This window comes from Herpailurus yagouaroundi, unplaced genomic scaffold, assembly GCF_014898765.1.
Source record: "Herpailurus yagouaroundi ecotype Mexico unplaced genomic scaffold, PumYag 29, whole genome shotgun sequence".
NCBI lineage: Eukaryota > Metazoa > Chordata > Mammalia > Carnivora > Felidae > Herpailurus > Herpailurus yagouaroundi.
The window spans coordinates 20,785,415-20,842,311 of record NW_024412377.1 but is presented as its reverse complement, the minus strand read 5'-3'; the positions used below and the strand labels follow the sequence as shown (position 1 = coordinate 20,842,311).

General features: G+C 35.6%; 1 pseudogene; it reads right to left on the bottom strand.

The window, feature by feature from the left end:
- Positions 1 to 1,161: 1,161 nt before the first annotated feature.
- Positions 1,162 to 50,843, bottom strand: LOC121041606 (transmembrane protein 179B-like; annotated as a pseudogene).
- Between the last annotated feature and the right edge of the window lie 6,054 nt (positions 50,844 to 56,897).

Below are 56,897 nucleotides of genomic sequence, written 5' to 3'. Positions count from 1 at the left end.
GGACTCTGTCCTGACAGCTCGGAGCCTGGAGCCTGTTTCAGATTCTGTGTCTCCCTCTCTCTCTGCTCCTTCCCTACTCTCTCTCGCTCGCTCGCTCTCTCTCTCTCAAAGATAAATAAAAATTTTTTAAAAATTTAAAGAAAAAGAATGGTAAGATAAACATCAAAATTTCAGCTGATGAACCAAAATACAGGCTTCATAATAGCTGCTGCTGTATCTATTTTATATGCTTTCTTTTCTAGCAACAGTGCCTTGTTAAGCCTTAGATAAATACTTGTTGCTGGTTAATGAGTCATGGGCTAATATATACACAGTACTTAACTTTCTGTAAAGGAATGTGTTCGGAAATGTGAAGGAAAGCATGGTGGCATGCTTTACTTCTTTTATGTTTCGATATTATTTGAATTCCTGAAAATGAGACTATATTATTACTTATATAATTTTATGCTATATTAACAGATTTTGAAAACTATTCTCTAATGACAAGCAAGTTAGAGTTTCTTAAATATTTTAAGTTCATGCCTTTTAGTGGGTAAGATTTTCAGACTATCTTTAGTATTAAAAGAAATACAAAACTTAACATGCTCTGTTTTGTAATAAGGACGTGATTTATTTAATTTAATAAGCAGTTAAACCTGAATGACTTAATATATTAGCTTAGATGTTTGACATATGTCTCTATTTCCTTTGAAAATTTAGAATACCCTGGGCACCTTTTAAGTTCACTGAGGCTTGGGGGGGGGGGGCTGGTAAAAAGTAACTTTAATGCATTTGGGAACCACAGTGTTATAACAATATTTAAATTCCTTAAATAAATATTTTAAATGTACATTTCTATCGTCATGTTCACGGGCACAAGCTTGCATGCAAATTTATTTCCTTAGAACATCATGCCTGCTTATGTTTTGCATTTATTTCTCTTATAATTATTTATTTGTAATTTTAATCTCAAATATGTTTTGGGGGATGTTTGTTTGTTGAAGAAAGTAATGTAGTATTTTTTACAAAAACAGCTACAGGAAGAGGTGGAAGGGGCCTACCATCATGTTTCCCTCATGGAGGGGAAAACGGTGCCTAGAATAAACAGGGCCATGAGGGGGCAAGAGGATTTCAGGCACTTGGGCAGAGTCTTTGGCTGCAGGAAGCATTCTTTGGTTACTCTCAAGAACGGGAAAGAAGTAGCCCAAGGAAAGCATCTGCCTCAGAGCTCCATTCAGGGTCCCCCACTCTACAGGCTGGTAAGGGGTGGCTTCAGACTTCCAGTGCACCACCTGCAGCACCAAAACCATGCACCACAATACAAGATTCACCTAAGAAGAGGTATCAACATTGTGTGGATTGGAGCAAAACTGCAGAGCAGTTTCAGGGGACGTCCGTGGATTTCTGGGCTTCAGAGTAGCTAATCGTAATGTTCAGGGACATGACAGATTTGCAGAGAATGAGTGCCAAATGGAAGGATACAGGCACTAAGGCCAGGAAGATGGCTATAGCTAGGATGGCCAGTGCAATGCGGAGTCCTAAGGGGCCTCTGAGGAAGTCTTCGATGCAGTTGCTGTAGACCAAGAAGATCAGAAGCAGGAGACAGTAGGGGGGCCAGGAGGCCAGAGACCCCAGCCGCAAAGTAGCAGAGGGATGGGGCCGAGGATTACGATAAGGCCAGGGAGGAGCCATTCAGGGTGACCGTGCCACACAGGGGACAGCAGCCACTGAAGGAACCTTGGGTCCAGGTCAGCATCGCAGTTGCCATGGCCCCACGCAGGAAGGAGACTTTGAAGAGTAAGAACTTGAAATGCTGCATAATGCAAAGCGTAATGGTGAGCAGAGTATTTTTTCTAGAATATGATGGATATCATAAAAATTTTAGACTCAAAACAAAGTTATATTTATATTTTAAAATTCTTAAATTGTTTAACTTAGATTTGTTAAGTAATTAACTTAAAATTGAATAATTAACAGAATTAGATATTTTTGCTGTTAATAATGTTAATATCAATGCTCAAAATGTATTTTTTTAAGTTTTAATGGTAACGATTTTGTAAGGGGTATGATCCCTTCTCAACCTGAATAGTAACTGGCTATTTTATGATAAGTTTCTTCTGTTTTTAGGAAAATAGGTTCAATGTATAGTTCTTTAGAATGTGGCTTATTGTTTTCATGACATATTTATTTCTATATCAATACTTATAATGTTAACATGTCAAAATGAAGTATGAGCTTGATAGCATCTATAATAGCTTCTTGAATAGTGACTGTTATAAAAATAAAGACACAGATGAAGGCTATTTCACATTTCATTATTTTAAAAATGTATTTTGTTTTCCTTATAATGTGTCATATTTTTGCAATGTGGAAAAGCCATAAGCCTGCCACCACATAAGACTTCCCCAAAAATTAAACAGTGACTATAGTTAATGATGACATTGACACAAAATAGCATTTTGAAAGCCTTGTGAGTTTTTCTATTAGTGAACATTCTATATCAAAGGACAAAGTTCAGTCCATAACTGATGCATAACTTAATAGGAGTATATCCACAAATGAGTTAAATTCTCTGTAACTACTCCCTGAGACATTAAATAAAGACAGTATCATCTTCCTCACAAAGTCAATGTCATGGGGTCAACTGAGGTAAACCGTATCACTAATGTCTGGCACAAGAAAGTCATTAAGCTAATAAGCACATTAAAAAAAAATTAATGTTTATTTTTGAGAGAGAGAGACAGAGAGACAGAGCATGAGTAAGGAAGGGGCAGAGAGAGAGGGAGACACAGAATCTGTAGCAGGCTCCAGGCTCTGAGCTGTCAGCACAAAGCCCATCACCAGGCTTGAACTCACAAGCCCTGAGATCATGACCTGAGCCGAAGCTGGATGCCTAACCAACTGAGCCACCCAGGTGCCTCAATAAGTACATAATTTTTAAAAAGTTTAAGTAATATAATACCATTATTATAAAGTTGCAATTTATTCTTATTTCTGAGAAATTAAGTTGTTCATCTGTTATTCAGCCTAACTGGCTGACATTTCACCAATATTTACTGGGGAAAATATTTACCCATAATTTTCAATTGTGTCAATCAACGTAGTAAGCACTGGAGATATATAACTGAGCAAGACAAAGAAGGCTTTGCCTACCATGGAGCTTCTTTTTCCAGTATGAGTCTGAAAATCAGGGATACAGAAAATGAATTACACACAAAATAAATGTGATACTTCAGAGAGTGATCAATATGGTGATAAATTAGCATGAGAAAACTGGTGACTGGGAAGTTACCTTAAATAGAATGATCAGGGTAATGAGGTAACATCTGAACTTAGGGCTTAATGATGAGAAAGAACCAGTCACATACACATCCTAGGGAAATACATTCCCATTCAGAGGAAACAGCAGAAACAAAGACCGAGAGATGGGAAGAAAGCAGACATAACCAGAAGGAAGAAGAATGCTAATGTAGCTACAACACGGTAAGGAAGGTTACAAAGATGTTACTGCAGGAGGAGGCAGGTATCAGATTTTTAAAACATGACAGGAAGGTTGGATTTGTTCAAATTCCAGTAGAAAGCCTTTGGGTAATTTTAATCAGGTGGTTGACATGATTGAATCTATTTAAAACAGCAATCCAAATCCAACTAATTGTTAGGCTCTTGTATTAATCTAAGTAGGAGAAAATGGATGTATAATAAATAGGATTAGTGGAGACAGAGGGGACTAAGCTCATTTGGGAAATATTTTGGAGATAGAACCAAGAAAATGAATTTTCTGAAGGAAGTACATGAACAGATACATCCAGGGTAATTTTTATGCTGTAACAGAATGCTGATTCTATAATACGAAAATGGATCAACAGATCCATTTCATCAGAAAGGAAGCGGAAGAGAGAAGTTCAAGTATCCTACTTCATGCATGTAAAATACAGGTAACTATTACATTTCCAAAAGAAGATTCTAAGTAACCTGGAAATATGGACATATAAGTATGTAACTCCTAGGAGATATCAAGATTGTTGCTCTCAATCTGCAAATCACCAGAATATAGGATATTTCAAAGCCTTAAGGATGGATGGCATTATAGAAAAAAAAAAAAAAAAAAAAAAAAAAAAAGCCCAGCTGACGCCCTAAAGCAGTCTAGTATTTTGAGGCCTAGAAGGAAAGCCTCAGCTGTAGTTGGGGAATAAAGCCAATAATCAAGATATTCTATTGTCATTGATGCCTGGGATTGGAAGTTTTTCAAGGAATTGAGGATGGAATGCAGTCAAATCCTGCTAAGCGGCAAATTAGGATGAAAACATGGGATTAATATTGTATAAGATTTCAGTGCTGGTGCCCTTAGTAAGAACTCTTTCACTGGCATGTTGAGAAAGACAGCTATAGTAGAGCTAACCAAAGGAAGAAGAAGAATGAAAAATAAGACAAGTCATATACAATATTTTTCATATTAATCATATTGTCTTGGAAAAATGCACTTTATATAAGGTTGTGGTACTTCAACTTATTTTTAAGGTAAAAATTTAGTTGATAATATAAAGTAAGAATTACACCTATTCTGCTCATGAACATACAGAATAGCAAAGTTTTGTTCCTTTTTCCAGGATTAATTAATTTTCATATTCCTTACAGTTCTACTCACTTAAATCCCCATGTTTATATTTACCAAGGGGAAATTTAATTGTGAACAAGCTTATATTTGCATCATTTAAATAGTGCCAAATAAAAATATAATTTAAACCATTTTTTTAAATAAAAGAATTCCAATTCATTATCAAGAAAAGTTAGGTTTATTGACTGATAATGTGTTGTCAATATTCAGTTCTTGATAATTTGGTTATACTACTGTAAGACAATCCTTTTGGTAATTAAAAATTCATGTATTTGAGTGTGTGTACAGGGACAGAGAGGGAGAGTGACACACACAGGAAGAGAGAGAAACAGAAGAGAGAGTGAGCTTTGAGAAACAAATTTTTAAAATGATTATACGTATTGATTATGTAAAAACATTAATATTTAAATACATTTTAAAGAAGAATCATTTTACTTATCTTTCCATACTAATTATAAGCCAATTTTTAAATGTAAGTGATACAATTATTAACAAGTTTTAGATTGCTCAGTAGAGTTCCGAAGATAAATATTAATGAACACGCTATATTGTGTCGTATGCTGATTGATTCTGGAGTGTTGTAGACAATTTTATATATCATATTTTAAAAAGGATAAGCTTAAATTACAAATTAATACTAAATATAAAAGAATATAAAATATTTCTTAGAGAGAAACTAACAATATTCATATTCAATGACTCAGTGAAGGCACATGAAAGTTAAAAACATTGATACCCTTCTTCAAATATTTAGAGGGTCTTACAGAGGAAATTTGGCTTGCATTATTCAAAATGGTCCAATGCATACTCAAAAAGGTATGGTTGCTCCTTCAAATTTTCCACTGCTAATTGTATATGAAGCCAGATGGCAGTAAAGCAGCATCCAATCATGGAAAATCCACAGTAAATTCTTAAATTTTTGCGAGTGAACTACTTAGAAAATAAAATATTCTTTATTTGTGTTATAGACCTCTTAGCACCACATTTTGTATTACTGCACTGAAAAGATCCTCTTACTACCATATGGTAATAACTGGGTAAAATTAATGAAGTATAATCAAAACCCCCAAATGCCACACTATTGTCCTTCCTGGAGATTTCGTGATGACTTGGTCAAATTAGAGCCGTTTCATAGTGATTTAGTATTAGAGAAGAGGAAGGAGGTTATGTGACATTATTAAACCTGAACTATATTTAAATTTTCACCTGCCATAAAACTTTAGGCTTAAGCATCTATGAAGAATTCAAACTTTCTGTGAAAGGAAAGAGGATTTAATATTTCCTATCCCAAAAACATCTGCCCACACAGAAACATTTGGAGAAAACAAAGAATCAAAACTTGATTCAAAACAAAATTTCCTGAAGTTAAAAAATTGAACTATATCATTGAAAAAGGAGACTCTAACACCAGGTAAAAATATAAATGGCCAAATTTGTTTTAAACATTGACAGATGAATAATCAAATACTTTAATATTGTAAGTTCTTATACATAATACTTGTATGGAAAAGGTAAAATTAAGAAATTAAAATCTGGAATTTACTGTATGAATCATATCTATCATTAATTTAACTTTATATAATTCCATTACATCTTTATAATTATAATAATATTTTTAAGCCTGGAGCCTGCATCGAATGCTGTGTGTGTGTCTCTCTCTGCCCCTCCCCTGCTCACACTCTCTCTCTCTCAAAAAAAAAAAAATTAAAAAAAATTTAATAAACTTATTAAAATCCATGTTACATAAGTTATGTAAAATATATATAAAAGAGAATATATATGTAAGACTTACACTGATAGACTAAGACTAATATGTACATTTTAAGTATATATGTATATATATATATGTGCATATATACACACACACACATATAGCCTTAAATATATATTCTTCATATACTAGATCTTCTGGCTTACATAAAATATAATTCAATTTTCAAAATATGTTTACATTAAAGATTACCATAACAATCTATTTGTGCAAAGTATATTTATTTTTAGATTAATAGAAAACAATAGTATATACTGTTTTAAAAATACATGATTAAAGTGTAATATGTGGATTGCATAAATTTTACAATACAACAATATTTAAGCTGCCCATCTGGGCAGGTATTTTCTGCTTTCTAACACAATACCATCATCTCTCATCTGGACCCTTTAAATACACTCCTGGGGCGCCTGGGTGGCGCAGTCGGTTAAGCATCCGACTTCAGCCAGGTCACGATCTCGCGGTCCGTGGGTTCGAGCCCCGCGTCGGGCTCTGGGCTGATGGCTCAGAGCCTGGAGCCTGCTTCCGATTCTGTGTCTCCCTCTCTCTCTGCCCCTCCCCCGTTCATGCTCTGTCTCTCTCTGTCCCAAAAATAAATAAAAAACGTTGAAAAAAAAATTAAAAAAAATAAATAAATAAATACACTCCTAAATGATCTCCTCATTGCCATTAAACTTGTCACCTCTGCTCCCTTCTCCAAATGACAGCAAGAGTGATATTTTTAGATATTTTTTTTCAACATTTATTTATTTTTGGGACAGAGAGAGACAGAGCATGAACGGGGGAGGGGCAGAGAGAGAGGGAGACACAGAATCGGAAGCAGGCTCCAGGCTCTGAGCCATCAGCCCAGAGCCCGACGCGGGACTCGAACTCATGGACCGCGAGATCGTGACCTGGCCAAAGTCGGACGCTTAACCGACTGCGCCACCCAGGCGCCCCAAGAGTGATATTTTTAAAAAGCAAATTTATTCTTGTTGCTCTCTCGCTTAATACCACTCTATTCCTATTAAATGTAGAATGAATTTCAACATGCCTAGCAGAAAGTCTCTTGCTTCATCTCAACTTAATTTCATGGAACTCTGCCTCATTCATTAATCTCTAGCTGCTTTCTTTGATCTCTTTTTCTGATGGTCTTTGTTGCTGCAGGGACTTTGCACATCCTCTCTCTATATTGTGAATGATCATTCAATCCTTTTCCTGCACCTCATAGCCTCAGATTTAGTATCATTTGTTATTTCAAATGAGCCTAGTTCCACTTTTTTGGTGCTTCCATAGGTTATCATTTTATTTACTGTAGTTTTAACTTTATTTTTGGAAAACAGAAATATTGTGTCCCCAGCACTGAACAGAAAATTAAATGACTTAGGGGAAAAAAAATCTTACACACTGCTTTATCACTAAAGACTGGCATATCGTGTGACATAAAGTAGGTACTTAATACATTTTGGTGACTGAAAATAAATTTCAAGTAGTCTCAGTGATCTGTTATATATAGTTGTGTTATAGATTTGGGGTAAAAATTTAAATTGGTAGGCTCAAAAAGTAAAAGCTAATACAACATTTATATAGGCAGATTGTACACAAATAGTTTAATCTTTGATGTAGTATAAGCAGACATTTAGTTTATTTGCTCCCTTAAGAATACGGCATTTTCCAACTACCTAATCATTTGAAAGAACTTGTTTCGGGACACCTGGGTGACTCAGTTAGTTGAGGCTCCAAATCTGGATTTTGGCTCAGGTCATGATCTCACAGTTTGTGTGTGAGTTTGAGCCCCACGTTGGGCTCTGTGCTAAAAGTGCAGAGCCTGCCCGGGATTTTCTCTTCTTCTCTCTCTCCCCCTCCCACCCCAAATAAATACACTTTTTAAAAAAATAAAAGAACTTGTTTAAAAATCAGAGTTCTCTCATGGTATCAAAAGACCCATGCACTCCTGTGTTTAATGTAGTATTATTCACAATTGCCAAGATATAGAAACAACTTCAAGTATCCATCAGTGGGTTAGTGGATAAAGATGTGCTGTACACACACACACACACACACACACACACACACACACACACAATGCAATATTATTCATCCATGAGGGAAAAAAAAACAATCTTGCCATTTGTGACAATGTGGATGGACCGGGGGCATTATGTTAAGTGAGATAAGTGAGACAGAGAAAGACAATTACTGTATGTTCTCACTGATACGTGGAATCTAACTCAAGCAGAGCAGAACTCATAGAAACAGGGTAGAATGGTGGTTATTAGGGGCTGGGGAGTTGGAGGAATTGGGAGGCTGTTGTTTAAGGATACGAACTTGCAAACAATAGATAATGAAGTCCTGAGGATCTAATGCAAAGCATAGTGATTATAGATAATAATACTATATTATAAATTTCAAAGTTGCTAACAGACTAGATCTTAATTGTTCCCACCACAGAAATCAACATGGGGGCACCTGGGTGGCTCAGTCAGTTAAGCCTCTGACTCTTGATTTTGGCTCAGGTCATGATCTCAGGATTCCTGGCATTGAGCCCCACACTGGGATCTGTGTGATGACAACACAGAGTCTGCTTGGAATTCTCTCTTACGCTGTCTCTCTGCCCCATTCCTCCACCCCCTGTGCACATGTGTGCACATGCTCTGTCTCTCAAAAAAGCTTTTTAAAAAAATCAACATGACATATACCTTAAATTTATATAATGGTATGTGTCAATTATATCTCAATTTTTAAATATTTTTTAATGTTGATTTATTTTTGATCGAGACAGAGCCTGAGTGGGAGGGGCAGAGAGAGGAGAGACAGAATCCAAAGCAGGCGCCAGGCTATGAGCTGTCACCACAGAGTCCAACATGGGGCTCAAAACCACGAACTGTGAGATGAGGACCTGAGCCGATGTCAGACACTTAACCAACTGACCAACCCACGTGCCCCAATATATCTCATTTTTTAAAAAATCAGGGTTTCCTTTATTGTTGCTTATTTGTTTAGTCTTTTGCTTTTATTTTTCCTTTTTATAATCTCTTAGCATTTTAACACTCAAAATGATAAACTACAATTCTCAAAGCCTGAAAAGCATTTGGACAAGCATCAGTATGTTTTATTCTAGATTGCTCTTTCTAATATTAGTGCAAAGAATTACAGTGAGTATGTAATGAAAATTGCTTAGAAGGAACAAATTGAATTAAATCTGTATTTGCTTTTTAAATATTATGAGGTTAACTAAATTTTAAATTTTGCCATCTATGTACCATAGCCGAGAAAGTAGCATAAAAAAGAGCCAGAAAATAATTATCTAGGTCAATTTCTTTAATGATACAATTTATCAGGCTTACAAAAACGTTACCCTGTAGGAAAAAGTAGAGTTGACACACCAATATTTCACTGGCATTATAGTCTTTGGAAAATTGCCTAGTTTAAAAGTAAGATATTTTGGTTCTGGTTGATTAAACTATTTAAACAATCTCTGCTAGTATATGTGGCTTGTCTTTAGATAATCTAAAATAAACACATAAAACAAACAAAATATATTTTTATCCTGTGATTCATTGCTGTGTATATTTTCATTATTTGAAATGCACAATATTGTGGTTTTTAAGCTAATTCTATTCTGGATTGAAAGTACTTTGCATAGAACTGAATCAGTCACTATCACACTCTTGCAGTAGATTGATTCACATATACAAAGGATAAGCTTTGGCCTTTTTACTGTTTTGACTGTATTTTGGTATTAAATTATTTATTACACATTTTAATGCAAATTTATTTGACCTATGGAGTTGATTCTAAACATTATGAAAGGTTTACATGTAACCTTTACTTACCCTCATCAATCCCAGCATTATGCTGAATAACACAATGTTTATAATTACTATTTTAAATCCTTTGATGGAAATTGTTTCTACGCTTATTAATTCAAATAAATAGGTCAAATAATAACCAGAATTGCCAATTCCAAACATTCTACCTTCTTCATCCTAGGGACTTCATTAATATAAAGGAAAAGCCATAGATAAGATTTGCCAGCATGCTCATTTTTATGCACTTTTCTTTGGAGAGCTTTTTGGTTGTTGTTTATTACAATCACACACGGTTCCTCCTAATTTATAGATCCAAGACCTGGGGAACATTAATCTCTTGTGATTTTTGTAACCTCAAATACAAGTTTAATTTACTGAATGCAGAAATGCAAAAAAATCTTATGGAGTTAATGTGGCTTTTTTTTTTTTTGCATCTTATGTTAAACTCTAATCCACGTTCCTGCAGATTTTATAGTTATTTACCTATATTTTTGGAGGCAAGCAACACAAAATGCCTTTGTACAGGATGAGTCACTCCAAGGAATGTGACTAGAGACAGCATATTAGTACTGCTTGACAAAGCAACTTATTATTTAAGCACAGAAAAGGACAAGAAATTGTATTTGAGTGAAAGGGAAAGGAGAGGCAGAAGAGGGAAAACATCAGTGCAAACTATAACAACCAGAAAATTGGATGAAAAGAAACAAGTCAAAGTTCTAGGAGGAATACCAATACGAGTACAGCCGGCCGCACTACTTATCAGCTGCACACAGGCCAAGCTCCTCGAGGAAATCCAATTTGTTTAGAGGAAGTGACCAAAGAGATAGAGCCAGGGAAATGATCCGAAGTGCCCTGTAACAAAACATACCAGAGAAGCTGCTTTCCATAGTTTGAAATGTTTCCCACTAGGCTTTGTCATTTTTAAGAAACCACCCACTTTAAAATGGCACAAAGAATCCCTAATTCGGACAGAGTTACTATTATGTATCATATTTTTAAAAATTATGTAATGGAAAAAGGTGCTGACAACTGAACTAGTAAATTCACATTTTTCTCAAGTACTGAACCCTTTAAAACCTGAAGCAGTTTATTCTGAAATATTTTAAATATACCCTTGAATGTTTCAAGACCTCCAACTCTAATTAGGAAAAATAAAAATCAAACAGTATGGCAACACGTATTTCATATGAAGATTCAAAAGTTTAAAAATAGGCTATATGGACCAGAGGATAGCATCACTTTAAAAGACAAGTGAGACACTGATGGAAATTGGGTAGTATGTCAATAATCTATAAAGGAATTACCAAAGTTGAAGAAACAGAGGCAGGGACATTATCCCTCTCATCTTGAATCTAAAAAAAAAAAAAATGATGTACACCAACTAAAATAAGAAAAATGCAGGCTTAGAGAAAGAAAACAGTTTACATCAAGGAGGTAATTTACACAGTATAATAATCTCTAAAGTTGGCCACAGAATCATGAAATCACCAAATTTCAAGAAAATAATGTCTACAGATAGGATGCTGGGTTAGTTACAACCATTGGAATTTGATCAAAAAAACCTGGTTTGTAGGTCTTGTGTAAGGTTTTCTCTCTAATTTTATCAGTTTGGAAATGAATCAAGAGAAGTTGTGCTGTGGAATCATGCAAACCAAAATGACTTTCCTTTACTACAGGTTTCTTTCAATTCTAATTTACTTTGTTAACAATTTCTATATTTTCTGTGTAAGTGCCTGAATGGTGCCTATTGCCCATGCCCAGTAGAAATTAATTGCATCACAGTTGCTTAAAAGTACTACAGCATCAAAATTCTTAAAAGCATTTGCAGCCTTAATGTTGTGCAAAATGCTCTATTAGCTACAACTAAATTTAAGCTTATGTTGTCTTTATGCTGAAATGGAGCAGTTTCTGAGCTTGATGAAAAAACGCATTACGTATCCTCAAAGTATCATTTTCTCTTGTGTGTGAATTAATATTCTGACAATAAAATTGTTTTCATAGCAATTATATAATTTTTCATGGTTTCTTTTGTCTGTATTGTTTCCACTTATTTCAAAGGTAGGAGTGTGCAAAACCATTAAATTTCTCATCATATAATAGAAATATATTTATAATTTCTAATGGAATGTATTCCCAAAATACTTGAGGTGGTTAAGGGATAAAATAGGTAGGAGTTTGTTTTTATGGAGTCTGAGGTGTTTAAAAATACTTAGAAATAATTGACTTTATACGCATGTATCCCAACTACTTGTGTTTATTTGATGCCTATTATATGCCAAGCACTATTTGAAGATCTTGAAATGCATCTCTGAACAAGACAGACAGTATTCTCTCCCCAGAAAGCCTGCATTCTTCTGAGAAGGGACAAAAAAGCAAACAAAATGAATGAATCATTGAATAACCATTTGGAAAATATGAGTCTGTTATTCATATTCTGCAAATAATTAAGATAGGGTAAGAGATGAATGACAGGGGCACCTGGGTGGTTCAGTTGGTGGAGCTTCTGACTCAACTGCAGCTCAGGTCACGATCTCAGGGTTGGTAAAATGGAGCCCCACATCAGGCTCTGCCCTGAGAAGCGGGAGCCTCCTTGGGATTCTCTCTCTCCCTTTCTCTCTGCTCCTGTTTGCTTGCTCTCTCTGTCTCAAAATAAGTGAATAAACTTTAAAAAAAAGAGGTGAATGATAAAGGTAAATGGTTTGACATGGGAGAGTTTCCTAACAAAGCCATAAGTATACTAAGATGAATAATAAAGAAGTGGTCATATAAAGTACTGGATAGAACGTCATTTCAAGAACAAATTAATATCATTTTTGAGGCACATATGCCAACTTGTCGCCAGATATCAGTTCTGTCTGTCTTCATAGAACTCCTTATGGTATATTTTTTCTCTGAGTAAGATTTGCACCTCATTTCCTTTTTTCCTGAGGCATGCATATGTGTCTAAATTTGTACCAAATATATGTGTAACTAGAAGTGGCATGCAGCTGATGCCAGAAAACCTCCTTATAGATAACCAGCTTGTGCCCTTTGACACGTCTTTGTCCCTTCCAACATTTTTTTTTGCCAAAAAGAAGAAATGGCTGAAATTAAATTTTAACTGTCATGTTGTACTGTAAAGTTGAGAGTCTATACATCCATGGTGAAGCATTTAGTGGAAGAAGTTTGATTCCTTCACCATGAGGACCATGAGAATATCATGAAACATAAAGCATCACGTCAGTGATGAACTGATCAACAAAAAGGTGTTGCAGGAAAAAGAGGGGCCATGGTTAATTCAGCTTTTTCCTCAACTAAAGAAATTCCTAGTTTATTCGTTCATATAGGATTGCTCAACTATAATAACACAGAAAATAACTTAGATAACTCTGCCCTGAAAGAGTAAAGAAAAAAAAAAAAAACCTTAAATGTGTATTCTTTATACTTTACAAAAAAATCAAAGATTTTGTGCTTCTGGACGAATCAAATGAGAATATGTTATTTGACCTGCCTTCTTATATGAAAAAAAACACCTGCAGGCCCCCAAATAGGTAGTATTACTGCTATATTTTGAATAGAAGAGGGGGTGCCTGGGTGGCTCAGTCGGCTAAGCACCTGACTCTTTCTTGATTTCAGCTTAGGTCATGATCTAATAGTTCGTGAGTTTGGGCCCTGCATTGGGCTCTGCACTGTCAGTGTGGAGCCTGCTTGGGATTCACTTTCTCTCCCTCTTTCACTGCCCCTTCCCCACCTTCTTTCTCTCTCTGCCTCAGAATAAATAAATAAACTTAAATTTTGTTGAATAAAAGAAAGATAACCTTATGAATAGAAGGTTACCTGACTTGAAAATCTAATCTGATGACTACCTTGAAATGAGACTGGTCAGGTATGGGGGTAGGTGGTATTGATTAAATATTAAGTGGGAGGAAACTGACATTTATTGAGCACTTAAAATGTTTCAGGAACATTAACATATTTTAATATATATCAAGTGTATTCTGAGATGCAGACATTGTTGAACCTATTTGTAGCCAAAATTAGTCAATCTAAGGTAATTTAAATAAATTTTCTAAAGTAATACCATAGGAGAGCCAGGAAAATAATTGGAACTGATTTACCATCTATCTATTCAAGATTAACCACAAAATGATAGTGACTCAGTTCTTTTTTTTTAAACAATCCAACTACTCTCAGTAATAAATCATGACAGTAAAGACTAGGGAGTGGAGGATATCTGTGGACATTAAGGAATTATAATTGCATATTTGTCACTCTTACCTGTAATATCAATTATCTACCCCTGAAAGAATGTTTTAATGTATTCACTATTTAATTTAAGCAATCCCAATTTCCTTATCTATAAACTTTAGAAGATGATAGGACTAATGTAGGAGTAAATGAAATAATAAATATGTATCAGAATTTGACAAGTAGTTTTATTAACCACTATTTTAATTTTTATATAATAAACTTAATTAAGATGATATACTGTTTTAGTTAAACTTACAAGAACATAGCCATAAAATCATCAGAAATCAGATAATTTTTTTCCATTACTGAAATCACTAACCTAATCATATATTGCACATATTTATGCAAAAAAAAAGTTTCACTAGCTGTAGCTATGCCAAATATGTATATTGCAGTGTTAAACACAAACCAAAAATCTTCAATTTTTTCCTAGTGCCCAAAGAGAAAGATAGCCTCCGTATACTTTTCTTTCAGCATTTTCTTAGAGAAACAGTATTTTTAAACTGTATCTCTCAGATATATTTAAATATTTTTAAAAGCCAAAAGAGTCTTTTGCCACTTATGAATTCTACGGGTGTCTTTCTTGGGGATCTTCGAGAAGTCTGTTCTAAATGTGAACATCAAGTAGAGTGGCACTCCAATGGAAGGTTAGCCTAGGCACTTGATTCCAAGTAGTAACTTCTGCTTGTTGCAAAGACATACGAAGTATTATAGTTCCTTTGAATAAAAAATGGCATGTATGTAATTGATTGTGTCTGTATGGCTATCTAATAGTGTGAGATTTCTTTTGGTCTTCATAATCTCTTCAGCAAATTACCTGTGCTGCACATTACAGTCTGGCTTAATGCTTATTCAGCGATAAAGATTATTTTGTTCTTTTATTTTGGGGTAGGTTTACTGGGTTGGCAGGGTATTTTATTTTTAATTATATTTCTTCAACAATTTGACAATGAGGATGGAACTGGTCTGACAGTTTCCCAACTTGGGCGGGCCAGCTGAGGGTCTTTTGGCATTATAACAAATCAGGTAAGAGACCTCAAATTATAAAAAGTCTCCCTTTTGGCTCTGTGCTTTTTGAAATAGGAACCAGACAAAACACACTCTCCAAAATCAAGATTTTATGGTCAAGTAAGTATTGGTAATACAGGTTCTTAAAACCAGTCAAGACCGCCATTAGTTTTGATGGTAGAAAAACATATTAAGCCAGAAATGCCTCTTTCTCAAAAATGGGAATATATTTCTGTCACATTTGGAATAGGTAAACATACATGAATCTAGTTTTGCAGCAACCTGAGGATGGTGCATCTGATTTGGATGAAATAAGGTATTTATGGGAGTCCTTAGATGGAATTTGTCTAAAATAAATAGACTGCAGGTATCTGTGTGATGTATATAATTCCAAAAGCAAAGTTAAAAATTAGATAGCCAGGAGAAAATCTTGAGAAAAATAGAAAGGTAAGAATTAAAATTATTTTTTTTCTTTATAGAACTCTCCTCCTTTTCCTACTGTCCCCACTCTCTTTCATCCTGCTGCATCTGTTACTTCTGTACATTCCTCAGATCAACTTCTAAGAAGAAGGAAGAATGACCTTTTAGATGAATGTGTTCTTGTTTTTTTGTTTTTTGTTTTTGTTCTGTTGTTTTGTTTTTGTTTTTGTTTTTGTTTCATTTCTGGAGCTCCCTGCAAAGGGGGATGGGTGCACAATATCTTTACCTGGTAATGAATTACTTGCTTAGTTGGGGACATAAATTTATGAATCTCATGCCCTAGCTCTGAGTTCATTTCATATATTAGCCCAATTTCATCTACAAAAATCCTTTGCGACATCAATGCATCACATATCGATGAAGCAGAAATAAAAGAGATGTGATCAGAGAATAATTGAGAACTTGGATAAAATACTGTGCCCCTACATGAAGGCGATCAGTTGGACAGTAGTTACACTAGACACTTGGAAAAAGGTAAACAGAACTATTAAGTAGAAAAATACTAACACTGAGAAAAACTCAACACCATAAATTCTACATTGTTTTCACCTTAATAGGAAGGAAATCAGCCCTTCCTATTCCAATTGCCAATGGAGCTGATGCCATTGAGACGCTCCCCAGGCCTCCTAGGTAATTCACCTGCTTTATTCACCTGATAATATTACTAAAGTTTTTTTTTTTTCTTCTTCCCCTGTGCTCTCATGACAACTATTCACACTCAAGTTAGTGAAAAGGTGGTAGGGTAGCAAAGACAGACTATTACTCAAATATTAGCAGCAGCTACTCAGTTTAAGGACAACAGAGACAAGTAGAAATAAAAACAAAAACACAGCATTAACTGCTGAGTTACAACTATTTATTCAATATAATCCTTAGTCCGATATCCTCTGAAGGCAGAAAAAGAAGAAACAAACACTGTATATCATTATTGCAAGAGGCCAGGACACTGGAAGATGGATAGTAGAAAGAGACTCTGGCAAATGCAGAAATGGCAAGAACAAATATTCAGGAAATCCCAGAAGGATAAAACTCTCAGCCAGAAAATAATTGTCAAATGGCTTAGGTTGATGGATTGAGGGAATCTCAGGGGTAGGAAATGGTGAAATATGTTTCAATATTTTTTATGCTACACTATCCTTGCCTTTTCTGGTAAGTACTGGGGTTATTTGTTTCATAAAAATTTTTGGCCTTTGGCATGATGATAAATCAAAATTAGCTGGTATTTTGAATCAGGTTTCTACTTTTTTTTTTCCTTTGTTACTTTTCCTTTTTTTTTTTTTTTCTGTAGTTTTCATAGAAATAGTTTCCTCTAACAGAGGAACATGCATTCTTTCTCCTGATTCATCCATAAACCAATTGGGGAGATATTTGCTATACAAAGACCTCCATCCATATTCTGTACTCCAGATGGAATGCTTAAGGAGTTCCCTGGGGCTTAGGGAGGAAGGCATCTAACGTGGTTATTTTGTCCTTTCTTAAAGAAACATGGTATGGTATAGAGTGTCAATCTCACACTATGTTGGGAAAAATGTCCTGAATGAATGGAAATCAATATTACTTTGGGCTCTGAAGCATAATGATATTGGTTTAATTTGATATATAAAACTATTAAAAATAGCTAAGTAAAATGATTAGCCATGGCCATGTATAAAATAATATCCTTTCTCAAGTGTTCAATTAGAAACAGCAAAATAGTTACAAAATAACTAGAAAACAAGAAGTAAAAATGGAAGTTACTCTGTAATTCTCTCACACTTCCAGTGAAGAAGGGAGGTAAATTTGATTAAGATTGTCACCATTTCACTACTATATGGATTTTTTCAAGATCTTAGTAAATAAATGTGTCGTTCTAGTAACTACTGTAGTTCCTAACCTTGTAACTATTCTGATTTTGGTACCATCATCTGTAAACTTTTTCTCTGTAGTTGATCTATATTCAGCTTTCTATTTTTCCCTATTCCTCTAGTGGATGTCTCACAATGTTTTTTTGTTTTGTTTTGTTTTTTAAAGTCAGTTAACAAATAGTGTAATAACAGTTTCAGGAGTAGAATTTAGTGATTCATATTACTTATATTTAATACCCAGTGCCTATCCCAACAAGTGCCCTCCTTATTGCCTATTACCCATTTAGCCCAACCCCCAACCAATACCCCTCAGTTTGTTCTCTGTATTTAAGACTCTCTTATGGTTTGTCTCCCTCTTTTTATCTTATTTTTCCATCTCTTCCCCTATGTTCATCTGTTTTGTTTCTTAAATTACACATGAGTGAAATCTTACATTTGTCTTTCTCTGACTTATTTCGCTTAGCATAATATACTCTAGTTCCACCCATGTTGTTGCAAATGGCAAGATTTTTTTTTTTTATTTTTCATCACCAATATTCCATTGTGTATATATACCACATCTTCTTTATCCACTCATCAATCGATGGACATTTGGGCTCTTTCCATTAGGTTATTGTTGATAACATTGCTGTAAACATTGGGGTGCATGTGCCCCTTTGAAACAGCATTTTTGTATCTTTTGAATAAATACCAGTAGTGCAATTGCTGAATCATAGGGTAGCTCTATTTTAAAATTTTTTGAGGAGCCTCCATACTGTTCTCCAGAGTAGCTATACCAGCTTGCATTCACAGCAACAGTGCAAAAGAGTTCCTCTTTTTCCATCTCCTCACCAACATCTGCTGTTTCTTCAGTTGTTAATTTTAGCCATTCTGACAGGTTTGAGGTGGTATCTCATTGTGGTTTTGATTTGTAGTTCCCTGATAATGAGTGTATTTAGGCATCTTTTCATGTGCCTGTTAGCCATCTGGTGGTCTTCCTTGGAAAGTGTCTGTTCATATCTTCTGCCCATTTCTTCACTGGATTATTTGTTTTTGGGGTGTTGAGTTTAATAAATTCCTTACAGATTTTTGGATACTAACCCTTCATTAGATATGTCATTTGCAAATATCTTCTCCCATTCTGTCGGTTGACTTTTCATTTTGTTGATTGTTTCCTTAGCTGTATTGAACCTTTTATTTTTATAAGAATGTTTAGTTTTTTAAGTGTAGCTATTTTGAGAGAGAGACACTGAGCATGGAGAAGGCAGAGAGAGAGGGAGAGAGAGAACCCCAAGCATGTTCCACACTCAAGCACAGGTCCTGATGTGGGGCTCGAACCCACAAATCATACGATCATGACCTGAGCTAAAAGCAAGAGTTGGACACTTAACCAACTGAGCCATCCAGGTTCTCCTGTGCTGAACCTTTTTATCTTGATGAGGTCCCAGTTCATTTTTGCTTTTGTTTCCCTTGCCTCCAGAGACATTCCTAGTAAGAAGTTTCTGCAGTGGAAGTCAATGAGGTTGCTGCCTGTGTTCTCCTCTAGGACTTTGATGGTTTCCTGTACATTTAGGTCTTTCACCCATTTTGAGTTTATTTTTGTGTATGGTGTAAGAAAGTGATCTACATTCATTCTTTTGCATGTAGCTTCCAGATGACCCAACACCATTTTCTGAATAGACTGTCTTTTTTCATTGGATATTCTTTCCTGCTTTGTCAAAGATTAGTTGCCCATATGTTTGTGGGTCCACTTCTTGGTTTTCTATTCTGTTCTGCTGATCTATGTGTCTGCCTTTGTGCCAGAACCATACTGTCTTGATGATTACAGATTTGTAATATAGGTTAAAGTCTGGAATTGTGATGCCTCCACTTTTGGTTTTCTTTTTCGACGTTATTTTAGCTATTTAGGGTCTTTTCTAGCTCCATAAAAATTTTAGAATTGTCTGTTCTAGCTCTATGAAGAATGCTGGTGTTATTTTGATAGGGATTGCCCTGAATGTATAGATTGCTTTGAATAGTATTAACATTTTAACAATATCTTCTCTTCGAATCCAGGAGCATGGAATATTTTTCCATTTCTCTGTGTCTTCTTCAATTTCGTTCATAAGCTTTCTATGGTTTGCAGCATAGAGATCTTTTACCTCTTCAGTTATAGTTATTACTATGTATTTTATGGGTTTTGGGACAATTGTAAATGGGATTGATTCCTTGATTTCTCTTTCCACTGCTTCATTTTTAGTGTATAGAAGTGCAGCTGATTGTATATTGATTTTATATCGTGAGAATTTGCTGGATTCCTATCTCAGTTCTAGCAGCTTTTTGGTGGAGTCTTTCAGATTTTCTACATAGGATCATACTGTCTGCAAAGAGTAAAAGTTTGACTTCTTCCTTGCCAATTTGAATGCCTTTTATTTCTTTTAGTTGTGTGATTGATGAGGTAAGGATTTCCAGTACTATGCTGAACAGCAGTGGTGTGACTGGACATCCCAGTCGTGTTTGTGACCTTAGGGGGAATGCTTTCATTTTTTTCCCATTGAGGATGATATTATCCATGGGTTTTTGTATATGGCCTTTATGATATTGAGGTATATTCCTTCTATCCCTACTTTCTTGAAGGTTTTTATCAAGAATACAGTATTTTGTCAAAAGTTTTCTATGCATCTATTGAGAGGATCATGTTCTTATCATTTCTTTTATTAATATGATGTATCACATTGATTGATTTGCAGATATTGAACCAGCCCTGCACCCCAGGACTAAATCCCACTTTATTGTAGCAAATAATTCTTTTAATGCATTGTTGGATCCAGTTTGCTAGTATCTTGTTGAGGATTTTTACATCCATGTTCATCAGAGAGATTGGTCTGTAATTCTCCTTTTTATAGGAGTCTTTGCCTGGTTTTGGAATCAAGGTAATGCTGGCCTTGTAGAAGGAGTTTGGAAGTCTTCCTTCCTTTTTTTTTTTTTTTTTTTTTTTTTTTTTTTTTTTTTGTAACAGCTTCAAAAGAATAGGTATTAACTCTTCTTTAAATGTTTGGTAGAATTCCCCCTGGAAAGCTACCTGGTTCTGGACTCTTGATTGTTGAGAAATTTTGATTACTGATTCAATTTCTTTACTGGTTATGAGTCTTTTCAATTTTCTATTTCTTCCTGTTCAGTGTTGGTAGTTTGTGTGTTTCTAGGAATTTATCCATTTCTTCCAGATTTCCCAATGTATTGGTATATAATTGCTTATAATATTCTCTTATTATTTTTTGCATTTTTGTGGTGGTGGTTATGATCTCTCCTCTTTCACTGGTGATTTTATTTGGGTCCTTTTTCTTTTTGATAAATCTGGTTAGGGGTTTATCAATTTTATTAATTTTTTCAAAGAATCAGCTCCTACTTTTGTTGATCTCTTCTGTTGTTTTTTGTTTTGTTTTGTTTTGTTTTGTTTGTTTTTTCAGATCATTGGTTTCTTTATTATTTCCCTTCTTCTGCTGGTTTTGGGCTTTATTTGGTATTCTGTTTACAGCTCCCTTAAGCGTAAGATTAGGTTGTATATTTGAGACATTTCTTCCTTCTTTAAGAAGGTCTGGATGGCTATATACTTTCCTCTTATGACCCCTTTGCTACATCCCAAAGGTTTAGACTTTCGTGTTTTCATTTTCATTGGCTTCCATGTACTTTTTTAATCTCCTCTTTAATTTCCTGGTTAACCCATTCATTATTGTGTAGGATATTCTTTAATCTCCAAGTATTTGTGGCCTTTCCAAATTTTTTCATATGGTTGATTTCAAGTTTCATATGCATGGTATGATATTTATCTTTTTGTACTTGTTGAGGTCTGATTTGTGAACCAGTATGTGATCTATTCTGGACAATGTTCCGTGTGCACTTGAGAAAAATGTGTATTCTGCTGCTTTAGGATGAAATGTTCTGCAAGTATTTAACAAATCCATCTGGTCCAGTGTGTGGATGATTCAAAGTCTTACTGGCTTTTGTTTAGGAAGGAGTTCAGTATTTATGGCACAGTATGCCACAAGATTTCAGTACTCTTCTTATTTTATCTAGTCCTTTATAAGGAGACTTATAGAAATTTGTCCCACAAGAGGGATCCATGACTTATTTACTATGTAGATGATCTGCTGATACCCTGAGAAATGAAATAATAATGCAAAACATATACTTCAAATTTGGCTACAATTTCTTGCTTCACAGGGTCATAAGGCCTCACTACACATTACAATATTACCAAAGTGAAGTAAAATATTTACGACATCTGTTAAAGGCAGCAAGTATTACAATCCAGGAGTCAGCTAATTAACACAGTCAATGTTATAATCTACGAGCTTGCAAATGTGATAGCCTAATTAAAAAAAAAAGCAATTAAACAAAAACCCTAATAGACAATTTGGGGACTAGCAGGATATCATAGACAGTGGATCCCAGCTTTTGCAGAAGCAGCAAAACCACTGACACAGTAACTGCAAGGTAATTCTCCAGATCCTAGGATAGTTCCTAGGAACTGCAGAGATTTTGAACAACTTAAACTTGCTATTGTCTTTCTCTTAGCTTAGAAATTCAAGATTCTGAAAAACCTTTTTTTTTTTTTTTTTTTTTTGGTCATGAAAATAAAGGTGCTGCTAGTGAAATTTTAACTGAAATTTGGATGTGGACTAGAGATCAATGGTATATTTCTTCCTTCTTCTGAAAGAGGTGACACTGGGAACGCCTGGATGCCCCAAGCAGTCCAACAAGCCACACTTGCTGTAAAGAGCTCTAGCCCTACCCATGGGTTACTGGAAAGCTGCTACCTTACAAGTGCACAGGACCCAGCATTTGTCAGTGCACTATCAGACTAGCTATGAATGAGCATTATTTTCTCTTCTTTTTTAATGTTTATTTTTGAGAGAGAGAGACTGAGAGAGCACGTGTGCATGTATGGGAGGGAGAAAAGAGGAGAGAATCCCAAGCAGGCTCCGTGCTGTCAGCGCAGAGTCTGATGCCAACATGGGGCTCCATTTCATGAAATGTGAGATCATGACCTGAGCCAAGATCAAAAGTCAGTTGCTTCACCGAATAAGATATCCATTTGCCCCGAGCATTATTTTCTAATACTGATATCTACTTAGGAGACACAGTTCCCTAAAGCTTGCTGCATTTTTCATTGTTGTTTTGTTTGGTGTTTTAACCAGATGCTGATCAAATAGAGGATCATGACTGTACCATGCTAATAGAAGGCACTAGTCCCTCACTGGATCTATCTGATATATCTGTATTTGGAACAGGAATATGGCAGTATTTACTTATGAGTCACATCCTTGGAACAACAATTGCCAACTTAAGTTATCCAATGCTGTGGTTATTTCCCTTGAAATACTGAAAGCTTGTATTTTGTCTGAAATTAAGTAGGTACAAGTAGCTGAATTTATGGCAGTTATAGGAACTAAAATTGTTGGTTTACGATTTAAAGATTATTATACAGACATACACAGTGAGTTCGTGTGTGTTTGGGAGTGTTTGGTGTCTGTCATGCAACAGGGAACATTTAGAAAAAATAGGGGATTCTTGACTTTGATGAGAACTAAAATGTCGCACAGAAAATTCATCACTGATTTGTGAGAGGCTTTATAACTAACTGCCTGCTTAGATATCAGTAATGCAATGTAGAGCTCACATAGGGAAGAAAAACATTTCTAAAGGCAATAATTTTGCTGACAAACCTAAAAAACAGAAAAACTTCAAAATATGGCAGACTCCAAACTTAGAAGCCCCGCTTTTAACACAATAAAAATTTTCATTTATGTAAAAAAAAAAGTCACAAAAGGAAATGAACAAATGGACTTACAGAAAGAGGATAAAAATAATTCAATGAGTAATAGGAATTATCTGATGAAATAATTTCTACACCACAGCCTTTATTTGCTTGGTTAAAATTGTTGTGTTGCCTATACAAGCATCTGAGTACCTAGGCTCTTAGTGTACCTACCAAAAAGATAAAAGTATTCAAAACATATTAAGAAACATTCTATATGTCAGAATTTTTTATAGTCCACTCCTAAGGTATTTTCAGGAAGTTGCCCATCAACTTTAGAAGTTACCTGGTGGTAGCTGCATTTCACAGAATCACTGCCTGTACAAAGGAAGAAATGTGGCTTAATTATGGAATACACAAAACTCCTACTTTGGGGTATCAGAGCATACTGAATCAAATTGGAGGATTATTCCTACTGTAATCTAGAAATTTACGAAAGTTTTACAGATTCCTATTAGTTATTTTCATATTTCCTGATCTTCAGTTCTTTGGACAAATGGAATGGATGAACCAAACTCAAAAACAACAACTACAAGTACAAAAAACCCAATTTAACAAAATGGCCTAGAGATTTACTATTAGTTTTATTAAGAACTACAGTAATCCTGCTTGCAGGGATGGTGCCTCTTCTTTTGGGCTTATGTTTGACAGGCCTATAAATTTGGGTCTGAGAATCTGTCCTGTGCTAAATTTAATTGAATCTTCTTATAATCATTTTAATATTTAAACACTGTATCTCTCTTCCTAAGAAACCAGAGGCAAAGTCAAAAGGACCTGGATGGACCCACATGAAGAAATCTGTCACCTTTATCTATCAGGGGATTTCATGTACATAACAGTATTCCAGAGGAAAGATGGGCTCTCCCCATGCTGAGAGGGAGCCTTTCAGGTGCTGCTGACCAGTCAGAAAGCTATAAAGTGACATGAATATCCAGCAAGAATAATGCATCCCATGAGACGCCAGCATAGAAGGAGGACTGAACTGTGGCCTCCACAAGCACTTGAAAACTAAGTCTTCCCCAGTAACTGATACTGGTATTTAACTCAAACGAAAGGAGGTATTCCAGAGAACTTGCTAGTATTCTCATATTTTACTTTGCTTTCCTACTTCAGTGATGGCTTCTTCAATTACTTTAAGGATTTTTTACTAGAAGATAAACATTAAACCTATTGCACTATTTTCCCCCATAGTCCCAGTAATGATTCCTATGCATATAAAAGGGAACAACTAGAGTACTGAGCCTACAACCACATCAAGAAATACAGAAAGATGTTGAAGAAAAGAAAAATTTCTCATTAGAAGACAAACAATTTAGCATTTATGGACAGAAGCTGCAAAGGACAGATCCATTGTCAGTTAACAATGAGGAGGTTCTCTCCAGGAAGAGTACAAGTAGATAAACAAAGGTAGATGTCTATTATTCACAGAGACCTAACTGACATCAATATAGCTATACATTTTGACCAATGTGAAAATTGGCCCATATGTTGTATTTGTCTTAATGACTTAAAACAATTAAAGCTATGTAAATTAAACACTGGAATTACAATCGATATTCGGTGAGTGCCTCATAATAAGACTTTGAAAATGAATAATGGCAATGAGTGTCATTGTGTTTCACATCTGAGAAAAATTATTTGGGGAAAACTGAGTACTTACTGACGCACCTAGAAAAATTATTTGGGGAAAACTGAGTACTTACTGACGCACCTCGATTAGTACTTACTGACGCACCTAGATTAGTGACGCACCTAGATTAGTGTGCAAATATAAAGTAACTTATGTGATTAACAAAAACTCAAGAGAAATGCAGTGAGCTTTATAAGAAAAACAGTTAGATAAAAATTTAGATTATCAAGCTCCAGGGTCAAGCATAAAGACATCATGACAGTTTGTGTAATTAATGTATGATAAAGAAAAATTTTATTGCACTGCTAATCAACAATCTGCTTTAACCATTCATTATCAATATATTTAAGGGTAATTCCCCCAAGGCAAATATTGTACTTAATTTTTATTTTTCATTTTTTAAGTTTATTTGTTTATTTTGAGAGAGACAGAGATGGCATGAGCATGGGAGGGGCAGAGAGAAGGGGAGACCGAGAATCCCCAGCAGGTCGCATGCTATCAGTGCAGAGCCCAACATGGGGAACTGTGAGATCATGACCTGAGCCAAAACTAGCAGTCAGATACTTAACTGACTGAGCTACCCAGATGCGCTGTACTTAATTTTAAAAATTTTGGGGGCGACTGGGTGACTCAGTCGGTTGAGCGTCCGACTTCAGCTCAGGTCATGATCTTGTGGTTCGTGAGTTCAAGCCCCACATCGGGTTCTGTGTTGACAGCTCAGAGCCTGGAACCTGCTTCAGATTCTGTGTCTCCCTCTCTCCCTGCCCCTTCCCTGCTCATGCTCAGTCTCTGTCTCAAAAATAAAATAAACATTACAAAATTTAAAAAAATACATTAAAACTCATCCTGTTGTAATTCCAATACTTGTTTTGCTTTGCACTCTATTGGAGACTTACTAGCTATTTATATAGTCAGATTTTTCTTTAATTACCCAGAGAAAACAAGAACTAGTAATGATAATGACAAGAATTGTAGTGTTACTATAAAATAGAAACAAATGGCAGACACATCAGAAAGGTAAATACTAATCTAAAAATAATAAATTTCAGACTCCCCCAATCCCAAAAGAGAAAGACAACCTATCTTTTCTTTTAGCCTCCCCACTCCAAAAAAAAAAAAAAAAAAAAAAAAAGCAAAGAGAAAGAAAAGCACAGAAAAAGAAAACACTTGTGTTTGCAAATCATTTCTCTATATCTTTGAGAGATGTGTTTATTTTTTTAAATATATATAAATGAGGCTCTTGCCAGTTTTACATTCCAGGGCTTATCTTTCTTGAGCGTCTTAGAATATGAATATCAAAGAGGGTGGCAACCTGTAATCTACTCTCCTTGGGAGTTGAGCTGAGGCACTTGGTTCTAAGTTACAATTTCTGTTTGTCAAAAAGATACAAGAAATAAATGCAGTTATAAAAATAAAATCATTTCCTAAAATTGATATTAATAAAAAAGGGCAAACATGTATTTTAGAAAACTGACATTATTTAAAAGAATAAAATTGATGGCCTAGTATTTCCCTTCTTAACATACCTACCTTCATTATTCATCATTGGACTCATCTCCATTTTTGGGTTTTCCATGTACCCACAAATAATGATAAAGTATTTATAGCACCTTTATTTCTGATCTTGGTAAACTATATCATCACAATGTCTTTGTGTGAATACATTTACTTTGTACACTTGAAAAATTTCTATTAAAAAATCTACATCAATGATACGATTTTTATGTTCTTTTCCTAATGTTCTCAAATATTTTGTGAAAAGAGTAACTAGGGAAGAATCTTACCATTAGATAATTTCTCAGAACTCCAACTTCTAAAAACATGGCTTCAAATGATTCAAGATGCCTGCAGTAGTACTGTTTTTTTTGTTGCTGTTTTGGTTTTTTTTGGCTCACATTTTAGTGCATCCCTACAGTTTAATATATAATATTGTACTGTGTTAATACATAAATACAATATAGCATAGCTATTGGGGAAAAAAAACAGGTGAATACTTAATTCCGGAACAGATTTTAAATTTTTATATTATTTAAGAGTAAATTTTCTGCATCTACTTCTAAATATTCCCAACAGAAAATAAGTTCACAACTGTGTCCTAAAGAAGTAATTACCCCTCAAATTAGTGTGTCCATAGCATCTAGTATGTACCTATAAAGTTCACCTTTTCTTTTGATAAAACTACATAGGTAACTTCAGAAGATCTTAATTTTTATGCTGCTTGATGTGGAAAATTCCCTAGGATTCATGGTCTGAGTTACCACTGAGTAGATGTTATCAATATTTCTTTTGAAGAATATAATGCATCCAATAAAGTAAGAGGAGAGATTGCCACAATGGGGCTATGAAAGAATGAATAGTTCGTTAGTATAGTGACTCTTTCCTTCCATCTGCATCTTTTGGAATTAGCATACAGTACAGGACTTGTGTGCTGTCATTTGTGAAAGGGTTGGATATAGGAGTTTCTTGAGATGATGTACTTGGATATTCTTGAAAGTGCTTACTTAGCAGTTTTAGGTAACTGGTTACACATAGTTGATACAACAAACACTTGGATCTGCTAACATCTGATTAGTCAAAGGGACTGATTTCCTTTAGAAACTGTAAAATAGGTCATTAAATTGGCTTAGTCAAGATTTACAACATTAAATTATCATTTTAATTATATTAATAGGACTCTTTGTTGCTAAGAAATAAAAAGCTTATATGTCCTCTTAACTAGAAATAGTTAATGTAGAGAGGAGACAAAGATGGTACATATTTTACACTAAGAAATCCAGTTATACAGATTTATATCAATTTGAAAAAAATTTTAGAATGTGCTACAGCATTCATCACACTACAGATAAGGAGATGTTACTTTAAGTTGAAACTTCTAAATAGTTTCACACAGTTCATTCTAACCCCAGTATAGCCTAAATAATAAAGATAGGTATAACTTCAAAAAGATAGACTGTACAATTCTGGAAATAAAAATCAATAAATAAATAAATAAATAAACATGATGTATTTTACAACCTGTGCCACTCTCCACTCTGCGGTAGTGGCAACCTTTTGGATATGAGAATCTGGAGATAATTTAAAGGTAAATAGGACCACTTTGTATCAGAGAATTTTAGGAAACCCCCTCCATCATCATTTCTGTCATACCATGGGTTCTAGGATATGAATACAGAGTTCCTGCATCCGAGCTTTATGTTGAGTCTCACATTTACATAGCTGCTAAATTCATATTCCACTCACATCTGTCAAGACATTCAGTGATTCCAGTTACTCTCTATGGTGTGATACTGAAAATGAAGGACTAGGATGAGAAGAAGCAAACAGGGAGATACTTCAGGTAGTGATACAGTAAGTGATATGCCTAGGAGTAAGAAAGGACATAGAAATCATTATGATAAAAGTAGTGGGGTGCCTGGGTGGCTCAATTTTTTAAGCATCTGACTCTTGATTTCAGCTCAGGTCATGATCTCATGGTTCTGTGTGACTGAATCCTGCATTAGGCTCTGCGCTGACAGTATGGAGCCTGCTTTTAATTCTCTCTCTCTCTTCTCTCTGCCCCTCCACTCTCCCTCTCTCTCTTTCTCAAAAATAAATAAAACCTTTAAAAAAACTTTTAAAAAAGAGTAAGGGCTGCAACAGACTTATGTTTAGAGTTCTATGAGACCACATATGGGAGAGAAATATATTCTCTCTTGCAGTCAGAGAGCCTGAGCGAAGGGATACAAGCATATAATCTTAAAGACAACATTTAATGAACATTATATACAGTTAGAAAATGAAAATACCTTTAGGGAGTTCGACCTCCTGGTCACAGTAAAGGAGAAATGGAAGAGAAGTTAGGGTGTCAAGATCACCCTGGAAAAAACGGTCAGGCAAAAAGGTGTCATAAAAGTTTGGGTGCCCAGATGGGCATTTGACATTGCTTACTGTAAAGAGGAAGATTTCTTGAGTGTGTGTGTGTGTGTGTGTGTGTGTGTGTGTGGGTGTGTGTGTGTGTGTGTGTGTGTGTGTGTGTACACCCAGTGAATAATGTAGCAAATAGCACAAAATCATTTATTTTTTTAATTAAGAATTATTTCTGTACTCATGGTATATTCTCCAGAGTATATCACACACTAGGAAACAAATCAGGCCTCAACAATTACAAAAAGATTGAGATCATACCACTCATCTGAACACAACACTATGAAACTTGAAGTCAAGCACAAGAAAAAAATTGGAAAGATCACAAATACATGGAGATTAAATGCTACTAGGCAATAAATGGGTCAACTATGAAATCAAAGAAGAAACTAAAATAAATAAATAAATAAATAAATAAATAAATAAATAAATGGAAACATGAAAATGAAAACATAATAGTCTAAAACCTTTGGAATACAGCAAAAGCAGTGTAACAGGGAAGTATATAGCAATATAAGTCAACCTCAAGAAGCAAGAAAAATCTCAAATAAAAAATCTAACCTTATACCTAAGGGAGCTAGAAGAAAAAATGAAGCCTAAAGACAGCTGAACGAAGGAAATAATAGTGATTAGAACACACAAATGATATAGAAACTAAAATACAAAAAATAATAGAACAGATCAATGAACCAGGAGCTGATTCTTTGAAAAAAATTAATGAAATTGACAGTCAGATTTACCAAAAGAAAAGAGAAAGGACCTAAATAAAATCACAAATGAGAGAGCAGAAATAACAACCAACACCACAGAAATACAAGCGATCGAGAGAATATTATGAAAAACCATATACCAACAAATGGGACAACCTGGAAGAAATGGATAAATTCTGAAAAACATATAAACCACCAAACCTGAAACAGGAAGAGATAGAAATTTTGAACAGACTGACAACCAGCAAAGAAACTGAAATAGTAATCAAAAATTAAGTCCAGGACTCATGGCTTCCAAGGGGAATTCTACCAAATATTTAAAGAAGAGTCAATACGTATGCTTTTCAAACTATTCAAAAAACAGAAAACGAGGGAAAAATTCTAAATTAATTCTATGAATCCAGCATTACACTGATACTGAAACCAGATAAATACTACACTAAAAAAGAAAGCTATGGGGCAACATCCCCAATGAACATGGATGCAAAACTTCTCAACAAAATACGAAGAAACCGAATCCAACAATACATTAAAAGAATTGTTCAGGGGCGCCTGGGTGGCGCAGTCGGTTAAGCGTCCGACTTCAGCCAGGTCACGATCTCGCGGTCCGTGAGTTTGAGCCCCGCGTCAGGCTCTGGGCTGATGGCTCAGAGCCTGGAGCCTGTTTCCGATTCTCTGTCTCCCTCTCTCTGCCCCTCCCCCGTTCATGCTCTGTCTCTCTCTGTCCCAAAAATAAATAAACGTTGAAAAAAAAAATTAAAAAAAAAGAATTGTTCACCATGATCAAGTGGGAGTTATTCCTGGGTTGCCAGGGTAGCTCAATATTCACAAATTAATCAACATGATAAACCACATTAATAAAAATAAGAATTAATTATGATCAATTCAATAGATGCAGAAAAAGCATCTGACAAAGTAGAACATCCATTTATGGTCACTCAACAAAGCAGGGTTAGAGGGAACATACCTCAACATAATTAAAGGCCATATACATTAAACCCACAGCTAATATCATCCTCAATGGAGAAAAACAGAGCTTTAGCTCTGTAGCCAAGAACAAGACAGGGATGTCCACTCTCACCATAGAATTGGAAGTCTGAGCCACAGCAATCGGACAACAAAAAGATATAAAAAGTATCCAAATCAACAAGGAAGAACTCAAACTTTCACTATTTGTAGGTGTAACTCCACCAAAAAACATTGCTAGAACTGATACACAAATTCAGGAAAGTCACAGTATACAAAATCAACATACAGAATCTGTTGCATTTTTATACACCAATAATGAAGTTATGGAAAGAGAAATCAAGGAATAAATCCCATTTACAATTGTACCAAAAAACATAAGATACTGAGGAATGAACCTAACCAAAGAGGTGAAAGATCTGTACTCTGAAAACTGTAGAACACTTATGAAAGAAATTGAAGAGCACATAAAGAAAAGGGAAAGCATTCCATATTCATGGATTGGAAGAACATTGTTTGTCTATACTACCCAAAGCAATCTATACATTTAATGCAATCCCTATCAAAATACCACCAGCATTTTTCACAGATCTAGAACATACAATCCTAAAATTTGTATGGAACAACAAAAGACCCTGAATAGCCAAAACAAATTTCAATAAGAAAAGCAAAGCTGGAGGCATCCCAATTCTAGACTTCAAGTTATACTACAAAACTGCAGTAATCAAGACAGTATATACTGGCACAAACACAGACATATAGATCAATAGAATAGAATAGAAAATCCAGAAATGAACCCACAACTGTATGGTACACTAATCTGAGACAAAGCAAGAAAGTTGGGAAAACTGGACAGCAACATGCGGAAGAATGAAACTGGACCATTTTCTTATACCATAAACAAAAAGAAATCCAAACTGAAGGGAAGACCCAAATGCAAGACAGGTAACCATTAAAATCCCGGAGGAGAACACAGGCAGTAACCTCTTTGACACCGGACATAGCAACTTCTTTCTAGATGAGTCTCCTGAGGCAAGGGAAACAAAAGCAAAAATAAACTACTGGGGCTTCCCATCAAAATAAAAATCTCTGTACAGTGAAGGAAATAATTAACAAAACTAAAAGGCAACCTATGGAATAGGAGAAGATTATTTGCAGATGACATATCTGATATAAGGGTTAGTATCCAAAATACAGAATTTATGTTCCTTATGTTCAAAAAAGTTTAAAACAGAACTACCTTACCATCTAGCAATTGCCCTACTATTTACTTGCACGGAAGGATGTAAACAATAATGCAGTCACAGGCCTCAACTGATCCTGTGGGGATCTCTGAAGCTGAGCTGACCCTTCATAGTGACCCAAAGTTGGAGCAAGAGTACTGAGCTCCGGGGCACCTGGGGGGCATAGTCGGTTAAGCGTCTGGCTTCTGCTCAGGTCATGATCTCAGGGCTCATGAGTTTGAGCCCTGAATCTGCTTCTGTGCTGATAGCTCAGAGCCTGGAGCCTGCTTTGGATTATGTGTCTCCCCTTCTCTCTCTTTCCCTCCCCCATTCATGTTATGTCTCTCTCTCTCAACAATAAACATTAAATATATAGATAGATAGATATATCTAGATATATAGATAGATATATCTAGATCTAGATAGATATAGATATAGACAGATAGATATCTAGATATCTGTCTATATCTATATCTATCTATATCTAGATCTAGATGATAGATAGATAGATAGATAGATAGATAGATAGATAGATAGATATAAAAGAGTACTGAGAAGCTGTATTTGTCAGTGAGGGCTGCCATAAAAAAAACACAGACTGAACAGTTTAACAACACAGATTTGTTTCCTCAAACTTCTGGAGGCTTAACTTAAATCAAGATGTTGGAAGGTTTGGTTTTTCTTGAGGCCTCTCTTTGTTGCAGAGGGCCCCACCTGTATCCTCACATGGCCCTTTCTCCGTGCATGCACATCCCTGATATTGCTCTCATAAAAACACCAGTTCTGTTGGATTAGGGCCCCATCCTAATGATCTCATTTAACCTTCATTACCCTTTTATAAGCTTTATCTCCAAATAGTTACATTGGGGATTAGGGCTTTAACATGAAAATTGAGGGTACATAATTCTGTCCCTAACAACTGTTTTAACCCTGTATCATTCCATCACCACATGTGAGCTGACCTGGGAAGTGGGCAATTCCTTGGTTTGGGTGACGTTCCTCAGCTCAATTAGTTATTCTCTCAATATCTAAATCTATAAATGAAATGAACATGCTTAGAAGTTGGCAGAAACATTACACTGATTCTTTGATCTGTAAATATTTATCATAGTAGGAAAGCCCAAATTGAAGAACTGAAAACCAGTTCCTCTCCACCAAAGTAATAAATCAAAAAACCAAACCATCTTTCAGAAAAAAAAAAATGGTAGGTCAAATAATTTTAGAGATACAAGAATAGGAGCATCCCTTGAGAAGACAGCCACTTGTAAGGTGATAACGTCAGTCAACGCTTCATTCTGATCAGAAGAGACCCATATTACAGATATTGGTTTGCCTTTTCTGCAGAGAATACTTCAGCCAGTGGTACTTCCCAAGGGATCATAGAGTATCTAATCCCAGGTAGCATACCTTGTAACAGACCCACCTCTTACAATAATATAGCAATAAACACAATCAGAAGATGCAGGGATTGTAACACTCACTCCCTCTGCAGAAACTTCTGGCCTATTAGAACACTGAAAGTCTTGAGATAAAATTAGGTGACATTTTGATGTTGACACCACTGACATAACATACGGCACAATGGAGAATATACTTTTAACCAAGAGTCAGTATATGTTCTGGCTTTGGTAGGTTAAATACATGACTCTAGGAACTGAGGGGTGGAAGCAAGCCCTATTCTCCATTACTGCCAATGACACATTTGAAAATGTCTGATTCTCAATTCCTACAAATGTAGATTTCTTACAAGAGCCTGGGCTCCAGAAAGGCTTATTTACACCAAGATACATTTTAAGAGTTTAACTAAATTTAATGGTGTTGCTTTGCCTTGTCAAGTTGATTTCTAATGTGAGTCCAGCAAAGGCAAAGAAAAGCATTCCCCTATTAGCAAGAGTAACTGAATCTGATTATCATGAGAAAGGGGAGTAGTTGTAAATTAATAGAGACAGTCATAAATAGATTTGGGATTCCACTGGATACACTTGTGTATCTCTTGGTACTTCTAATTACAGTATTTAAAATAAATAGCCATAAGACCATCAGGAGAAAGTCCTGGATCACCCCTCCAAGAAAGCCTCTTCACCAGAGAAATATACCTGAGGGGACAGGTGGGGTGAACTTGAATGAATGATACAGAAGTAATATATAATTTTGATCCCAAATTCCACTGTGGCAGAGCATACCAGATTGTCTCCCTAACTCATCTCTCATAAGTTTCTTCTGCAAGTGGTGACTTAAAATAACCTGGGTGAAGCTCTGCCCAAATGGAGTAATTAATGTGAAGAGTAAATGAATATGAACAACACCAAGGGTAAATGCCTGAGTGGTCATGTCCAGATCCCTTTACAAGGCTGAGGCACCTGTCTGAGAACTGTTGCAAGTACTGGATGCTGATGGCACGTAACTGCAGAATTTCTCCCTTTTCAAGAATAAATAACTCTAAATAACAGCTATCTTGCCTGGAAGATTATTCACCACCATGCAGCCAGTATTCAATGAATGAACAGATGACATACTGTCATGAAAGTACAAAAGACCTAAAATAAAAATTAATAAGTATGCAAGTATGTAAAATCCATAGAAATTGGGAAATATTAAGTACTCTATTACTTCTGTTACATCAACATTATCAGTGAACATGGAAAGGCAACATATATTAGGAAAAAAAACAAACATATCAACCCCAATTTTTCTCACTTCAAGTGACAGAGTGATTGGGTTCTTAGATGGCTTTCCATACACAGCCCTCACCCAACACACACACACCTTTTTGTATTGCCTAAAAGTATTTACAAATAAATCAATTTTATTTTTTTAATATTGAATTATTTAAAATATACTATAATGATCAGAGAATACTAATTATAACTAATGTAATGGATCACATTTAAAGTTTTTTCCTGTCATTTAGGTTTACTGCATATATTAAAAGCAGATGGGCTAAAGCCAAAATATATTATAAAAATGGAAATCAAGTTTACGTACTAATGGAGATTTTATACACTCAGAAAAATACTATTAGTATTAGAATTGAAGAAATAATGAACTGGGTTCTCTAGAGTTTTAGGAAGAAAATGAGATTTAAGGGTCAAATAGTCTTTAGTTTCCTCTTGAGAAAGTTTTATATCTTTCAATTTCATACAGTGTAAATATAAAACTTAGAATTTAGAAAAAAAACAATATTTTAAGCTACTATTATAAAAAATTAAATTAAAAGGAACATTGGATTAGAATATTTTTGAATAAGGGAAATAATTGAGTTTATATAATTATTTTGTGAGATTATAAATGTAAAATTATTCATATATAAGTGATGAAATTACAATTTTAATCTTCATATAAAATTTGGAAATGTAGAATTTATTCTGACATGTAACAAGGAATACTGATTTTTTCACAAAATAACTATGCAAATAGTAATTGGCATAAAATGAAAAACAAAAATTTTAACATATTAGCTTATTCCATATGCACACACACAGAAATTAAGACAGCTTATATTTTCAGATCCTTGGATCATCTTCCTGATAGGTCAAATCTATGCCTGTATTTGAAATATATTAAGTAAACTAAAAAATATGTTCAAATAATTCTCATTAAATCTGTAACCTAGAGAATCTTTGAAATATATATTCACCATAACCAGACGTAAATTTATTTAAATAAATGTTAAGTGTTATTAGAAACAGTCCATTAAACTAAGAGTTTAAAAAGAGGAAGGAAGTTGGAAGACACAAGGACACTTCTACTAAACATCAAGACCATATGAATGTTCATTCATCCTTCAAGTATTTGTTGAACTGTTACAACAGTACATTGATAAAAGTGATTAAAATCTGAAATACTCACTCACAGGTTATTTAATAGCCACTGTCCCAACCCTCCCATGAGTGTTCTTCCATGCCTCAGGGCCCCAAACTCCCCATAATTAAAGGCTCAAATCCAGATAAAAACAGGTAGTATCTGGGACACTATTTCAACACTATGATTTTTATCTACAGTGAATACCCAACACTAGTACACTGGTTTTAAATATTTTGTGTGGTATTGTGGATTTGTATTGGGACAACTCAGCTAGGTTGGGACTAAATTTCCCAGATTTCTCTTTCCTGCTTAGTATACCGTTATTGTGAAATGCAGATACTTTCTTTGTGATATTGAAGATGGACGTGAAGCAGCAGACTCATTCTTTTTATAGTCAAAGAGTTAGTGCAGAAATTATTTATTGCATAATTGGGCAATCACTGTTGATATGAGGCAGCAAGCAGACCCAAAACATCCCTAGTTCCTGATAGATTTCTTCCTTACAGGTGTCCAACTCCTGGACAATCATCAGATGTACGATTTGCTTCATGATAAATGGCATTATCCTCTCCTGTGGAACCCTGTCATTGAAGGTGAAGACATCCAGGTATTTAGAGACTGAGGACGGTTCCAGGTCTTCTTGTGTGTACAAGCATACCCACCTGGTTTACCCCTTTCCTTGCTTTTCCTACTTCCTGTTTATCTTTCCTTACTGAAGGCCCTACAAACTTTAGAATCCAGTTCCAGATATGGGAGCAGCCATCTCAATCTTTTTAACTATCCCCTCTGCTGTCTATAATAAATGCTTTTATCCATACTCTCTAGTGAGTTCTTCTCTAACTTTCTGATACACAATTTTGTACAGGGAGTGTTTCCAGTAGAACAAAACCTTAGAAAGAGATCATTTGGTACACTTCATCTGCAATGATTTCTCTTATAGGACTACATTTCAAGGCATTAATGACAGTATTTCCAGTGATAAAGACAGTGCTAGTAGTTCACGATATATGAAAAAACATGGAAAGTGCCAAAACAATGACATGTCACTTGTAGATACCTATAATCAAGTGTCTATGAAGATTATTAGGTGATAAATTATTTGCTGCCATAAATAATATAGTGGAAATAAAGAATATAATTGAGTTAGACAACTGCTTCCAAATATACAAGAGAACTCAGAGTAAAAAGATGAGCTCATGACTTTAACTACTGAGGTCTTGCTTATAAATGCTCTAAAAGAAACTCATAGCTGCAAGGTTAAGAATTCTGAAAACAAAGCCCCAGATCTAATCCTGCTTATGACTGAATTATAAGACAAAAGAAATTCCAGAATTTCGAGTGTCACTTTTTGTAGGAACAGGACTTCGAAAATCAGAATGCATCTATAGATAAATTTCAATAAAACCAAGGAACTTAAATTATACATTTTTCTAATCCTCCTTCATTTGTGGAAACATCTCATTATACCCTCAATGAGATTAATCTTCCCTTGCCTGGAAAAAATATATGACAACTTCCTCTGAAATAACTGCTTTTCAAAATACTGATGATCCTCTCCAAGACATACCTTTATATTACTTTTCTATTGTTTCTGTGCACAAATTACAACAAACGTTGACAAGTCTACATTTCTTTCCAGAAGCTTTAAGGGAGAATCTGTTCATCTTTTCCACCTTCTAGAGGTTGCTCATATTCCTTGGCTCAGGGCCCTTTTCTCCATTTTCAGAGACAGCAGTGTGGTATCTTTCAGTCTCAGATTCTGTTTTCATCATCACATCTCCTTATCTGATTTTAGCCTTTCTATTTTCCTGTTAGGCCCATCCACATAATCCAGGATACAATTCCAACTTAATTCCCTTAACTTAATCATTTTAAAGTCCCTTCTGCCATATGAGATAGCACATTCACAGATTCTGGAGATTAGGACATGAACACCCTAGGGTAGTGATTTGGTTTATTATACTACTTCAGTTCTCATTGATCCCATATTTATCATCAGACTTGAGTTAAAAGAACTTTCAGAATGAATGACAAAGTATAACCTCATTAGGAGATGAGGTATATCAAAGATATAATTGCATGATTTTGCCACATGGTATCAAAAGAAACCTAGGGAACATGTGTGGGGATGTATTTTAAGATTGGGGGATCATGATATAGGAAAGAAAATAAGCTGGACTGTCGCAGATTTTGAGTCTGAAGTTCTCTCTTGTCCAGCAAGAGAATGGATGCAGAATTGAATACGAGAGAGGCTAATGTCCAGGAAAGCGACAAGAGCCCTGAGTAAGGGTCTCGCTCTGTATTTATTAGGATCAGAAGGCTTACATATGTGATGAACGTGCAGAAAGAGAAAATAAAACAGTGATCATTAACTCGTGCATGTGAGAGAAAGGGATTTTCAAAGCTATGCAATGTTAGCAGTTAGGGTCAAAAATCAAAGTCCCAGTGCGGAGCAGAGAGCCGTTTACTGCAGACACCAGGCACTGTGTCTGTTTATCTTAATTTTTCTAGGGGTTACTTCAGGGTTAACAAGGCATTTTTATCACTAATTAGCTGTGGGGGGCACTTTCACCGTGCTGTGGCAGCTTTCTGCCTCTACCTGTTCATCTACCTGTTCTCGGACAATTTTGTCCGGCGGAAGCAGCTTTCTCTTCTATGCTTTGTTCTATGCTGGGCTTTTTCACCCTGTGGTGGCTTTCTGCCCTAAGCCCTAAGCCTTAACCCATTGGTGCAAGCTCAGAGAATTCTTCCCCATACTGGATCACATTGAGTTTATTAATATGAGCTCACTCAATAGAGATTTACAACTAGCTACAATTATGTGACTGAATTTAGAATTCAATAATGTAATAGGCATGAGTATTTCCTACTTGTTATGAAGTAAATAATTTGTCTATATATTAATCTTAATTCTCTCCTTTCCTGTCACATTCTAATTCTAATTGAAGAAGAAATTCTACTCAACTAGAAGTGGGGGGGGGGCAGAACTCACTGAAGATGGGTAAAAAACAAAAGTGCTCTCCATCCTATTTGGAGGGAAGGTTGCTGTGTTCTTAGCTCTATGAACAGATATTTTGTTAGGGAAAAGATGATTTTGCGAATATATTTATTTGCAATACATATTAAATCTGATTGAAAGTAGTATGCACAGATACCAAGTTGATAATGTTTGATTGTGGTAGTTTTTGAATAGCATCAACCTAATTAAGCCAGAACTCCATTTCCTGGCATTCTCTTCTTTGCATTGTTTCAAATTATCGTGGGCCATAAGAGATATCTCATGAGATTTGAAAGACAAAAGGGAAATAGTCATTTTTCAAAGGCCATGGGGGTTCTCTCCATTTTTTTAATATCAGAAGACTAAGATTATCATTTAAAAGGCAGGGGGATATAGAGAAAATGTTCATTTAGGAAGACAGCCTAGCACTGACTAGAGAAAGTAGAGACTTGCAAAGATGAGGCAGGTTACTATGTGGTAGCATGATGAAGTCTTCATCAGATGTAAAAGGGAAAAATTCTAAAGCACTTGAAAAGAAAATGGGTAGAATAATATAGCTACATTAAAGAAAAATAGAAATTCTGGAATTAGGACTGGAATTATTAAACTTTCTGTGCTTGATTCCAGATTTTGTTGAGGTTTTCTAAACTACAGAAATATAATCCGTATTTACAGAGTCAATCTCCATGTCGAACTCCAAACATTATAACCTACTCAGAATATTTCTCATTTACCAACAGATATTAATCTTCAGGATTCAGAATTGAGAAAACAGAATTCTCTGGAATTCAATAAAATTCTAGAACCAGGAATCATTCTTGAACTATATCTAATATGTTTGATACTTGTTACTCATAATTACAGATATCTACGCATTACTTACAGCATAAGAAATATTAAGTTTATTATTATATTCAATGGATGGCAGCCCATAATGAGCCCATAATGAGCACTGATGCACGGAAAAATGCCAGCAAATATTATTGGGTAGTATTCAAATAAACATGACCTTCAAATTACCTTGTAAACTGCTGAAGTTAGAGCACAACTGCTCCCAAACAGGTTATACTTTGGAACATCACTCGTAAGATTTGTATAATGTGTACCGTGTATATAGACATATTAATATACATATTTTCTTTGAAAAGTGATTCACCTTTGTACAATAGCTGGGTCCACAAACAAACACTCATAACATGGCAACAACTACAAGCGGGACTCATTGATTAGACTTGATTAGACCATGACCACTTCTTTCCCGTCTGGTCTTGCTCTGAGTCTCAGAAATGATCAAGGGTCCTGATTTTGATTTGGTATCGGTGGATACCTGTGAATCAGTAATATCTCTATTGATTGTCAAAAATCTAATTATCATAAGAGAATTACATTTCCCATGTTCCTAAACAATTTTCCTCAGACTATAAGATTCAGAGAAAAACATACATTTCCAAAGACTGCCAAGAAAGAGTTCTCACAAGGAAAGCATTCTACTGGACTTGTTGGGGTCTTTACATCAGTTCCCCCAGATGAGAAACACTGGCCCCCTTCTACCTAAATGCAAGACAAAAAGGAAGAGAACTATCTTTCAATCCTCTCTTTTATTTGCCTGCACTGAAGTTTATAGGCATTCTGCCCTTCTTCTTTCTCCTCAACTCTGCCTTGTAGTTTCCTGATCTCTCTAGCTCCAGCAAACAAAATATAATCATTTAACTTATCTAAACTTTCTCTATGGGTGGGGAGTATTTGGTAATCCAAACTATTTTTTTTATCCAAACTAAATCCAATTGTACTTTTTCTTTTCACAAAGTAAAGATTTAAATAAACAGGTAATGAGATCCTTATTTATACATATACAGACTTTTTTGGAAAGCCATTTAATCTTGCTATAAAATACAGGTTGCTTTTGGTAGGAATATCAGCTGAAAAAAGTATATGTGAAATTATTTCATACATTGTAAATTAATATATATCCCATTTAGAAGGCACAAAGAAAGGAAAACACACAAACGCAGTCCCTTTTTTTCGAGAAAAACAGAGCAAAGAGAATTATTCTGTGGATTTTCAGAAGAGGTAAAATATACAAAAGGACCTATTCTTGTTGTAGAGATGGGAGAGGTGAAATAATTTAATTTTATATACATTGCATTTGAGATAGTTGGGTAGCATCCAAGAAGGCATGAGTTATATTAGCTAGAAATGTGGAGTCAAATTTAAAATGAAGATTCAAGAAACATAAGCACTTTGATGCAAGAGAGAAATATCTCATGTATCAATAAATGCAAAATAAAGATACAACTAAAGGAAACACAGAGTGTGACAGTGAGATTTAGAAAAACTAAAGAATACATTAATACAGACGATGGCATAGTATTAGCTGGGATAAAAACTGAGCATCAAATATTGAAGAAAAGTTAAAGGGGATGAAAACTGAGGAATTAAGTACAGGTTATACTGTAGGATAAGTTAAAAACAGACGCCAGGTTACCAAGTGTTAAGAAAAGAGCACCCTTGGAGCTTTAAAGACATTCACTATGGAGGAACTAAGTGGACTCCAAATGCCCACTAAATCTTTCAGATACATCTTATTAGTCACTAATTCTTAGTGTGGCAGTTGGGAAAAATAGACATGTAATTACATTTGGTAAATGATCATACCATTCATCCTTCTATAATTAAATTCTTATTACCAAAATTATTGATATTAACAAAGAAAAATAAGTCAATATTTATTTCTAAATGACCTTTCCTAGAAATCAACTGAAAATTCTGTTCATAATTTTTGTCAATAAAAAATATCTTCTCTATTAAGAACCAATAAATGCATAACAAACTCATAACAATTCTCTTAAAGAGAAATCAATCATAAAAAAAAATACTTTTAAAACCCAACATCAATCTATCATCACCTTCATATTTTTCTTTCTCCAAGAAAAAAAATCTAAGGAATGGATTTATCTTACTGTATCTCAACGTAAAAATTTCTGCAAGGAAAAATAAAATATATGAGGATTGCCTTGATTCTCAAAAAGCACATGAGAATTGCCTTGATTCTCAAAATCTGCAAAAGGCTAAAAAAAAAAAAAAACAAGAAAAAGCATCGTTAGCTTCTTTCTTTTAAGAATAATCACAAACTATCAGCTATAGTATATGTAAAATGTTTTTACTTTTAATAGCAAAATAATAGAAAATTTTATTTGTTTTTAGTGATATGAACTCATAAAATAATCTGGGACTGGATAAATAATGATAAAATAATAAATTGAAGCTATTTTCCCATGTGGCCACTCAAATCAATGAGAATCGAGGCCTCTCAGCACCTCCAGGACTCACTGCTACAGGATGCAACACTATTCAAAAAGCCCAGCCATGCATGTACCAAGCACTGCTCTCAGCAGGAAAGACATTCTTTTAGAACTAGGGACTCAGCAGGATTGTGAGATATAAGCTCTATAACAGACAGAATTGCTACAAACATTTCTTTCTTGTCTCTGTAAAACAATATTCATTCTACATTTTATATTGAAGTATTTATCACATATACAATGTGCATATATATGTTATATATACACACGTGTGGTATATGATATACATATACATATAAAACATGTTCATTTACATATGTAGTTCATCATGACAATATATATACTGAAGGAGACACTATTCTCCAATGGAACAAGTTAGATGCATAATATTCAGTTAACATATCACCTTTTGTTACTATTCCGTAATAATTGGAATTTATAAGCCCCTTCATGGACTCAAACAATCAATCAGTCCATCAATAGGACCCATATATATTGAACACTATAAATTGAGCTCCATGCTAAGGACTCTAGGATTTAAAGAGTAATTGAAGTATGTCTTGTTTTAAACCTGTAGGTGCTCAAAATTTAGTGGGGTAGAGGACAAGTATGTTAATAACTAATATCTAACAATATAGCTTTATATTAGAGTATTATAAAGACCTAAATTTTAACACTTCTGAAAATTCACAAAATGATTTAATACCTCTTCTTACTCCAGGGAAAAAATAAATTTCTGGTATTTTCTAGTAATGAAACCTCAGGAAAACACTAACTTTTGAAGCCTCAGATTCTTTATCTATGAACAGAACTAATTATATCTATCTTGCAAAATTAAATTTACATTTAAAAACAGAGTATAATAACTGTGACATTTATACCACAGAAAAATGGTCATTGGGCCACTGGTCAGGTATTCTTACAATAGCCCTTTGCAGAGGCACTAATAATAATGTCACCATTTTTTTTTTTAACGTTTATTTATTTTTGAGACAGAGAGAGACAGAGCACGAACATGGGAGGGGCAGAGAGAGAGGGAGACACAGAATCAGAAGCAGGCTCCAGGCTGTGAGCCATCAGCCCAGAGCCCAACGCGGGGCTCGAACTCACGGACCGCGAGATTGTGACCTGAGCTGAAGTCAGACGCTTAACCGACTGAGCCACCCAGGCGCCCCTAATGTCACCATTTTTAAAGTTAAGAAGAGAGAGAGATAAATAGATCATCTACTACTCTGATCTTATAACGTTCAGTGCTTTATTTATATTTATTTATGTTTCTATTCATTTACTTTTATCTGAATAATATCCTAACTTTCTTCCCGTTTTTTGCATTTCTTAATGAAAGTGTTTCATGGATTAATACAGAAGATGAAGGAACAAGATACTCCCTTTCAATGCCCCTAGAAAATGCAAAGAAGGGAGTATGAGCTAAGCTTGGCCACCAATTTGATGCTTCTACATATAACCTCAATTCTTCGAGGCAATGCTATAAAACAATGAGATAACTGAATGTTGGTTATGGCTCATATATAGCAACTGGAACCCTCATTCATTAATGGGAATGTAAAATGATACAATCACTTTAGAAATCAGTTTCTTGCAAAACTAGACACACCCTTACTATACCAATCCAGCAACTGTCCTCCTTGGTATTTGCCAAAATGTGCGGCAAACTAAGGTCCACAAAAAAACCTAAACACAGGTATTTATAGCATTTTTATTCATAATTGCTAAAACCTGGAAGAAACCAAGATGCCCTTTAGTAGGTTAATGGATAAACAGTCTTGCATCCAGACAATGAAATGTTATTCAGTGCTAAAAAGAAATGAACAATCAAGTCATGAAAAGACATGGGAGAATCTTAAATGCATGCTATTAAGTAAAATAACCCAGGTTAAAAAGGCTACATACTGCCTGATTCCAACTGAGTGATGTTCTGGAAAAGCAAAAACTATGGAGATAGAAAATACCATTTTACTATTCATTCAATCCCCCCTCCCACCCCTCAATTTCCCTAATGAGTATGAGGTGGCAGATCATTATCATTTGGAGAAATTTGCATGTATAATAATTAATGTTAAGTATCTTTTTATATGCTACTGTCCATTTGCATATCACCCTTGGAAAATGTCTATTCAAGTCTTTTGCACATTTTTTCTAATTAGGTTTTACTTTTTGCTGCTAAGTTGCATAGGGGTATTTTTGCATGTACTAGATATTAACCCCTCATCAGATATAAGACTTGCAAACCTCTCTCATTTAATGGGTTCCCCTTTTACTCTGTTAATAGTGTCTTTGAGGCACAAAAGTTTTAATTTTCATATAATCCAATATATTTATTGTTCTTTTCTTACCTGTGCTTTTGGTGTCATATTCAAGGAATCACTGTCAAGTCCAATGGCATCAGAATTTTCCCATATGTTTTCTTCTAAGAGTTTAGATCTTATACTTAAGTCTTTGATTTTGTGTGTGGGGGGGCGGTGTAAGGGTCAAACTCTATTATTTTTCATGTGGATATTCAGTTTTCCCAACACCACTGACATGGGGAAGCCAGAGAGAACAGGACCCATTCCCTCTTTCCTTTCTTTCCTTCCTTCCTTCCCTTACTTATTCCCAGTCATCAGTTACCTTTTATAGTTGTTTGAGATATCAGTTTGTAAACTATTTTTTTTATGTTTATACTTAGAAAAAGTCCAATAATACATAAGAATTTGTTCCAGGGTGTCAGAAAAAAATATATATAAATTATGTTTCTACCATTAATTAGCTTTGAGGCATTAAGAAAGTAAAACATGTTCTCTAAACCTCAACTCCATTATCTGTCACATTCTATTTGTCAGGTTAGCCTGGTATAACTTTTATAAATATTGCAGAGGATTAGGAGAGAACTAATACATAAAACTAAAAAAGGTTTTACTTTTGATATTGACTAGAAAGTGTCTTAAAATTATGTAATTCAAAAATTAAGATAATTTTCCTCCATATTGATATAAAAATATAAATTTAAATTCCCAGTCAGGTAAGAAAAAAAAAAAAAGCTTTAAAAGTAATCTCCAGGAAAGCTAATTGTATTTAATGTACATTTTTATATATGAGGAAATCTTGAGGATCTTGAGGAAATCGCAATACATACTAAATAGCTACTTGTTTCACTTGATAGGTTCAATCAACAGATAAAATCTGTTGTTTTACCTTTGCCACTGGATCCTTCTATAACATGTGTACAAGTTTGAGTGGGATAAGATGACACTTGATCGAATATTAAAGATTCTAAACTCCATGGTCAAGAGCAATTTCATTCTAGGAAGTCAATGTGTCAACTTTCTAATGAAATGCATTCTTAAAAATAAAAAGCATATTTACTAGGCAAATTTGGGACCAAACTAATGGAATCAAAATGGAGTTGGCATTAAGATTTATTTGAGAACACAGCATAAAAGAGCAGACCGAAAAGAATCCGTAAACCAATATGAAAAGGAAAAGGAAAAGGAAAAGGAAAAGGAAAAGGAAAAGGAAAATGTTCATCATTTGTTTATTACTCTGTGAATCAAAGGAATGAGTGGTTCACATTACACTGCAGAAAAGATGAGTCTCAATATGAACTAAAAGATGGGACACAGAAAATGTCACTGGTCATCTAAATATGGTGATAGAGACAGGTTATAAACTATCTTTCATATATACCCTTTTACAATGTTCCTTAGTAATGAATGACATAAGCCTATCTCCCAACATTTTTTAGCAGAAGAGATAAACAGCTCATTTTTAGAAGTAAAGCCACAGTGAATATAGGTATAGGTATATTTGTATTAAATATTTAATCATTGAATTTACTTTACAAAAGAACATTGGTAAATTTATTTCTTTACTTGGGGGGGGGGAGGAGATTACATCTGTATTACATATATTAAAATAATCTCCTCCCCCGCCAAGTAAAGATGTATTAAACAGCATAGCATATAACTGAACATTTAAACATTTTTCTACCAGAGGTTACTGTTCATTATCATTACCAAGTCTATGACTAAATATAACTAAGACAATGACATGAATAAATGCATAACAATGTATTAATTATAGATATTTCCCATCAGTTCCAACATATCTAACATGCTAAAAGCCTGCTTCTAAATTTCTTTCATGCATTTTACATCACTTAAATATTAATGTGCAATCAGGTAAGACTTTCTTTAAAATGGAGTCTACTTGAAAATACAGGGAAAACTGATTATTATAAAGATTTTGGTAATTTAAGGGATTAAGCACATACCTGAACATCAAAGGGAACAGCTGCTTTGAAAACAGAAATATCAGCTTGAATCATTTAATGACAGTAAATATATTAAAAAGAATCAAATATATTTCATTTTCTGTTCCTTTTGCTTATTAGAAATTGTAGGTTATGTTCCCTGTCATGTCTTTAAGGAAGCTACTATAATGCGTTGTTTAAATTTTTTTTTTAATGTGTATTTATTTTTGAGAGAGAGAGACAGAGAGACAGAGGGACAGTGAGACAAAGCGCAAGCAGAGGAGGGGCAGAGAAGGAGACACAGAATCTGAAGCAGGCTCCAGGCTCCCAGCTGTCAGCACAGAGCCTGACATGAGGCTCAAACTCAAGCGAGATCATGACCTGAGCTGAAGTCATCCTCTCACCCAACTGAGCCACTCAGGAGCCCTTAACCTGTTGCTTTAAATTTCAGTGTGTGGGGGCACCTGGGTGGCGCAGTCGGTTAAGCGTCCGACTTCAGCCAGGTCACGATCTCGCGGTCCGTGAGTTCAAGCCCCGCGTCAGGCTCTGGGCTGATGGCTCAGAGCCTGGAGCCTGCTTCTGATTCTGTGTCTCCCTCTCTCTCTGCCCCTCCCCCGTTCATGCTCTGTCTCTCTCTGTCCCAAAAAAAAATAAATAAACGTTGAAAAAAAAAAAAACATTTAAAAATAAATAAATAAATAAATTTCAGTGGGTGAAGGGAAATCCTGCTCTAAAATTGTCAGTCCGTGTTTTTAATCAGCCTATGTGCTAAAACAATAAACTGGATTACTTTCCTTCTGCATACTACTCAGATACTGTATCAATTCGGGTGTCAAAATATGTATCATTCAGGGATCATCCAGGGGAACAAAGCCATTAGGCGATATATACTATGATTTATTGCAAAGGAAAAAATTGCCTTATTTGATTGTTAGAACTGGCTATGGATGTCTGACATTGTAGGTAATGTCAGGAATGGTAAACTGGGAGTCCCTGGCATCAGGTAAAGCTGCAGTCCACAGGAACATTTTTTTTTCTCTTTTTCAGAGAAGCCTCAGTTCAATTCTTAAGGCCTTTCAAAGGTGAAATCAGGCCTATCCAGATTATCTAAAATAATATCACTTATCGACTTCATCATCATGTTTATGAAATACCTTCCCAAGCACCACTTAGATTAGTGTTTGAAGAACTGGGGACTCCAGCCTTGCCAAGTTGACACATGAAATTGACCATCATAGTCTACCTCTTCTCACACTGGCACCTCATCTCCTTGATCCATAATTAATATCTAAACAAGCATACCAACAACATATGGGATACAAACTACCCCACATACAACTAAACACATGCTCTTTCCTCAGAGAAGGATGCGAAGTCTTTGGCTGATGGATCACTGCACTGGTGGTGGGGAGGGGTGGTGGTTAGGTGGTGAACCAAACCTTAAGCTGAAGAGTATGTATCGTTAGCAGTTATGCATAAATTAGATTGCTGAAGTTTGTCATGGACAACTTCATGGTAAGAGATCCCTAAGGACTCTTCTGTATTCCAGGCATAACTTTCTTCATCTCCACTTTATGGTAATGACACAATTTCCCTTCGACAATCAATGAAAAAAAATCATCCCGTTTAGTACAATAACTTTTTTTAATTTTTAAAAGAATTTTTGTATTGATTTTTGAGACAGAGAGAGACACAGCATGAGCAGGGGAGGGGCAGAGAGAGGGAGACACAGAATCCAAAGCAGGCTCCAGGCTCTGAGCTGTCAGCACAGAGCCTGACGCGGGGCTCGAACTCACGGACTGTGAGATCATGACCTGAGCTAAAGTTGGACGCTTAACTGACTGAGCCACCCTGGCGCCACCCCCCCCCCCTTTTTTTTTTTAAAGAACAGGCTGGGTCTGTGTGGTTGTAAGTCTGAACTTATTTTTTAATGTTCATTTATTTTTTGACAGAGAGAGCGTAGGAGGGGGAGGGGCTGAGAGAAAGAGGGACAGAGGATCTCAAGGGGGCCTCTGTGCTGAGACAGGGAGACTTATGCAGGGTTTGAACTCATGAACTGCAAGATCATAACCTGGGCTGAAGTCGGACATGCAACCAACAAAGCCACCCAGGTGCCCCAATGACATTTTTTATTGACTGTTGAGTTAGAGGCATGAGAAATCCAATTGGCTGAGTGATAGTTAAATTTCAACTTAAGTGGAATCATTATTGTCTCCCATGTAAGAAGCATTTCTCCCTCTGACACTTCTAGACCGACAGAGCCTAACGGAGGAATGACAAGTAAATATTTTGCCAGTGGATCATAAGGGCTTCTTCCATTTCCACATACTGATTCCTGGACCTGCAATTCTTGGCAATGGGAATAACACTATATCCCAGAGACTGATGTGGAGCATAGACAGCTTCCTGGAAATCACTTCCCAGTCCTACAAGGCACTGCCACCCAGCTGGTGCTGTGACTGTCTTCAAAGGGCCATTCTATTCTTCTATCTAGTCAAGTGCTTCAGGATCATGGGAAACATGATAAGACAGATAAATTCCATGAGCATGAGCCCACTGTCATACTTCATTTATTGCAAAATGACTTATTTGATCAGGAGAAATGCTATGTGGGATACCATGAAGGCAGATTAGGCACTGTATAAATCTACAAGTGTATGTTTTTGCATTCAGGGAAGGAAAATACATATCCAGAGGAACTATTCCAGGAACTACAAAGGGGTACCCCTGCTATGATAAAATCACTCCATTGTAAGTAATCAACCAGCAGGTAGCTGGTTGACCACCAGCTGGGAACGAGGGTCATACTGGGAATGAAGGTCACATTGTAGTCTTAGTGTTGTTCTTTACTGCTGGTACATTAGTCATTCAGCAGTGGCTAGAGCACGGTTGGACTTGTTCAGGATGAGTCATCCTACACACTTGCTTGTTAAAACCCTCCCTTGCTAGGGTCACACTTTGGTGACAATTCACATGGCACACACTTATCTTCACATTGATTTCTATTCATAAAGAACTATCCAAATACACCCTCCCCAGAGCTTCTTGATACCAATCTCCCACGGATGTGTCTTCCCAGTCCCTGGCCATCCAGCCAAACCACTGGTCATAACCCATACAGACCAATCTTCCGACTACTTATCCTTCCAGGCTAAATGAACAGCCAGGTTTACCATTTGAGGTTTTGCTTACTGAGAGGATTTTATCTCTGTCCTTCAGAGCTATCCTAGAAAGGAGCCATGGTGCTCCAGTTGTCTACTTTGGGTGGTGCCTATATGTTTTGCAGAAGCATTTATAAGCCAGGCTAAAGCTTTCCCTTTCTCAGTCCACTAGTTATAATGGAATCCCCATGAGTTCACAGATAAAGATTAGGAGAGAGAAAGTAATGTAGGATTGAGGGCCATAAAAATTTGTGTCCCTATCTTATTCTTAAGCTGACCATGAAAGCAAGAGGCTGATCTCATATCACTTTTATTTGATAATGGAGTACTGCTGGGAACACTCAACATTATGGTTGAGTCAAATGACACCCAATTGATAATGAGCAGCTAAAGTTTGGTGAGTAATGGCCCATGGGTAAGCCTTCAGCCCTTACTAAGTTCCAGTAGCAAGCCCAAACTGTTTTTCAAAAGGAGAGTAGTTACCCATATAGGTTAGTAGAGTAGCAAGCCCAAGCTGTTTCTCAAAAAGAGAAACACTCTTAGCGCTCCTAAGAGTCAGAACAGTGATTCACCTACAGGGACCTTCCAAGGGTTCCGAACAGTATGACTATCTCTCATTGGTAGTTTAAATAGCACTGGATCTGGTGGATCATGAGGTTCAAGTGGGAAATCTTACACAACATTCTAGACCTGTTGTGAAGCCTTCTCTTGTTTGGAGTCCTACTTAAAAATAGAAGTTTGGGGGCTTCTTGGACCAAATTAACACCAAAATGAGAAATATGTTGCCTCTAAAACTCAAATAATCCCACTGGACATTGTACCTTGTTTTGTCTAGAAGCAGACAGATGTGACAATTTATCTTTTACCTTAGAAAGTATATTCATACCACTGGAGCATTAGAAATTCCCCTGAGGTATAAGGCTCTTCTGTTTTTAGATTATCTAACCTCTGACATGCAAATTTCCTATCGGTATGTCTAGTATAGTTGTTATTCTTGCACCTGAGGTATAATCAGCATAAGTTCATCAATGTAATGAATCAATATGATATCCTATGGAAGGGAAAGATGATCAAGTTCTCTGAAGACTAAATTATGCCATGAAGCCATGGAGTTGATATACCCGTGAGGTAGTACAGTGAAGGAGGATTACTGGCCATGCCAAGTGAAAGAAATGAACAAACAATGGTAACACTGACAAAAACATTTGACTGATTATAGATGCATACCAGGTACCAAGGTATCTGCTGATGTGATAAAGCTATAAAACTTCATCTGAAATAGCAGTTGCAATTGGAGTCACCAACCAATTAATTTTAGGAGTATGGTCATTGTCCACATCTACTTTCTTCACAAGCCAAACAGGCAACTGAATGGCATACGGAGGGAGTCCCAACCCCGGCATCTTCTAAGTCCTCAGTGGTGCCTCTAACCTCTGCAATCACTCCAGGAATGTCACCTTGCCTTTGGTTTAATATTTCTGTCAGTTGAGGTGTTGTAGTGGCTCCTATTTGGTCTTTTGTAATATAAAAGTCCTCACTCCACAGGTCAGGGTACCAATGTGGATATTTTGATAGTTGCTGAATATGTTTTTCTCCCCAATTATACATTTTAGAACTGGAAAGATAAAGACAGAATGGGTTCAGAGTTCCACTGGGCCCACTGTGAGACAGACTTAAGTTAAAATTCCATTGATCACCTAACTTCCAAAAATCATTACAGGGACTCATGGGCTCCAACAGATGTTTTGATTTCTAGGAATTATTACCAGTTCACAGCCAATGTCTAGCAATCTCAGAGGATTATGATTATTTCTCTCTCCCTATTGCACAGTCACACTAACTTTGTATAGTGCCTACGGAAAAGTCAGAGATACATTAGCAGTACTAATTGAGAGTTTAGCAGGGTTCTTGTTCAAGGGGACCCAGACTCTTTTTCCTTCAAAGGGTTCTATATCTTGTAAATTGCCTCCAGTTTGAGAACTAATGTAAGAGCCATGACTCTGTTTAGGCAATTAAAATAAGAATTCTGCTCATTCAATCCTGAACTCCTTTGCTTACACAGATCAAATAAATATTTGATAGACTGTCCTATTTCTCTTCTGGGGATATTATGATTAACTAGTCAATGCATTGCCTCAGTTGTCCATTATGGTAAACCCACCTTCCTTTTCTTTGGTGATTAAATGTCACCAGTTTGTCCTTTTGCTCCAGATCCAATTACATCCAGTGAATTTAGGGATTCTAGTTCAAGGGTAGCAATTCTTACTGTAACTTCTGACCTACAAAGAAGAGTGAAACCCCAGAGCTCCTCAAGTATGGTGGGGCTTCCCTCACAGTGTGGTGAAAGGTATGTCTTCTGGATCTCACTGGGGTAGATGAAAAATTCTTATAAGGTAATTACACTCTAATAATACAACCTCCCTAAGCTTTGCTATTTTTCTCTATAGGCTAGGAAATTTCTGGTATTTCAATATACTTATTTTGGGTCCATGTTTCAGGAAACCACGCAAACGGCTTACAGCCTTTTCTAAATCTTCAAGCTAAAACATTGAATCTGGAATCTGTTTAGTGGGCACAAATCAGTAAGTTCATCTTGACCCAAGTTTATATTCCTTCTACTATGATCTGAAACCCTTTTGATCATTTTCCATACATATTCCTCAGATTTCTTTTAGGATAAATTAGGGAAAAATATGTAATTCTGTTGGTGTACTGAAGAATTCTCTGTGGGTCAAGCTTTGTTTTTTACCCTTTGTGGCCATATGGGGCATGTTATTGGTCTAGAAACAAGAAAGGTAATGGAGGTAGGACCTAAAGAGGATTAGCAGTTCCATGCATGGCAACTAATTCAGTGGAGACCACTTATTTAGGCAAAGAAGTGCTAAACTTCATAGTCAGCTATTTCTTTTTTTTAAGTGTTTATTTATTTTTGAGAGACAGAGAGCACAGGTGGGCGAACGGCAGAGAAAGGGAGAGACACAGAATCTGAAGCAGACTCCAGGCTCTGAGCGGTCAGTGCAGAGTCCCACGCAGTGCTGGAACCCACGAACTGTGAAATTGTGACCTGAGCTGAAGTTGGACCCTTGACCGACTGACCACCCAGATGCCCCTAGAAGAGTTAATTCTACAGGCAAAGAAGAGTTGGTAGAATCTAAGTGTCAAAGTCCCTAGATTTATCAACATCTATCTATATGTTCCCATTCCAATTTTCAGGATGCCATTTTTACGCCCCCCACACATACATGTCATAGCTTTAACAGAAATTTTACTAATTTGGAACTCAATTTGAGTTGTAATTTAACCACTCACAAAAAATGACTTTCAGAAAGTTTGGCCCTGAGTCTCCAGGGCATAGACTTTATTTGGGAGCAGATATAGAAGACTTAAGATCATTTATGTGGAACTTAAACTGGTAATCTGAAGCTGTGAGATTGTCCCATCCTTTCTTCATTATTTTTACAGCTCAGTTATGAGCAACTAGCAAATCCCATAAGCTTTTAGTTTGAATGTTCTATTTAGTGAACAGAATCTCAACAACTATATGGATATTTTTAAAGAATATACAATGAGGGATACTGGGTGACTAAGTTGGTTAAGCACCCATGTCTTGACCATGAGATCAAGACCTATGTCAGGCTTAGTGCTGACAGTATGGAGCCTACTGGGATTCTCTTTCTCCCTTTTTCTCTCTGCGCCTTTCCCTCACTCATGCGCACAGCAGCACACAGTCTCTCAGAATAAATAAATAGATAAACATTAAAAAAATAATATATGATGTATTTTTCTCATGGATTTTGCCATATCATGTTGTGAAACACCAGTGCTCTCTTCACTCTTGAAAATAAAGTCTTTAGTGGCTTTGTATGTAATCTGACTAGAGAACAAATTTTAGAAGACACAGAACCAATCCAAAAGTCACATTGTTAAAATTCTTTTCTCTAGAACCACTTTTGGTAACAAAGTCAGTAACAGAGAATGTTCAGAGAAAGAGAACTAGCGGAAGATATATATTAAGGGAATCCTATAAACACCTGGTTAACACAATTGTGTGTCCTAGCTATACAAGTATGAAGTCCCTAGGGCAAGGCATATAGAAAGGCTAGCTAGAATTCTTAGGTTTGAACTAAAGCTGCTATCAAGAGGCAGAAGTTATGCCCCTTCAAAGAAGTCTCAGCTCTGCTAACAAGGCCTTTCAACTGATTGAATCAGGTCCACATTATCAAGGATTAAGTTTCCTTTAAAGTCAGCTAATATGATTTAGTCACATCTACAAACTACCTTAACACATTATAATACCAAACACATATTTGTGTTTGATTGAAAAACTGGAAACTATAGTTTAGTTATACTGACACAAAAGGTGACCAAAACTATTACATTTTAGTATTTCTATCTAGAAAATGTAATAAATATTAAACATAAACTAGAGAAGAGAATTTATCTACTTGGCATACTTACCTCTTTCTTTTATTTTTGAAACATTCTTTGGGTACTTACAACTTTAAGAGTTAGAATACACTACTGTATCAGACCTGTCTTGTGTATCACCTGAAATTCTCTTAGCCCACATTTGATCTTAACTATGCTATGGTAACTAATCTTGCAGATAGACATTGGCAGAACCTTGCTTCAATGCCATCATGTGATTTTAGATTTCTATGCCACACCTTCTGTAACACTGTGGAATCTGAATTTATAGCAACACACTGGGTTCTTTAACATTTAAAAATCCAACTTTATAAGGAAATTGTGCTCCATACTAGGACCCCTGACCAATGAGAAAAATGAACCAATAGAGATATGCTTCCCTCTATCTATAATGTTAATACTTTTTAGGTATTCTCATACAACTCCCCAAATGATCTCAGCAGAATCATGCCCCAGTTAACTAAAGAAGAAATGAGGTCAATAGCTTTTTTGTTTATTTTATTTCTCTATTTTCTTACTCTTCCCCAGCTTACTTGTCTTCTTCCTCAGATAATTTTTTGCATTAAAATATATGCACTCAAGTTCTATGTCAAGCTCTGTGTTGTTGGAGAAATCAAAACTAATGCACCTGGTACCAAGGGTGGCCCTATAAAGACCTTCAGAATGGTATTTTAGAATAGGACTTCTCTCTCTCTCTCTCTTTCTCTCTCTCTCTCTCTCTCTCTCTCTCTCTCTCTCTCTCTCTCTCAAAGTGACAATAAGGACTCAATTGTTGCTAGTATGTACAGTGATAAAACCTTTGGACTATAGGCGAATTATTGATATTTTCTCATGAGGGACAACATGGAACATGGATGTATATGGGAGCAGTGGCATCTGAATGGAATCTAGCTGTAATTAGGCTAGGAGAAATAATGAAACTACAGCTCAAGTGCAGCACATGGTGATTTCATACATACAGCTGATGGTTATTTCCCACACTGAACTGCATAATTGAGATAGAAATAGCAGCAGGCAAAACACTCACACTGGTTCTGTGACCTGTGGAGTTTTGGCCATTATTTTAGAAAGAGCCAAGTCTGAAAATACCTGCTCCACACCACTTGTAACTAAAACACAGAATTCTTAATAATACATGAGTCAAGAAAATCCATAAAATAAGTAAGAAAAAAAGACAATAATAGATTTCAAAACATGTACCTGAACCTAAAAGCTCAGATGGAAGTTGATAGTTAAATCTCTATATAAGAAAAGTGATGTCAGAAGTTATATGATTTATTCTTCACATCGAGACTTTATGGGAAAGCCAAATCAAACTAACACAAAATGTATTAGGAACAAAATAATAAAAGGCAACACAAAATTAATGGACTGGTATCATTACAATGGAGAAAATCAACAAAGGAAAATGTTTTTTTAATAACATCCCGGGAAAGATTAATAAAGAAATAAGTGAGAAAATACAAATCATATAGTCACATAGGAGCATAAAATGCTATATTCTAGAGAACAGGGATGCATTAAAAAATAACTTGGTATGTAAGGAGAGCTTTACCCTAATACATATAAAATTGGATCAAATAAAAAACAAATTCCTCAATAGCATAACTAAATAAGACTGAAGATTATAGATTTAGTCTGATTCACACTAATTAATCTATTGTTAAAGATCATCCCAACCCCAAAACAACCTGCACAAATTTATAGCTTCATTGGCAAAACATGTGAAACATTTAATGAATAACAAATTTACATTAATTCTTAATAGGAATAGAGAAAACATTTCCTGATCTTTCACAAGGCCAGGGTAACCAACCTCAGTACAAAACCCTAATGAGGACAATACAAGAAGGGAATGTTATTTCCTGAACATAGATGCACACATGTAAAACATATACGAAAATCAAATCCAATAATATATAAAAAGATAAATCAAAGCCAAATTATTTTCATACCAAACATATCTATGTAGAACAATATTAAAACTCAATCAATGTAACAGTGATAGAAACAGAAAAATCTTAAGTCAACATATCATCCAGATACATTAGTAGTAAGGATGGTGAAGAACCAACGACAACAAATTTTAAAAGGAGCCACAGTAAAGCTACTCATACAAAAGAAACCCAAATATCTGACTGCTCAGTGGAAACAATGGTGGTCAAAAGGCAGGGTCACGGTGAGTAAAGAACCAAACAAGAATCTTAAAAATGATGAAACTATCTTTCAAACATTGAAAGCAACGGGATTCTAGTTTCAACACTGACATGAAAAAGCTTGGAAGTCTTCAATACCATCCTTACCACAAGAAAGATTTCCAAACTAAGAATCAATAAATTTTCTTGGATCCATCAGAGAAAAGAGATCACAGACCAAACTGACACTTTGAAATCTGGAGAGACTGGCAAATTCACAACATCACAGAGAAAGCTTACCTGGAGTCGAAGTTCCTGGGGTCATAAGCTGGTAGAAACATATAAAAGGTAATTTTGACAAATTGCTGGAGAATGTGTGTGAAACACAGTGAGTGTGAATCTCCTAGAGTTTTTGGTCTTAGGAGAACCCCATTATTTTTGTGGGGTTTACCTCTAAGAACCCCACTAGTTCCTCAAAAATAAAGATATATTAAAAAGAAACCTCACCTCATATCTCTGGCAGGAAGAGAGGAAAGTAACCATTCTGAAGTATGCTGAGAGTGTTCTCCTTAGCAAATGCCTTCTTCCAGTGAAAAAGACATTTCACTTGGTGGAAGGGCATTTCCTTGACTCCAGCTCCTTCTAGCCTTCCTTTTTAACCTGTGGGAACAGAGAGAATAAGGAAACACTTTTAAAGGTTGCAGTCCAGAAACAGAGGCTCACTTAGATGCTGAAACCAAATCATTTTTCTCTCCAACTCTTTACCCCTGCATCCAAGGCTCAAGTATGCGAACAGAGGATTACAGCCGAAAGAGCCACAAAGCTCAACCTTTTTTTAAGAGGAAGGCACACACACATACACACACACACACACACACACACACACACACACAC